Here is a 70,993-nt window from a genome sequence, read left to right on the forward strand (position 1 = left end):
AACTATATACATTAATTAATACTCCCTCCGTCCCGCAAGAAGGTTGTCATTTTGTTTTGGCGTCATTGTACTTAACATTAAAAATATTTTTATATTTGAATAATTTACTCGAAAAATATCATTGTATTTGTATTATAAGAGACTAATAAACGTATTTTTGTTTTTTTTTGCTGATTTCTACGGCGTATTGATATAATAATTATCATTCAAATATTAATATGCAAAAAGTTCATGACAACCTTCTTGTAGGGCGGAGGAAGTATATCAAAAATATGAAATATATGGTTTGATCACTACTCACCATACGTTTAGGAACAGAACACGACTCAATATTATTATCATTATTTTGTCGTTGTACTGGTCCTACTTTTGCAGGCTTGTTGTTGCCACCTGAAATATCAAAAGAAGTCACAACACGATTGTGCACTGCATATCATTCCACCCTCAAAACAAAGATATATATATCATGTTAACGTAGGTACGTACCTTTGCCTTTCCGGGGATTCGTCGTCGTCTTCATATTTGTTGTTTTTGTTTGCGTCTTTGTTCTTACATTCAGCCGGTCGATTAGCGACCGTCTAGGCGCCATTAATGAAGTGTCTGTCCAAAATTTACATTATCAAGCTAAACCAATCTCAATAATGAATACGACTTGTGGCATCACCGAAAGGATCAAAACCACATTCATAGACTCTAAGAGGGAAGGGATCCTCGGCATCGCCCCTCCCTGCAGGGTAGGGGAGGTTGGGGCCGAAGATCTCATCCCACTCTAAAGCATTGTATGATCATCGGAAACAACAATCTTCACCATCTACACAATGTGAATTAGCCAACATTGTATGGAAGGTATGCATGGTAATGCATCAGCTATCATACAACATGGAGAAAAGTAAAGAAGAAAGACAGATACTCACCGTCAAGAAAGAAACCAAGAAACTTAGAAGCTACACGATTACTCTCTCTCTCTCTCACTCTCTCTCGCACTCTCTCGGTGTGAAAATGTTATAATGACAAGGAAAACCGTTTTATTTATGAGATGCGGAGGTTGAAGGGGGAGAACCACTTAAATAATGATTAATTAATTAGTTAATTATTAAATAGTTAATCGTATTTTATTGTTAAAAGATATACTTAAATTAGATATAGATAATATCTTTAGCATATCGCAAACCAATTATAATAAATAATTAATTTAAATCTGATAAATTATTTGTTTAGATATAGCAACTAATTTTATAACGGTTTAAAAAAAAAAAAAAATTATTTTTGTTGCATACATCTCTATCTATTATACATAAATATTAAATCAATAAAAAGTTAGCCAATTCGTAGCTAAGCCAATCGACCCAACTGAAATCTGAATTTTCCTTTCGTATTTGCGTAGTTTCCAGGGATTTTTTCCTTGTGACAATTCTCCATGAGAGTTCTTCCTGAGTTTCCAGTGAGAGGTCTTCTTAATTTGGAATAATCCCTGGTAAGTTTTCGATAAATTTTTACCAAAAAAAAAAAAGAAACATACAACAAATTAATTTTATTATATAGAAATAAAATGACAAAAATACATTATATTATTATTATTGCTAAATTCTTAAATACCATGCAGTGTTTAGCTCGATAAATAGTGTTGGAGATCGGGTCGGGATCGTCGGTCTAAACATTGCCCAATCTATTCAGTTCACCCAAGGGAGAGACACCATATGTATTTTATATTTAATATATATATAATTACAATATTTTACATTATTTGCATTTTAATCCCCTTTCGCTTATTTACTTTCTCACCCTTCCTCTCTCATTCTTCCGTCCAAGTCAGACAATTCTTTCCGCGCTCTCTCTCTTCGAAATCATTCCCACCGGCCACCAGCCGTGCCGGCGCTGAAATCGGTCTTACCGGGGACGTCGAAATCATTCCGACCAGATTTGTTTCAATTCAATTTCAAGATGAAGTTTAGAACAAGCTGGTTTGCCGGATCCAAAACGACTAAAATGCAATTTTGATTTAAGTTAGAATTTAGGTGGTTTGAGTGCTGCAGTACGTAGAGCTTTTGTGGGCGACAATGAAGGAAAAGTGGAAGTGTCCAAGCAGCACCCTTCAGAGAAAGTACGGATTGAAGCAAAATCAAAATTGATGTTCATACAAGCCCACCGAGAAGCTGCCCGGACCAAGATAAATAATGTACTTATATAAACGCACATTTAATTAAAGGGTAAACTATCTTTTTTTTAGTCTCGTAACTAGACTTTTTTATTATTTTAGTCTCGTAAGTGGAGTTTGTCGCAAACTAGTCCCATAAGTGAAAACTTCTCGCTGTTTTAGTCCTCCGGCGCCGGAGACGCCCGCGTGGCTCGCCGGAGGTGACGTGTCCGCCAGGTCAGCGACACTTGGCGGACACGTGGATTTATTTTTTATTTTTTTCATTTTTTTATTTTTTTTAAATTGGGCCAAATAAAAAAAAATATAAATAAAATTAAAATAAATTAAAAATAAGTTTTAAAAAATTTAAAAAAATCCACGTGTCTGCTAAGTCAGCAACACCTGGTGGACACGTCACCTCCGACGCCGGAGGACTAAAACAACGAAAATTTTTCACTTATGGGACTAATTTGCGACAGACTCCACTTACGGGACTAAAATGATAAGGGAGTCCAGTTACGGGACTAAAAAAAACAGTTTACCCTTAATTAAATTTTTTATCTATGGAGAAATTCGATCGGACAAGACTGTTACGTCTTGTAAATAAGCATGTCAGATCATTAGCTGTAATATATGAAGATAAATTTTAAATGTAATTGGTTTGCAAGTTTTGTTAAACATTAGTTCTAATTTTAAAATGCTCTCTAATTTTCTTCAAATTTTAAAGTTCTCTTTAACATTTAACTTCGAGAATAAAACAATGAGAAAAGTTCACTTCACAAAAAATTTAGTTAACAATCGATTGTTGCAAAAAAAAAATTAAATTTCTATGTTAAAATGGATATGGATGCCAAAATAATCATACAACACTGCATGCTTCCATGAATGCTTTATAGTATTTATTTTAATACCAACATAAGCAAATACTTCCTCTTCCTCTTCCTCTCTCACACATAAACTGTTCATCTTTTATATTTTTGTCTGTTTTATATAATTTGTCTTTTTATTTTTTGAAAATAAAATTATTCACTTTAATCACAATTTATAATTTATAATTTTTTAAATCTTATTTTTCACAATTTATAATTTTTTAAATCTTATTTTTAATCTTAATATATATTTATTTTTATTATACATTTGGACGGAGGGCAAGGGGGCTGCCCCTACCCCACCCCTTTAATTTGTATTGTATTTTATTTTTATTTGAATACATATATATATATAATGTGAAATCCTTATTTCTCTACTTTTTTTTTTCTTTTTTGTTTTTTTAACATGTATATATATATAATATTTATATATGTAATATAAAAAAATTAATGAGGATAAACTAAAGATATATTAAAATTTAATATATGGTGGGGAATAAGGGTATAGTCTAAGTGGCAAAGCCCTCAACCTTCGGCTCTTTTTTTTTCGCTATTCGGCCAATAACCAAGGAATGGCAAGGACTGTCATGCACGTGCTACACAAAAGAAAGCAAGGGGAATTCTGAGATTTTTGGGTGAGAACCTTCTTTTATTATTACAACCTTCTTCTTTGATGTCCAAGACCAAGAGCTAGGTGCAAATTCTCATTGGATCTCGGTTGTTCTTTACAGATGGCTATTCATTTAAGGTTTTGGGTAGCACCACTAGATCTTCAACAAGGTGGAAATTCTCGTATTACGTATGTATATGTTCCTGCGGCTCGGATGAGTATTCTTGTTTATATGGCAACCGCTATAAACACTTTCTTCTTCCTATTAACAAAACATCCCATTTTTTTTCTTCGCTCTTCCGGAATCGGTACAGAAATGGGTGCTTTTTCTACGTTGTTTACCTTAGTTACTGGGGAGTTTCAAGGAAGACCTATGTGGATTTGGGTGTGGGATGCTCGTTTAACCTCTGTTTGTTCGGGACTTTCGTTTGCGGATATGTGATTAATGGCTGCGTTTCTCTAACAATTCGAGCTTTTAGGTGAGACGATCATTCAACATTCGACATGATATCAGAGTCTGCCTAGGTCTCGAGTTCGTTATTTATCTTTAATTATATTACTTAATATACTCTATCTAACCATAAATACATAAATATACTATATCTTCTTTTATTTAATTATTGAATATTAATTTTATATTTAATGTGTTGTTTAATCGTTCAAACAAATGCTATATAAAAGGTCTTTGTGTGCTTTTATGACATTATTTAATAATATTATTAAATAATTATAAAAATATAATAATTACTTCTTAGTGACACATAAAAAAAATATAGTGAAGCCAATAGACAATTTTTAGGGTTTTAAGTGTATATATTTATTTTATAATATATATTTTTAAATTATTTGTTGTGTTTTTTGTTTTACTGTATGTGATTTTTTAGTCATATGATGTTGTTTGTTTTGTATATATTAGTGTAATTGAAGTTTTAAATGATAATATATTTTTGTGCTTTTATTACTATCGATAACTTTTAGTGTTTTTAGAATTTATATTTTATTATATATATATTTCAAAAATATATTTATTGTGTTTTTTCGTTGTACAGTGTGTGATTTTCTAGCCATATAGTATTGTTGTTTTGTATATATTAGCGTAATTGAAGTTTTAAGTAATAGCATATTTGTACGCTTTTATTATGTTATATATACTATTTATTTATTTGTAATATGTGTTATTTATATATATTGTAAGATGTGCCCTCATGTCACTTATTAATTAATGGTTTAAATATAATAAAATTAATAATAGATTTAATAATAATAATAATAATAATAATAATAATAATAATAATAATAGAATTGGTCTAGTCAAATTAAAAGTGGTTTAAAACTATTTTATCATTATCCCATGTTGATAACACATGTGATAATAATTTTTAATGTAAAGGATTATGGTCCCTTTCTACCTATAAAATGTCAGAACAAATCTATTAAAATTAAATTTATGTGTTTTGGCATTGAGGGTAAGAGGGAGAAACGAGAGGATCCAACTCATCCTAATCAGAAGATCCAACTTATCGTTTTGTATGCATGAATGGTTTTCAACCAAGGTCAATACATATTTCATTGATTTTGTGAGAATCATAAAGTTCAAGGTCTCCGAGTTAATCGATTATATTTTATTTTAAACTTACATGTGGTATCAGAGTATGGTTTTGAACTTGTGAATTCTCCGATTAATTGTTAGAATTATGTAAAGTTTGATTTTTTCCGCTGTGACCTAAATGTTTAAATTATGATATGTATATATTTTTGAAAACTCCATGATTTTGAAAATTAATTTGAAATATGTGAATATTATTATTATTATTATTATTATTATTATGTAATGAGGATTAATTTGTGATTATAATGAGATTGAATTGTCACTTCAATATCTATGTTTATTTTATGCGATTGTGAATTCTGCGTATATGTATATGCTTTTAATTAAATCATTATCTTTAAAGATATTATTTAATAATAATATATCATGAAATTAGTTTATCGACAATTAGTTGAATAAACATCCCACGATTTATGAAATTCGTGATTTATTTGTGTAACCTTTGTTAAAATATTATCTCAACAACCATTATGCATTAAATAAAATAAAGATTAATAATATATCTATTAATAGAATTTTCATTAATCAATTAACGCGACTATTGGATCTACCCAGTAGGGTGATATAACTTTGTTTTGCTTTAATACATAATTATGGTTGTGGATTATTTTAATTATATATAAATATATTATTTAATTTGGTATTTAAATTATGAATAATACAATTACATTAATATAATTCTGTTTGTGAATTGTATTTAATAAATTTAGATATATTTGAATATATTATTTAATTTAATGTCTAAATTATGAAAAATCGGTTAATCACCAAAGTGATGAGATTAGAAAGATATTTATGTAGATATTAAATTAAATACAAAATTTAATTACTCGTTAGAATGTGACGCTTTTATGACATTATGTTTTAATAATGGGTAAATTAAAATTCATTAATTATAAAATATTTAAGGATCAACTCAAAAGTAGATCAATTATTTTATAATTAAGAACATGATTGAAAATTATTTAAGTACTTTTATTAAATGTGCAAGATTATCCAAAGATGACATGCATGTTCAATCAAAGTGCGATTTATTGTGCGAATTATGTTAGCATCAATTATGTTTAATTACTACGTTGTTGTTCACCCAAAGGAGAATTGCAACGTACATTTATTGTTTTTGCCTTGAATCTAATTTGAAATTTTCAATTATTTTAATTTGCAGTAATTGTGTCTGTTTCGCTTCATTCGCATGCATCATCTGTTCCTATGGTTAATGGGCTCAACTATCCTCAATGTTCTGAGCACATTCAATTTCAACTTAGGTGTTTTAGGTCTTGACCTACCACTCCATGTTGAAAAGCCTCCTTCTATTATTGATACTAGCAACGAATGTGAAAGGTCTTAGTCTCTCGCTGGGACACTAATGGCTACGCTAACCACCATAAAGTTTGATGGTTCGTAATCCATTCATGAACATGTCGTCGAAATGACGAACCTGGCAGCAAGATTGAAAGCCTTAGGGATGACTGTGGATGATAACTTTCTGGTGCAGTTTATCTTGAATTCACTGCCCCCTGAGTATAGTCCGTTCCAAATGAATTATAATACCATGAAAGATAAATGGAATGTGAATGAACTTCACGGTATGCTAGTTCAAGAGAAAACAGGGCTTAAAAATCACGGCTCTCATTCAATTCATCTTATTACCAACCAAGGAGCTGGTAGGAGAGTGGGGAATAAGAAAGTGAAGGGCAAGCGCGGACCATTGAAAGTGAATGTGTTGTCTGCCCAAGCCCCGAAGAAGGAACTCAATAATGTCAAGTGTCGCTTTTGTGGAAAATACGGACACTTTCGAAGAGATTGCCTTAAACGAAAGGCTTGGTTCCTCATAATACTTGGTGACTTGATTCCGGCTGTACCACTCATGTTTCGAAATCCTTGCAAGGATTTCTTACGATCCAAACCACAAAGCCAAATGAAAGATTTTGTTTATGGGAAATCGAGTCAAAACTCCCGTTGAAGTTGTAGGAACCTATCGTTAATTTTATATTCTAGACACCATTTAGATTTATTTGAGACTCTTTATGTACCTTCTGTTTCTCGCAATTTGGTTCTATTTCTAAACTCGATTTTGTTGAATATTCATTTAACTTTGGCAATGGTTGTTTCACTTTATTAAAAAATAATTATCCAATTGGTTCTGGTGTTCTTGAAAGTGGTCTTTACAAATTCAAACTTGATAACCTCTTTCCTGAAACCCTTTTAACCCTACATTAAAATGTTGGAACTAAACGTGGTTTAGTGAATGAAAACTCTGCTTACTTGTGGCATAAACGTTTGGGGCATGTTTCCAAAGAAATAATTATAAGATTAATGAAGAATGAAATCCTTCCGAATTTAGATTTCACTGATCTTGGTTTTGTGTGGATTGTATAAAAGGAAAATAAACAAAACACACAAAAAAAATGAGCTACAAGAAGCACACAGCATCTTGAAGTAATACATACTGATATTTGCGGACCATTTGATGTTTCCTCTTTTGGAAAAGAAAAATATTTCATCACCTTCATTGATGACTTTTCACGTTATGGTTATGTCTATCTATTACATGAAAAATCTCAATCAGTAGACGCTCTATAAGTGTTTATTAATGAGGTTGAAAGACAATTAAATAGAAAAGTGAAAATTATCAGATCTGATAGAGGTGGTGAATATTATGGAAAATATAATGAATCGGGTCAATGCCCGGGTCCGTTTGCCAAATTTCTTGAAAAGCGTGGCATATGTGCTCAATACACTATGTCAGGTACACCGCAACAAAATGGTGTAGCTTAAAGGCGTAATTTAACACTATTGGATATGGTTAGGAGTATACTCAGTAATTCTTCACTGTCCATATCGTTGTGGATGCATGCACTTAAAACTGTCATGTACTTATTGAATAGGATTCCTACTAAAGCAGTTCCTAAAACTCCATTTGAGTTATGGACTGGCAGGAAACCTAGTTTAAGGCACCTGCATATTTGGGGTTGCCCGGCAGAGATAAGAGCTTATAATCCACATGAAAGAAAGTTAAACTCAAGGACGATCAGTGGTTTCTTCATTGGTTATCCCAACAAGTCTAAAGGGTATAAGTTTTATTATCCTAATCATAGTACAAGAATTATTGAAGTTGGAAATGCAAGTTTATTGAGAATTGTGAAGTTAGTGGGAGTCAAGAATCTCGAAATGTTGACATTTAAGAAGTTAGGGTGCACATTACTGTACCACTGACTCCTAATAATGTTGTTGTTCTTCAATGTTGTTAAACCTCCTAACAATGGACAGGAACAATTGACCCACTTTTGGATATTTGTTCCTACTAGCCGGAGGAGCAATATTATGAAAAAGTGCGAAGCAGTCTGTCATAGTTGCGTCCACTATGGAAGTTGAATTTATGGCATGCTTTGAGGCCACAAATCAAGAAAATTAGCTGTAGAACTTTATTTCGGGGCTTGGAATAGTCGACAGTATTGCCAAGCCACTGAAAATTTATTGCGATAATTCCGCAGCAGTCTTTTTTTCAAAGAACGACAAGTACTCCAAAAGTGCAAAACATATGGATCTAAAGTATCTTGCCGTTAAAGAAGAGGTTCAGAAACAAAATATATCAATTGAGCATATTAGCACCAATCTTATGATTGCGGATCCGTTAACTAAAGGATTGCCTCCAAAGACATTTATTGCACATGTTGAAAGAATGGACATTATGAATGTAATTTGATGAACATTATGTTTATGTATTTGATATCTCGAGCTCCCTTATGTATTGTTTCTGAAATTGAATATTTTCTTGTTCATTTATTTGTGCACATGATTGTTTAAACAAGATGCAATCTATTTTAGACATTAAAGTGGACCATTATCGATATTTCCAATTATGAATGAATTAAAAGTAGAAAATTAGTATATGGTACATGAAATGAACTATATCAATTCAATGACGTAGAACTGTCATGACTCATATTAGTATATACTTAATGAATGGTGTTGGACTTGTATCAATAAAGTTTATTATTTTATTTAAACCATGAATACATATTTTGTCCCTCAGCCAAGTGGGAGAATGTAAAATATGACCTCATGTCACTTATTAATTAATGGTTTGAATATAATAATAATAATAATAATAATAATAATAATAATAATAATAATAGAATTGATCTAGTCAAATTAAAAGTAATTTAATACCACTTTATCATTATCTCACATGGATAGAACATGGTATAATGATTTTTAACGTAAAAGATTATGGTTCTCCCTCTGCCTATAAAATTTCAGAACAAATCTATTCTATCACACACAGAAAATTAAATTTACGTGTTCTGGCATTGAGGCTAACAGGGAGAAACCAGATGATCCAACTCATCTTCCCAACCAGACGATCCAATTCATCGTCCCAACCAGATGATCCAATTCATCGTCCCAACCAGAATATCCAACTTATCGTTCTGTACTAGAAAATGGTTTCCAACTAAAGTCAGTATATATTTCATTGATTTTGTGAGAATCATAAAGTTTAAGGTTTGCGAATTAATCGATTATATTTTATTTTAAACTTACATATATTTCTATGAAATATGGTATTATTATTTTAATAAAATAATTAAATAATTATAAAAATATAATGATTAGTTTTTACTAACCCGCACAAAAAATGTGGTACGGTCAATAGATAAATTTTAGTAGAATTTATATTTATTTTATTATATTGATATATTTTTAAATATATGTTTGTTATGTTTTTTTGTTGCAATGTATGTGATGTTCTACCTATATAAAGTTGATTTTTTAATATTTGTGTTTAGAAGTTTTAATTGAAAAATATGTGTGCTTTAATTACGTTATGTGTGTGATTTATTTATTTGTAAGGTATGTTATTTATATATTTATATAAAATATGATAATATTATTCAAATAAAATTATTAAATAATTATAAAAACATAACTATTACTTTTTACTTACCTATAAAAAAATATAGTGCTTTCCAATGGATAACGTTTAGTGTTTTTAGGATTTATATTTTATTACATATATATTCTTTAAATATAAGTGTTTTCATGTTTGATTGTACTTGTTTCTCTTTTTGTGATTGATTATTAATACTATATCCCATAACAAAGTATCAATTTTTCTATTTTAGTCCGTCTCATAACAAAGTATCAATTTTTTATTTTAGTCCGTCTCATAACAAAGTATCAATTTTTCCATTTTAGTCCGTCTCATAATAAAGTATCTATTTCTTTTTTTTAGTAACGGTGCTTTCTACCCTAACATTACAAATACTCTTATAACTTACAATATATTATACAAATGACATTACCTTTATATCACATATACTAATAAAGTTATTTTAGTCATTTATACTTTATTCCTACTATATCATAATATAATACTAATATTTCTAAAATTACGTGAAAAAACAAATAAATATTTACTTAGAGAGTATATTGTTTCTTCATAACGAAAAATAATTTGAAAAAAATAAAAGTTGAAATAATAGATAGAAAATCGTTGTCATGAGAAGAAAATGAGGGTGTTTTTGTTTGACGGATTTGCAAAAAGTTAATAATAGATTAAATTTAACAACGTAAGAAGGATGTGAAAGTATATTTGACACTAAAAATATAGAATATTTATATTAATCAACCAAAACCAAACAAACCCCATCCAAATCTTTTTACTATTTAAAAATGTAATTTTTTTTTTTCATAAGAATCTCATGTATATATAACAACTATTTAATCTAAAAAAAACATAAAATCATAATAATAAAAACAAACAAAATAGAGGTAAATATTACTGCTGACATTCTGACCAAATAATACAAGCTCAGCTTCCTTAGTATATCTATTTTTTTATTTAAAACATCATATTAAAAATTATTTATTTCTTCAAAAAAAAAATAAATAAATAAATACAAAACACTCAAGAACAATCTAAAATACTCCAAATCAATGACAAAAACATAAAATAACAGGTATTGTACATACATATATATATAGTCTCTTCTACATGGAAAATATTGCAAGTAGCACACCACCATGATCATGACTGCTGTTTCTTCTGCCCCAATTCCCATATCTTCACCGTGCCATCGTCGCTGGCCGAGGCGAGGCGCCGGTTATCCTGTCAGAAGACGAAACAAATGAAGCTGATGTTATCTCCTAAGATGTCGCAACAAGTATGCATGAAAACAATAATTCTATTGAGCTATTTGGAGTAGACTAGCTGGGCTTCCATTGAAATTTACCATGGAGTTCCACTGCACGGCATTTATGTCCCTGTCGTGAGCCTTTTCTTTCTTCAGAAGTAACTTGTAAGAAGGTGCATCCACCTGTTGTAGTAGTGTACAATAATTTGGTAAGTGAGTGAGAGATCATAGTAAATATATTGCGCCCGTGTGCTAAGAATAAACTTCTATTTATAACAGGTGTGTTCTCCCGACATAATTTTTGATAACCTCCTCAATTAATATTATCAAAACATACAATATACGCACACACAATATATAATATATACATATATATTCTATCCAATCTATCCAAAGGAATGTAAACAGTTGGAATTTGTTTGTTTATTTATCGACAATAACATAGTTTTCTTATAAAAAAATATCACATCATACACTTATTTTTTATTTAAAATATATCGTCTAGTATCCATTTACAATTTTAATTATTCTCAAAACATCAAAACATAACTATATGAATACTTCTTCCCCTCTTCGACACTCCTTTTCTAAAGTTGCATGGAAATTTCAAGCAGAGTTGTAAATGCAGAAGGGCAGTGATTAACTTTGTTCCAATTTGTACGAACTCTTTTGTGTTTCATAAATATTGACATGCATTTATCAGTCATAAAAGGGACTATTCACTCGGCATATAACTATCCAGTATTTATTCTACCGATCCTTTTATTGTAATAAAAACATACCGTGCTATCTTCATTCTCAACAAACAAGCATATTGTATCATCAGCTGCCCCACTGCAAATGATTCCCTCCCTGCAACATTCATCATTCAAAATAACAGGATGAAACGAACCAAATGGATAGTCAAGTGGAACCAAAATTAAATTTGCACACATATTTCAACACATTTGGCAATTGTTAAAGAAAATGTGAAGCTAAAGATATAAATACTTTAAATACCTCGACCAATGAACAGAGAAAATAGTCCGATCATGATAACCAGAGAGAGTACACAGGTGCGTCCTGATAAGAGCCAGAAAGACATCTATTATCCAATGTAGCTTATGAAGTGCGTTAAATGCACAATCAACGAAGGAGCTCAGTTCAACAATGTAAGTACGCTACCATGAACTAAAAAAGAGACAATGAATAAAATAACATGCAATGTATGTATTCACAGAGAACAAATGTATAAATGGCTATGATTAATTTGATTCGTCTATTCATTTATCCGCATAAGTCACCTTGCCAAAGAGAACAAATCGTAAAAGCCTTAACGGGGCCCGCTAAACAATATGATCGATAAAGTTTTTATGGTTGAAAAATCATTATTTCCCTACATTAGTCCGGGAATATAATAAAGTATTGGGGGTAAGAACACCAATTAACATAACATTCCAATTTCCAATACAAGTACATATATTTCATTCGTAACAGAATGAATACGTCAAAAAGTGGAAAAGAAACAAAATAAAAGAAATATCAAGCACAAATAATGGCATGTCTTACCAAGGTGCATATCCGTTTCCAGATTGCATGCTCATAATATCCGAACCCCATATTTTAATGGTAAGGTCATCACTGCGAAATCAAATTGAGGACCCATTATCATAATCTGACAATCAACCTTATTTGTTCTTATAGTGCAAAAAACACAAATTGGATCTCAGCTGTAATATAAAACTTTTATGATGCAAACATAGGTAATTAATAGTAAGTTTGCACATACCTACAAGAAACCATCTTATCTCCCTTGGCATTAAATGATAAAGCCCAGACCGTAGATGTATGCCTGCGTACAAACAACATAAATAATGATTGATATTTTATCTTACTTGAGAAATTCAACGGCTGAGCACACAATTCAATTCATATTAGAAAAGCACAACAAGGTGAAGCATTATAAATGAGAACAGTTAAACTTTGTGGTTAGTGCATACAATGGTTTCATCCTACAAGTTACTATTGCTTGAAATTAATTTCAAAGGTAAGAAGCCAATACTCTGGTGTCAAAATTTATGAAAAAATGGATTCTATGAAAGCTAACCAATTTATCAAATGATATTCCATGTTTCAAAAAGAATGTATCAAGATCTAAGTTAGCACACTGACAGATTTCTTTTACATGATGTTTGATGTAATTGTGCATCTAGCAGAGAAAATCGTATGGCATAGGCTGTCAGTGATAGAATATAAGTTCCAAGATGTATCTGCTAACGAGCAATTCAAAGCTGGAGTATAAACTACCTGTTGGCTGCATTTAATGTCTGAACACAGTGCCAATCATCGCCATCCCCATCCTCCGCCCACACCTACATCAGCCAGTTGAATAGTCCAAACCATAAGGCTCAATATATTAAGTAAATTCTCAAATATCTAAATGCCGTTAGTGCTACCATCCACGCTTATAAGTACCTTTATAGTATCATCATAACCACAGGAGAACAGAATATCAATTGACGGATGCCATCGAACCATTTTAACATCTTGTGTATGTCCTTGCAACACCGCAACACAATCGAATTCATTATGAGGTAACACTTCCCATATCCAAACTGATTTGTCTCGGCCACAAGTTGCAAGCAATGACCCCGACGCATTCCAAGAGATACTTTTGACTTCATTCTCATGACCCTTGACAGACAATTTATCAATAAACTCAGGCACTAATGAATCAATCTTACTAACAAACACACACAATAGTTCTGCCATTCTAGATTGATTAAACTAGATTAAAAATACCTCTAGAGTGGAAACACAAGCAAAATCACCCCCAATATCTTCCCAAATGGCAGTGGTGGCATCAAAACTTGCAGTTGCTAACAATTTTCCAGACGGCGACCAAGCGCAGGATCGTACGGTCCTAGTATGCGTCTCCTCTAATACTGCCTGCACCATATTTTTAGAAAAAAACCACCATCAATACCAATTTCTCGAAATCACACTGATTTGCATAGACATACACTTGGAGCACTTTCCAATGCCAAAATTGTAAAACGAAGACTGACAAATAATCAACCTTGCATTCGAAAGGGCCGGAAATGGAACTCTGCTGCCAGATGCGCACGGTTTTGTCTCCGCTGCAGGAAGCGAGTACCGCTGGGACTCCATCAGCTCCGGTGGCTGGTTTCCAGGCGAGGCTCCAAACCCTATCCTCGTGGCCTTCAAGTGTCTGGACTTCTCTCAGCTCAAAATTATCATCCGCGAAATTCATCGTCCTAGGCTGTTTTCCTTGGAGATTTCAGATCGGGTTTTCACTTTTCGCTTACTGTAGAGAAGAAATATTGAGCGGAGCGGGAACCAACCTCTACGGATCGAGTCAAGGCGTGTATCAGAGCAGCCTGGAAAAGAGCGTTGGCTCGTGTTGGCCAGATGAAGACGACGACGAGAAAGAGGGTGCAGACGGGTCAGAGAAGAAAGAAGAATACGATTGTAATACAAATAGGGCGGTGAGAGGTAGACGACGGACGGTGAAGGCGGAGACGGCGCAGAGCGAATTAGATTAGGGGTTTTCTTTTATTTTCTATTCCTAGAGTATGTTTGTTGTTGTATAAATTATTTAAAATTGAGTATTAAATTATATACTAATATTCAAAAGGTTGTCTATACTTGTAAAATTTTATCATAATTTTTACTATTTTAATTTTTTTTTCATAAATATTAAATAAAACATTCAATTTTTATTTATTTTATTAAATTAAAATTTAATTTTACATTTAAAATATCACTATCACTTTCAAAAAATTAACCACTGTTTCAATTCAAAATTTTATTATTAAAATCAAAACCGTACAAGTAAATACAATATTTGTTGGTGAATTTTAGTTTTTGAGTTTGAATTTTGAACAGTAAAAATTTAAATTTGAATAAATATTTGATATGATATAAATAGAGATTGATAAGATATTTTGAATATAAAATAAATTTATAATATAATATTAAATAATAATAATAATAATAATGATAATAATGGTTTAATATTATATTTTTACAAAACAAAATTTGAATAAATATACGGTAAAAGTCACAAAACAACACAATTATGATTTTTTTTTATGTTCTCAAATTTTGCATTAATTAAAATTTGCATAAAATATTTATTTTCGTTCAAAGTTGATGTATGAGTGTAACATGAGTTAAATTATATAAATTTTATATAAATAAAAGTAATAAATACACTAAATAATTTATCAATATGTTATTTTATAATTTTATGGAGTTAATATTATTTAATCTTTATAAAAATAAAAAATTGGTCAATTATTTATTTAATTATTTATTAAAAAAAGATTTTTTTTTTTATTTATACCCAAAAATCAAGTTTTGATTGCGAAATTTAATTTATCACAAAAGGTTCCACAATAAATAAAATATAAATTGTTTATGCAATTTTAGATAAACAATATTATACCTTAAATAATATTTTAATTTTATATTTTACAAAATAATAATAATAATACATATTTTTTCTTTGTTTTTTCTTTTAATTCATTTAAATATGTTTTTATTTTTAATAAATTTATCAATTATATATATAACAATTATAAATTAATTAAATCGAATTCACTTAACTATTCAAAACTTATTTTATTTATATTTAAAATTCTTTATTTTATTCATAAAATTATGTTATATTAATTATAAATAAATAAATACTATATTTTTTATTTATTTATGTTATATAAAATTTTATTCTCTACAAAATAATATTTATATTATATATTTGTTATTAAAATATAACGTTAAAAATATTTAAGAGTAAAAATCATTATTAGTCTCATTCAAATCCAATTTTTTTCATTCTTGGTCATATAAAAAAATAATTACCAAAACTAGTTCCACCCAAAAAATTACTTATCATTTCTAGTTCCACCGTCCAAATTTGACGGTTTCGGCTGACGTGGCTGTTACGGATGCTGACTTGGAATCTGACTCGGACACAACACGTCCGTGTTGCACAAAACACGCCCATGTTTATAATACACCTCAGCGGACCAATTTGAGACTTCAACACGGGCGTGTTATATGGAACACGGCCGTGTTTCTACATGATACACGGGTGTGTTCATTAAAACACAGCCGTGTTATACCATTCAAAGTATTGGCGACTAGAATTAGCCGTACACGACCGTGTTTGTAAGTAAGCACGGCCGTGTTCGATCTCGTTGTTGACAAAAATCCTAGCCCCACATGTTTCTCATTTCAAATCTACTTCACTCAAATTTTCTCTCATTTTTTCCTCATTCCAGCCTCACTTCTCCAATCTATTAACCTCACTTTCCATATATTATATTTTATCTCTTTGAAGTGAAGAATATTCTCGTGCATTCTATTGTGAGGTAATTTTTAATTTGTTTTTTTCGTATCTTTATTGTCTTTTATGGTATAAAAAATAATAATATGTATAAGTTGTATATTCTAGTGATTAATGGATTATAGTGTATGAAAAGTTGAATATTATATAAATAAGTTTTATATAATGTATTGTTTTATAATTTATGCATAATTTTTTGTATTTTATAATTAGTGTATTCAATATGTGTTATATCCTCACTTGTATTGTAGGAGAAAATTATTTATCATAAAAATGAATTATGATAAAGGAAAATGTGTCGAAGAAATATACGATGAAGATGTAAATTTGGATTGCAATGAAATTCGAGAAGAAGATGAGTGGAATGAAATGCTTAATAAATCGGATTTTGAGGATTTCGATTATATGATGGAAGAACAAGATTCAGATGATGATATGATTGATTGGTCATTGTTCGAGACTAATGTTGATATAAATGAGTTTAATGAAAATCAAAGTGTCGTGGTGCACCAAAATTCCGAAGATGACATGTCATTTGGTGATTCTCAAGAAAAAGATTTAACCATGTTTGTTGAATCCGATGTTGATGAAATGGAATCGTATGCCATTTATGATCCAGCGTCAAAGTATGATCCCACTTTTAGTCTTGGAATGATTTTTAGCTCTAAAAAAGAATTTAAGGAGGCGGTCCAGAATCATGCTACCAAGACAATGAGAAGTTTGAAATTTGTCAAGAATGATAAAAGAAAAGTTTATGTCTGATGTGCTGTTGAGAACTCCAATTGGAAAATGAATGTGTTAAAGGTGAATGATCAAGCATCTTTAAAACTAAAGATATATAATTGCAATCATGATTGTATGTGCGACTTGAATATGAAGAATGTGAAGTCGACATGGCTTGCAAGGAAGTATGAGTCGTTGTTTCGATCAGATCCTAAACGACGTATAAAAGGGTTTATGATAGACATCACAGAAGACATTAGATGCAATATATCCTAACAGCAAGCATACAAAGCACGAAAATAGGCACTTAAGGCAATTGAAGGTGATGCTAAAGAGTAATATGGAAAGTTGTGGGACTATGCTGAAGCTTTACGACAATCTAATCCTGGGTCAACTGTTTTGATGCAATTGGAAGGCGAATTTTTGAATGGACGACGCAGATTTAGCAAGTATTACATATGTTTGAAATTGTTTGTACGTGGGTTTCAGTCTGGATGTCGATCTATCATTGGGGTGGATGGTTGTCACCTAAAAATTCCTTGCCAAGGCATTCCTTTGACTGCTATTGGAATTGATCCCAACAATGAGTTGTTTCCTTTGGCATATGTTGTTGTCGGGAGTGAGACGCGCAAAGCGTGAGAATGGTTTTTCACTCTTCTAAGGGAGGATTTGAACATAGAGCACGAGGGTTATACATTTATATCTGACAAACAAAAAGGTCTTGTTCCGGCCATGGAAAAGATTTTCCCTCTATTACGTATGAAATTTATAATTAGGTTAAAAAGCCCAAGTTGGAAGAAGATGTGGGCTTGTAATCGGGTGTTTTAGACTCTTTAAGGGGGTATTTCAAGATAATCGGGTAAACTGAACGTTTTTTAGGAGAGTCCGCAGGTCGGGAAATCTGCAGGTCGGATGGTTCGCAGGTCGAAAAGTCCGCAGGTCGGGAAGTCCTCAAGTCGGAAGGTCCGTAGGTCGGAAAGTCCGCAGGTCGGAAAATCTGCAAGTCGGATGGTCCGCAGGTCGGAAAGTCCGCAGGTTGGGAAGTCCGCAGGTCGGAAGGTCCGTAGGTCGGAAAGTCCGCAGGTCGGGAAGTCCGCAGGTCGGAAAGTCCGTAGGTCGGACGGTCCGCAGGTCGGAAGGTCCACAGGTCGGATGGTCCGCAGGCCGGAAGGTCCACGAGTCGGACAGTCTACGAGTCGGATAGTCTACAAGTCGGACGGTCTGCAGGTTGGTTGGTCTGTAAGTCGGGAGGTTTGCGGCTGGACCAACAAGTCGGGAGGTTTGCGGTCGGACTAACAAGTCGGTTGGTTGGTCGTCAGATAGGCAAGTCGGTTGATCCACAGTTGGATGAGTGAATTGTGGGTTGTTGTGGAGGTCGGATGCTGCGGAGAGCAAGTGAGAATAATAGCTTGGTCGGCTGAAAACACGTGTCAGCAGAAGAGGAGGTAGCGAACGGTTGAGAGAATTGTTGTAACCGTTCGAGCGACGGTTCCAAGTGACGTTTCTGAAGAATATTTAAGGATTGGGATATGCAACTGACAGGGAATCTTCAATCATCTTCAAACGACAGCAAAGTCAATGATTCGGGGATCATCATTTAAATTTTCAGTCTTTTATTTTCCAATTTATTTTCTGTATCGTATAGTGTTTAGAGATTCCTAATTCAGGCACTAATTAATCAAGTTCAAAGATAATCTCCTATTTTCGGATTTTACTTTTTATCTGTTTAAAAAATACATCAACACCCTCAATGCGAAAAAAGATTTTGTGTTCGACATTTGTATGAAAATATGAAAACAGTTGGATTTAAGGGTCTTGCATATAAAAGATTGATTTGGATGGCCGCCGACGCAAGTACTGTCCCCGACTTTGAGGAGGTGATGAAGGAGATTCAAGAGTTGGATCCGAAATGCATTGATTGACTTGCCGACAAGCCACCGTGTCAGTGGTCAAGATCACATTTTGCTACATTTTCGAAATGTGATATGATCTTGAACAATTTATGTGAATCATTCAATAGTATAATATTATATGCAAGAGAAATGTCGATACTGCCGATGTTAGAGTGGATTAGAAGATATTTATTAACACGTCTTCAGAAACGAAGAGAGATGACGCATAGAAAATGGGGGGATATGCATTTTTGCCCTAAGATAGTAAAAATTATGGAAAAAAACATTCAATCGGCTTCTTCTTGTGCACCCGTTAAAGTCAATGATTGGTGTTACGAGATTTATTGTTCGGATGAGAATCGATTTGTTGTTTACATTTTTAAAAAATCCTGTAGTTGTAGAAAATGGGAGTTATGTGGTATCCCATGTCACCATGCGATGAGTGCTATATGTAGACAACAGTTAAATCCAGAGGATTTTGTTGATGAAATATATAGTGTTGAGACATTCAATAAAGTGTATTCGTATTCTATTGGCGCAATGGATGGTAAAAAAATGTGGCAAAAACCTGAATTGCCTCCACCACTTCCCCCAAATGTTAAACAAACTGCTGGAAGACCTAAAAAGGCAAGGAGACGTGACCCCAATGAAATAATGGAGAAAGGTCAATTACGGGGAAAAAAGGTTAGTGAGAGTATTTTACCAAGACAAAAAGTCAGAAGAACTTGCAAATTTTGTGGGCTTGTTGGACATACTTTGAAGGGTTGCCAAAAGATAAGAGCAAGTTTGATCGAATCAAATTCCACGGCGGACGGAATGCAACTTGCTGAGGAGTTGTCGCAGAGATGCGATATTCCGGCGCAAAGTGAAAGTATCTCAACTCCACAAATTCAACAAGCCGAGACTCCTACAATACAACCTTCAATTGCAAAGTTAACGGTACGCAACTTACGTGGTGTGTTGATATATTGATTTTTTTATTACAATAAACTCTTACCGTTTGTATGAAATATGTGAGAAAAAGAACTTTTGGAAATGGAGCAACAACTGAAGGCGGAACATCGAGTGGGACACATTGAGAGAAAATATAAATTTAGGGCATGTTTGTGGAGTTGATTTGTGTTATTCTCTGTGAATTTGGCTTATGTTACTGTATTTGGATTAGTCTTATGTTGTTTGTCATTTGTTATTGTGTATGAATATGACTTATGTTTGTTGTGGGTTTGACGTATGGATGAATTTGAGTTATTTAGCTGGTATTTTTTTTGTGTGTAGGTGTTGTGTTTGGATGCGTTAATTTTAACAATGGTTTTAGACAAAATTTAGGGTTAACCACGGGCATGTAATACAGAACACGGCCGTGTACGCATGCATTCCGATTCCAAAAATCGCAAACACGGTCGTGTCTTACAAATACACGGGCGTGTTGAATCATAGAGCTTGACTCAGTGTACATAGAACACGGCCGTGTTCCGAAAAAAGAGTAGAACAGAGGGCTCAGACACGGCCATGTCTGTGGTTGTTTACTTCAACACGGCCGTGTCGATTTACACACGGCCGTGTTCCAAAAACAGAATAAAACCCATGGGTTAGACACGGCCATGTCAGTGGTTGTGTAGTTGAACACGGCTGTGTAGCATAAAACACGGCCATGTTCTAAAAATATAATAGACCTCAGGGGTCAAACACGGCCATGTCAGTGGCCGTGTAGTCGAACACGGCCGTGTTCAAAAAAACAACCCAGGGGTTGACACGCCCATGTATTTGAACATGCAACTCAACATGGCCGTGTTTGATAAATACACGCCCGTGTTAGCCCTGCTTTACACATTTACCTCGTGTACAAGAAACACGCCCGTGTACATACGCACACGGGCGTGTTGTGGAAACAGAATAGTCCAGGGGGATGTACACGGCCATGTTCCTGGCCGTGTTTGGTTACACGGCCGTGTGCGTCTGATACACGGCCGTGTTGAATTCGTATAAGAGAATTCATTGTAAATCACACACGGGCGTGTGATATTGGAATACGGCCGTGTTCGAGTCGGGTCAGGTTTTTTAAAAACCTGGATCGGTCAAACACGGGAGACAATATATACAAATCTCCCGTGTTCGACCTAGGCATCCTCCTGGACGATAGCGACTGCAGCGGCGAAAGACGGCGAGGGCGGCGGCGACGGCGACGGACGACGATGGCAACGGCGGCGACAGACGACGAGTTCGGGGGCGGCTGATTTGGGTTGTTTCCTTGCTTTGATTTTAAAGATTCGGGAAAAAAGATTTTTTCTTTAATTTTTTTAAATAGTTTATTGTTGATACAATGTTTTTACTTGTTATATCTCTCACATTGTGGTATACATTTGGATTTGAAAATTATATGAATTTTTTTCAATTTTGCACTACTTATTGTTGGATTTTTTTTAACAATATAGTATAATGGTTTTTTCTTGGTATGGTTTGTTGGATTTTTCGAACAATGTCATATAATGTTTTATTTTTGGTGTTGTGTTTATTGAGATTTTGTTGGATTTTTCGAACAATGTTATGTTATAATGCTTTGTGCTTGTTAACTTTAAGAAATGACACCTAAACGAGGAAAACAACGGAGCGGAAAGGGAGTATCGACCGATGTTGGTTCATCGAGGGAGAATATTGATTTAAGTGGTCGGTTTTTGAATTTTCAAGAACAAGAGCGATATGAGCGATATGAGCGGTTGAAAGCTAAAGTTTTTTTGACGAGTAAACATATTGACAGCAAAGTATTGAAGACATTGGGCATAGAAGGGGAAGTAGAGGAGCTTGTTTCGGTTGGGGCATAGCGTAATTTCTTCCAAATTATTGAGCCAACATATAAGAGTTTGACATTGGATTTTATGACGACGTTGACACACAACTCTATTAACTACCATTACGAAAAACCGAAGAGTTTGACTTTTCGACTAAGAGGCAAGATGTTTTCGGTTTCCCTATCTGATTTAGGCGTAATTATGGGTTTGTATGATAGGGCGTTCGTGGATACCCTGGAGTTTAAGAACTTGCCCATTTCGATTCCGGAAAATGCTCATAACTTTTGGGCGCGTATTAGCACGGAAAAATTTCACAATCTTACACGGTCGAAGGCATCGACCCTCCGGTATGCATATCTGCGATATATTCATTATATTTTAGCCCATACGTTATCTAGTCGTAGAGAGAGTACGGGGGTTGTATCGTCGCACCATTTATGTTATCTTTGGAGTACGCATGCACGTTTACCAGTAAATATAGGATTTATGCTTGCATGGTTTCTCATTCATCAAGTTGAGGATAAACGTCTTGGAGGCATTGCTATTGGGCCTTATGTGACTCGATTGGCGAAAGGTCTTCAAGTATTTAATAAAGGGATGGAGGAGCCTTGTTGTCTTATGATGCCGTGTGGTTTCTGTACCCTACAGTCTATGGGTATGATTACAAAAATTAGGACACAGAGTGGGCGAGAGCGGTTTGTGTTGGTTGATAGTGTTGGTCAGGAGATGGATCGGGATGATGATTTGATGGATGAGGAACACTCGGATTGAATATATATTATGTAGTTTCCGATTTTGTTCTTAGGTTTGTATTATGTAAATAGACTTTTTAACTAAATATAATATATTATTAGTTTATTATTTCTGTTTAATATATTGTGGTAATTAAAAATATATATTGATAAAGATAATAAATATGTCACTGAAAACATAACAATACGATCAATAAAACCGAAATACGGTCAATATACATAAACACGGCCACCGCCACTGTCTGTAGCTACAAACACGGGCGTGTGTTATTTCAACACGCCCGTGTTTTGTACACTGTCTGAACCACTGCAACTTTAAACACGACCGTGTATCATGTAGAAACACGCCCGTGTTCCATATAACACACCCGTGTTGGAGTCTCAAATTGGTCCGCTGAGGTGTATTATAAACACGGGCGTGTTTTGTGCAACACGGGCGTGTTGTGTCCGAGTCAGATTTCAAGTCAGCATCCGTAACAGCCACGTCAGTCGAAACCGTCAAAATTTGAACGGTGGGACTAGAAATGATAAGTAATTTTTTGGGTGTGACTAGTTTTGATAATTGTTTTTGTATGAGACCAAAAATTAAAAAAAAAATGAATTTGAATGAGACTAATAATGATTTTTACTCAATATTTAAATACATATTATAATTTTTTTTAATATATATTAATTCATATTTTAAAAATACTAATAATATTATTTATATAAAAAATATTATCATAACTTATTAGTAATTTATTAATCTCCGGACAAAAAGAGTATATTTTTATTAATAATTGTGTTAACTGAATAGTAATATTTAAAATTACACTAGGGACGTGAATAGGGTGTCTGTCAGAGGCCTATAAATAAGGCCTAATCTGTCTGATCTATTTATTAAGTCTAGGTCAAAAAAAAAAAAAAAATTAAAATCTTTTTATTTAAATAGAATAGACACTTAAAAATAAGTCATTTTAATTAACATGGCCACCTATTTATTATTATTATTATAAAAATATTTTTTCATTATTATATATTAAGAATAATTTTCTATCTGATAATAAATTTATTAAATAATTTTAATTATAAATTTATTATAAAAAATAGAATTTTTAACTTTTTTACAATAATTGTATTCTTTTTTTGTTTCTAATACTAAATTTACAAATAAATTAATAAATAAATAAAAATATTATATAATCTTTTAAACAGGTTCGTAAACTAGACTAAATTTTAAAAAAGATCAGGCTAAAACTTTTAGAAAACAAAAAAAGTTCAGACTTATAGGCCAAACTTATTTAGCCAAACATTGCTTTTCCACCTCTAATTACACCCGAACAAGATGAGATTATAGACCCGTAACGCTTCATCCTCTCCGAGCCCCTCTAATTGACTGTACATATATATATATTGTGTGTATATATATGATATATAAATACATATAATAATATATATCACTATGTGAACAAAGCATAGAAAGACATGAAACGTTAGGAGTCCGATGATCTTATCCACACCCAAATATATACTATTCATACCATACTATTATTTCTATTATTATATATTAAAATTTAAAGGAAAAATTATTTTTCGTCTTATATAAAATATTTATTTTTTTTATTTCAGTGCATTTCATATAATTTATTTTTTTCAAAAATATATTTATATATTTTAATTATATTTTAAATTTTATAATTTATAATTTTATAATTTTTAATTAAATTATTTAGTTATTTTAATTTTAATTTATATTTTTTTATTATACAATAATTATTTTTAATTATATTTTAATCTAAATTCTAGTATTTACAAGGACAATTTATCTAGAACGGAGAAAATATATCATATTTATATACTTGCTTTTATATTTATGTAAATATTTTTTTTTTCATTCATAATTAATCTATTTAATTTTTATTTTGATTTATTCGAATTAATTTATTTTCTATTTACTCTTTTAATAATTAAATTTTGCATAATTTTAAAAAAAAATTAAATTCTATATACTATTATAATAATATTAAATATTATTAAAATTGTAAAGATATAATTTTTCTTTCACTCATATATGTATAAGTGTGTTTGTCTGCGAGATTGGATTTTAAATACACTATCCATCCCATTTTTTTCTCCCAAAAATATCAAATCAAAAACCTATTTTTTATTTTTTATATTATATTAAAATTTAATTTTACATTCAAAACATTACATCAACACTTATTTATATCAAATCATACAACTATTCAAATTCAAAATTTTTATTCATCAAATCCCAACTCAAAATCCAAACTCCCAAACAAACACACCGTTAGAGTATAGACAGGTTTTATTTACTTTTAATTTTTCAAACTAATCAAAACAATATGAATGCAACATCCTAGTTTCAGAACTAAAAATTTGCATTGAGTAATATATGATCGGGTGTGTTTGTTTGAGGGATTGGATTTTTTTTTTCTACTATTCATCCAATTTTTTTTCCCCAAAAATATCAAATCAAACACCTATTGTATTATACTAAAAATCAATTTTAGATTCAAAACATCACATCAACACCTATTTATATCACATCATATAACTTTTCAAATTCAAAATTTTTACTATTCAAATTCCAACTCAAAATCCAAAACTCCAAACAAACACACACTATATCTCATGTAGCTATGGCACATATAATGCTTCTCTTTAAAAAATCAACTCATTACTATTAAAATATGTGCTTCTCTTTAAACGATCAACTCATTACTATTAAAATCATTGTGTATTTATGGAGTTTATTTGTTTTGTTTAGTATTTTGATGCGAAGAATTTTAACTAAAAAAAAATATATATATTTATAACGGAATTATATTCATAAAGTTCACGTAGCTGACATAATTTTATCCTTAATTTCGTCAATAATATCATTAGTAACGAAAAAAAATAAATTTAGAGACGAAAATATTTCATTACAAAAATGCTTGGGTTGGTAATATAAAAAATAATACTCCCTCCGTCCCACAAGTAAGTATCCATTTGTTTTTTGTACGTAATTTTAGAAATATTAGTATTATATTGAGATATAGTAGGAATAAAATAAAAATGACTAAAATAACTTTATTAGTATGCGTGATATAAAGGTAATGACATTTGTGTAATATATTGTAAGTTGTAAGAGTATTTGTAATGTTAATAGATAGTACGGTTACTTAAAAAAAAAAAATTGATACTTTGTTACGAGACAGATTAAAATGAAAAAATAGGAGTATTTTATATTGAACATTGAGTTTTGTAAGAACATAAATATAATTGAACAAACAATCTAATTGTTTTTAAGATATCTAATAAGAGACTTTATCTGACACTACGCCAATAGTTATTTATTTATATTTTTTAAGAAAATAATTATATATATATATGCATTTATAAAATATTAATATTTTAAAATTTACTTGAAAAAATAATTAGATAAACCAACAAAATGACTATTAAATCGGAATGGATCAGGTGATGAAAATCAACATCATACTAAATTTAAATGAACTATTGGATTTTAATTTTGAAGATAATAACAGTTGGCAGTGGCAGTGGTGATGCTAGGTCTAGTGATAGCGTTATCGGACGAAGAGTGTCAGGTCTGCCGTCTGTTAGCGGTGGTGGCAGTAATCAGTGGAGGCACTTTGGCGGCGGCGACCGCGGCAGCGAAGACATTTTAGTGGTGATGGTAGTGTGTCACAGTGGTGAAGATGACAGAAAAAAGTGGCAGTGGTGGCAGCAGCAGCCATGGCAAATGCTTGAAATGTAGTGAAGATCATGGTTCGCCTGGATCAGCCTAGTCGGACCGGACTCGGCCTATCCGGAACCGGAAAACAAAATATCCAATATTTTCAAAGATTTTTATGAAATTTTATTTTTATCATTCTGGAAGTGTAATTGTTGTTATTTCTCCTTCAATTCCTTTAATTTCATATCTAGAATTTGGGAAATGGAAAGTACCTGTTTGTTTGCGTGTGTCTTCTGTGGTTGATGAGGTTTTGAAAGAGGAAGAAGGTTGGGGAAGAAGATGGGAGGAAGAAAGCGTGTGTCTGGGGAAGAAATTTAGTTATTTTAATTAATTTGTTTATTTAATTGATAGATTTAACTATTTTATTTTGAATTGTATTTAATTTGTAAAAATTAATTTTTATTAGAATTAATATTTTAGAATAATTTATAATTAATTATAAATATATTATTTAAAATTATTTTTTAGACAAGATTTTAATTTTAATTTACTATAATTATAATATATTAGTTAATATTATAATACTTTAAAATTAATTATATGATTTGATATATTTTAATGACTTATCATAATTTTTTAACATAAAAATAAATATAAAAAAAATTATATCGATCGATATTTGACCGATACGCCGCGATCATACACCGCGACGTATCTGAAACGGTAAAGGCCGATCCACGATGGCGAACCATAATGAAGATGGTGAAATAAAAGATGACGATGGCAGTGGCGGTGATACCAATGGATTGAAGCATGAACACGGTGCTGGATCCATTCTAATATTAAATATCACATTAACCCAAATAAAAATTGTGCATCCTGTAACAAATGATTGTTCTGAATCGGCTATTGCGGATTTCATCAAACCAAAATTGAAGTTATTTTTTCGGCCGGGGTTTGTCCAATGCGCATTTTCGGATAGCAGCTGCGGATCCCACGTCATTAAAACAAAAATTGAAATTATTTTTTCGAATGTAAAATATATATATATATATATATATATACAAAAGAGACATACACACAATCCTATCTTTCATTAAAAATTATCATAAGTTACATTTAATATTATATAAAAAGTTAATATTTTGTTCATTCAATTCAATCAATCTGCACATTAAATTAATTCATATTTCTTTTTCGCTACTTTTTAGTTTGATGTTTTCCAATCATTAAATTAAAAATTTTAGTTGTAATTTAATATTTTTTTGAAATGAAATGTTGATTTGAACTTTTGTTTAAATAATATCTTGATATGATATTTTGTGAGAAAAAAAAAGTATATTAAGTGGAGAAGTTAAGAAATTTATTATCTCATTCCAACATTATAATGTTCCTATTCCTAACTCAAGGGGGGGGAGGGAATCAAGAAGTTTAGTAACTTGAAAAGCTAGTTCAAGTCAATCGCTCTGCTGAATAGGGATTATGTTAATTATTAGTATTAGTGATTATCAACGTAATTATCCTTTTGATTGAAGTTTGGATTATTGAGGCTGCAGTATTATATTAAGATATACCGGGAGCTTGAGATTTTGGGGGGATAAATTTGTACATAATCTGGTAATTTTTCTACTTATTAATGTATATAATTTTTGTGTGCACATGGAAGTGCTCGGCAATGCAATGTAAGTGCCCACAACCAATCTTTACGAATTTCACCGTATAACTTAATATTTAGTTAAAAGTAATATTAATTGTATTTTTCAAACTTTAGCGGTGCCAAAAAGCTGTCAATTCCCTATGAGTTTCATGCGAAAGACTGGTGTATTCGTGGGGCATCTTGTAGGTCCCTTCGTTACGATAAAAAGCAGGGTACTCTAAAAGAGATTTACTATTAATTTTCTAATTGAAGTATTTAATGTAATCAAACTTTATGTATTATATGTAAACCTTATTCAATTCTCACCGGAAGACCATAATTTTTTTTTTTTTTTGTGGCAACTTCTTCAAGTGACTCTTCAACCACAATAAAGTTGTGGTAAATTTAGTTCAGGTATGTTTCTTATTTCTTTGCAAATATTACTTGAATTGAAAATTTTGGCACAAAGGGAATGCTTAGCAAAGAGAGATGTAATGTTTAATAATTGCAGGAGTGTTGATGTTTTGAATTATGATCAAGCATAAAAATTGGATCATATTTTTGCAAAATTATTGATGTATCATCTTCACTGCAAAGGATTTTGAAGCTTTTGGGTTCTTATGATTATGAGTCATCAGTGTGATTCATCTCATCTCATTATATTATCTTATATATATTATTGAAGGATAATAGATCCAAAAACTTTTCTGAGCAGGGTTTATCAATTATGAGTGACTCACAAATTAAGGTTAGTGTTGTTCGCGATGAGGAGAGTTTAGTTTTGTTCCTCTTGTGATTATTATGAAAGATAATGCATTGATTTTATATTTGATCTGCTTGGACGGATTGGATCTGGAAAGAGAGCACAGAAAGACTTTAAGGCAGCACTTATTGTGCATGTGAAAGAACTGTTGGAACCTGCTTGGTCTAAAGGCCTTTTGAGAAAGGATGACTTCAAACTAATTGTGCAGAAGTCAATTGAAAAAGTTCTCACATCGTTCCAACCTTATAATATTCCTATTCCTATCTCATGTGAGGAAATTAAGAAGTTTTCTTGCTCATTTGGTGAAACTTGAAAAGCTAATTCAGGTCAGTTGCTTTGTTTAATGAGGGCTAACTATTAATTATTATTGATTACCAATGTAATTATCCTTTTTATTAAAGTTTTGGTTATTAATGTTGTAGGCTTATATTAAAATATACTGAAATAATTGACTTGTTGGCAACAAGCTTGTACAATAACTGGCCGCATCCCAAAGTAATCTCTAACTCTTCTTTATGAGCATTGATTTATGTTTTTGGGATTAGAATAGGATAGCTTATTATAATTGTATTTTCATGTTCAACAACTCATACATTTTGGCTCAAATTTCGATTTAAAGATGACTAAGAAAATATGGGTTTATGGTACTTGTTCAGTGAATTAATGAGCAAACTTTATGTTGCAATATGATTGCTAGTTGTGTTTATGTAATCAAGTGAATCAATTTTTCATATAGAAAGTTTTTGTTAAATATTCTTGGAAATTGTCTGTTGATGAATACTTCTTTGCATCTCATGTATGCGATAAATTTATTTCTCTTCTTTTACAATTTTACATCATATGTATTTCCAGAGAATTTCTTTTGTCTTCTCTAGAGTTGAAATGATAGGATTTTGTATGCAGTTTTACTCATATTTGTATTTTGTTCTCAAGATAAGAAGTATAAAATATTATTATACTTTAGAGGATAGGGGAAGGTTATATAATAATTATATTTTAATTAATGCACTAGTATTTTATAATCTCATCCTATCAAGCATAGTAAACACCCCTAAATAAACATCAACTGAACATGATGAACAACTATATTTACAAAATTGGATAGCTCATTTAAAATGCTTTATGATACTTTCAAAAGATTTCGAACTACCTGTGGGTGCTTAGTTGCGTGCAAGATACTCATGTATGTGCTAGGTTAGAGATGGTAATAGTCATAAATCGCTTAATGAGATACTTAATATCATATATAAACTTAAATTGGGAACTTACAAACTTAACTAATGAAGAGAACAAATGATTTCGAAGGATTTTTGGTTCTTATTATTATGAGCGATCAACCTCATTCATCTCATCCCATGATACTACCCAAAATATATTGTTGAAGGAAAATAGGTTGAAAAGCTTTACTAAACAGAGTTTATCCAGTAGGAGTGACTCACAAATTAAGGTTAGTATTATTTGCTAGGAAGAGAATTTATGTTTTGTACAAATGATTCTTATAAAAGATAATGTGTTCAACTATAGATTTTATATTTGATTTGCTTGGACAGATATTTGATCCGAAGGTTGATGGAAAAATAACACGGAAACACTTCGGGGCTGCACTTATTGTGCATGTGATAGAACTGCAGGAACCACCTTTGTCTAAAGGACATTTGCGAAAGGATGACTTCAAACTAATTGTGCAGAAGTCCCTTGAAAATGTTCTCACCTCTTTCTAACGTTATAATGTTCCTATTCCTAGCTCAAGTGAGGAAATTAAGAAGTTTATTTGCTCTTATTGGGTGAAACTTGAAAAGCTAGTTCAGGTGAGTCGCTTTGCTGAATGGAGGTTATGTTAGCTATTAGTTATTAGTGATTGGAATTGGAATTATCCTTTTGATTGAAGTTTGGGTTATTGATGTCGCAGGACTATATTAAGATATATTGTGTGCCTTGAGATTTCGAGGGGACAGGTTTGTGCATAATATGTACCTGACCCAAAGTGAATTTCCAACCCTTCTTTACGGGAATTACTTAATTATTTAGGGGATTAAACCTAGGGACGCTTGTTAAAATAGGATTGCAGTGTTATAAAATGTTTATGTTTTGGAGGAAATTTGGATTTCAACATGCCGGAGCATAATAACTTTTATGGTATTTTTTTCTTTTTATTAATGCCTATACTTATCGTGCGCACATGGAAGTGCTTGTAGTACGACGTAAATGCCAAAAATGTCCAATCACTGCTAATTTCATCATATAGCTTAAGATTTAGTTGAATGTGATATTAATTGCACTTGTCCGACTTTAGCAGTGTAAAAAAGCTATTAATTCCCTACTAGTTTCATACGAAAGGCTGACGTAACCGCGGGGAATCCTATAGGTTCCTTCATTCGGAGAAACGGCATGGTACAATAAACGCAATAGGTAAATATTAATTTTATATTGAATCATTGAACCTAATCAAATTTTATGCAATATATGTAAGCCATATTCAATTCTCAACGGAAGATCATAATATGTTGTTTTTCTGTGGCAGCTTCTTCAAGTGACTCTGTTCAACCACAACAAAGTTATGGTACATTTAGTTTAGGTATGTTTCTTCTTCCTTTGCAAATGTTTTTTTAAATGAGAAATGTGGCACAAAGGGAATGCTTACAATGATGAGACGTAATTTTTAATAATTGTAGGATTGTTGATGTTTTGAATTCTGATCAAGCATAATAGATGGTTCATGTTTTTGCAGAATTACTGATGTATCAGCTTCCCCTCAAGGGATTTTTAAGCTTTTGGCTTCTTAAGATTTTGAGCCATCAGCCCAATTCATCATATCCCATGATATTATCCGGAATATGTTGTTGAAGCATAATAGGTCCAAAAGCTTTCCTGAACAGGGTTAATCTATTAGTAGTGGCTACAAATTAAGATTAGTGTTGTTCGCGATGAGGATAAATTAGTTATGTTCTTCCTATGAATTTTATGAAAGATAACACATTGATTTTATATTTGGTCTGCTTGGACCGAGGTTGGATTCGAAGGTTGATGGAATGAGAGCACAGAAAGACTGGAAGGCTGCACTTATTGTGCATGTGAAAGAACTATTTGAACCTGCTTGGTCTAAAGGCAATTTGAGAAAGGATGAATCAAATCTAATTGTGCAGAAGTCCCTTGAAAAGATTCTCGCCTCATTCCAACCTCATAATGTTCATATTCCTAGCTAAAGTGAGGAAATTAAGAAGTTTATTTGCTCATTTCGAGTGAACCTTGACAAGCTAGTTCAGGTCAGTTGCTTTGGTGAATATAGGTTATGTTATCTATTAGTTATTAGTGATTATCAATATAATTATCCCTTTAATTTAAATTTTGGTTATTAATGTTGAAGGCTTATATTAAAATATACCGGAAGACTTGAGTTGTTGGCAACAAGCTTGTACAATACTTGACCGCATCCCAAAGTAAATCTCTAACTCTTCTTTATGAGCATTGATTTATGTTTTTGCGATCAGAATGGGATAGCTTGTTATAATCGGATTTCCCTTTTCAACAACTCCTCTATTTTGGGACAAATTTCGATTTAAAGATGACTAAGAAAATGTGGGTTTATGGTACTTGTTCAATGAATTAATGTGCAAACTTTTTGTTGCAATATGATTTGCTAGTTGTGTTTATGTAATCAAGTGAATCAATTTTTCATATAGAAAGTTTTTGTTAAATATTTTTGGAAATTGTCTATTGATGAATACTTCTTTGCATCTCATGTATGCGATAAATTTATTTATCTTCTTTTACAATTTTACATCATATGTATTTCCAGAGAATTTCTTTTGTCTTCTCTAGAGTTGAAATGATAGGATTTTGTATGCAGTTTTACTCATATTTGTATTTTGTTCTCAAGATAAGAAGTATAAAATATTATTATACTACAGAGGATAGGGGAAGGTTATATAATAATTATGTTTTAATTAATGCACTAGTATTTTATAATCTCATCCTATCAAGCATAGTAAACACCCCTAAATAAACATCAACTGAACATGATGAACAACTATATTTACAAAATTGGATAGCTCATTAAAAATGCTTTATGACACTTTCAAAAGATTCCGAACTACCTATGGGTGCTTAGTTGCGTGCACGATACTGATGTATGTGCTAGGTTAGAGATGGTAATAGTCATAAATCGCTTAATGTGATACTTATTATCATATATCAACTAAAATTAGGAACTTACAAACTCAACTAATGGAGAGAACTAGGGATTTCAAAGGCTTTTTGGTTATTATTATTATGAACCATCAACCTCATTCATCCCATCCCATGATACTACCCAAAATATGTTGTTGAAGGAAAATAGTTTGAAAAGCTTTACTGAACAGGGTTTATCTAGTAGGAGTGGCTCACAAATTAAGGTTAGTATTATTTGCTACGAAGAGAATTAATGTCTTGTAAATGCGATTCTTATGAAAGATAATACGTTGAACTGTAGATTTTATATTTGGTTTGCTTGGATAGAGATTTGATTCGATGGTTGGTGGAAGAATAACACGGAAACACTTCGGGGCTACACTTATTGTGCATGTGAAAGAACTGCAGAAACCACCTTGGTCTAAAGGACATTTGAGAAATGATGACTTCAAAATAATTGCGTAGAAGTCCTTTGAAAATGTTCTCGCTTCATTCCAACCTTATAATGTTCCTATTCCTAGCTCACGTGAGGAAATTAAGAAGTTTATTTGCTTTATTTTGGGTGAAACTTGAAAAACTAATTCAGGTGAGTCGCTTTGCTGAATGAGGGTTGTTAGCTATTAGTTATTAGTGATTGGAAGTGTAATTATCCTTTTGATTGAAGTTTGGTTTATTGACGTTGTAGGACTATATTAAGGTATATTGGGTGCCTTGAGATTTCTAGGGGACAAGTTTGTACATAATATAACCTGATCCAAAGAGAATTTCTAACCTTTTTTTTCTGTTTATTAATGCATATACTTATCATGCGCACATGGAAGTGCTTGATAGTGCGAAGTAAGTGCCAAAAATGTCCAATCACTGTTAATTTCACCATATAGCTTAAGATTTAGTTGAAAGTTATATAAATCACACTTGTTCGACTTTAGCAGTGCTAAAAAGCTGCCAATTCCTTGGAGTTTCATGAGTAAGGCTGATGTATCCGTGGGGAATCTTGTAGGTTCCTTCATTCGGATAAATGAAAGGGTACAATCAATGTGATAGGTCAATATTAATTTTCTATTGAAGCATTCAACCTAATCATATATTACATAATATATGTAAGCCTTATTCAATTCTCAATGGATGACCATAATATGTTGTTTTTCTATTGTAGCTTCTTAACGACAAGAAAGTTGTGGTACATTTAGTTCAGGTATGTTTTATCTTTATTTGAGAATGATTCTTTAATTGGGAAACATGGCACAAAAGGAATGCTTACCAAGATGAGACGTAAGTTTTAATAATTGTAGGACTGTTAATGTTTTGAATTCCTATCAAGCATAATAATTGGTTCATATTTTTGCAGAATTACTGATGTATCATTTTCTTCGTAATGGCTTTTGAAGCTTTTGGCTTTTTATGATTATGAGCCACCCGCCCAATTCATCCCATCCCATTATATTATCCAGAATATGTTGTTGAAGCATAATAGGTCCAAAAGCTTTCCTGAACAGGGTTAATCTATTAGGAGTGGCTTACAAATTAACGTTAGTGTTGTTCGCGATGATGAGAGATTAGTTCTGTTCTTCTTTTAAATATTATGAAAGATAACGCATTGATTTTATATTTGGTCTGCTTGGACCGAGATTGGATTAGAAGGTTGATTGAATAAGAGCACAGAAAGACTGTGAGACTGCACTTAATGTGCATTTGAAATAACTACAGGAACTTGCTTGATCTAAAGGCCTTTTGAGAAATGACGACTTCAAACTAATTGTGCAGAAGTTAGTTGAAAGGGTAATTGCCTCGTTCCAACCTTATAATGTTCCTATTCCTAGCTCATGTGAGGAAATTAAGAAGTTTTTTTGCTCATTTCGGGCGAAACTTGAGAAGCTAATTTAGATCAGTTGCTTTGCTGAATGGGGGTTATGTTAACTATTAGTTATTTAGTGATTATGAATGTAATTATCCTTTTGATTGAAGTTTTGGTTTTAAAGTTGTACGTTATATTAAAATATACCAGAAGTTTTGAGTTACTGGCAGCAAGCTTGTACAATAACTTACTGCATCCCAAAGTAAATCTCTAACTCTTCTTTATGTGCATTGATTTATATTTTTCGGATCAGAATATGATAGTTTGTTATAATTGGATTTCCCTGTTCAACAACTCCTACATTTTGGGTTAAATTTCGATTTAATGATGACTAAGAAAATATGGGTTTTGGGTACTTGTTCAGTGAATTAATGTGCATACTTTATGTTGCAATATGTTTTGCTAGTTGTGTTTATGCAATCAAGTGAACCAATTTTTCATATAGAAAGTTTTTGTTAAATTTTTTTGGAAATTGTCTAATGATGAATACTTTTTTGCATTTCATATATTCTATGAATTTATTTCTCTTCTTTTACAATTTGACATGATATGTATTTCAAAAGAATTTTTTTGTTTCGTTTTTGTTTTCTCTAGAGTTGAAATGATAGAATTATATATGCAGTTTTACTCATGTCTTGTATTTTATTCTCAAGATAAGGAGTCTAAATTATTATTATACTATGGAGGATAGGGGAGGGTTATATAATATTGGTGTTTTAATTAAGGCAAAATTATTTTATAACCCTATCCTATCAAGCATAGTAAACACCTCCTAAATAAACATAAACCGAACATGATGGACAACTATATTTGGAGAACTCGATAGCTCATTAAAAATGCTTTCTAAATGTTTCGGAAGATTTTGACCTACCTGTATGTGCTTAGTTGCATGCAAGATACTCATGTATACACTAGGTTAGAGGTGGTAATAGTCATAAATCGCTTAATGTGATACTCAGTATCAGATATACATTTAAATTAAGAACTTACAAACACAACTAATGGAGAAAACAAGGGATTTTGAAGGCTTTTTTGTTCTTATTATTATGAGCCATCAACCTCATTCATCCCATCCCATGATACTACCCAAAATATGTTATCGAAGGAAAATATGTTGAAAGCTTTACTGAATAGGTTTTATCTAATATGAGTGGCTCACAAATTAAAGTTAGTATTATTTGCTAGTAGAAGAATTTATGTTATGTTCACGTTATTCTTATGAAAGATATTGCGTTGAACTATAGATTTTATATTTGATTTACTTGAATAGAGATTTGATCCGAAGGTTTGTGGAAGAATAACACGGAAACACTTCGGGGCTGCACTTATTGTGCATGTGAAAGAACTGCAGGAACCACCTTGATTTAAAGGCCATTCGAGAAAGGATGACTTCAAATTAATTGTGCAGAAGTCCCTTGAAAATGTTCTCGCCAAATTCCAACCTTATAATGTTCCTATTATTAGCTCAAATGGGGAAACTAAGAAGTTTATTATCTCATTTCTAGTGTAACCTGAAAAGCTAGTTCAGGTCAATCGCTCTGCTAAATGGGGGTTATATTAACTATTAGTTATTAGTGATTATCAATATAATTATCGTTTTTTATTAGTGATTTATAGGAGAAACGTTTGTGCATAATCTAGTAATTTTTCTATTTATTAATGTATATAATTATCGTGCGCACATAGAAGTGCTTGGCAGTGCAATGTAAGTGTTAACGACAAATTTTTAGGAATTTGCCGTATAACTTAATATTTAGTTAAAGTAATATTAATCTCACTTGTCAAACTTTGGTGTTGCCAAAAAACTGCCAGTTCCCTGTAAGTTTCATGCAAAAGGCTGGTGTATCCGTGGGGCATCTTATAGGTCCCTTCATTCTAATAAAAAGCTGGGTACTTTCAAAGAGATATATTAATATTACTTTTCTAATTGAAACATTTAATGCAATAAAAATTTATGTAATATATATAAACTTTATTTAATTATCACCGGAAGACCATAATATCTTATGTTTCTGTGGTAGCTTCTTCAAGTGACTATATTCAACAACAACAAAGTTGTGTTAAATTTAGGTCAGGTATATTTCTTCTTCCTTTGCAAAAGTTTCTTTAATTGGAAAATGTGGCACAAAAGGATCTGGGGGATGTAATATTTAATAATTGTAGGATTGTTGATGTTTTGAATTTTGATGTATCATCTCACCACAAGGGATTTTGAAGCTTTTTGGTTTATATGATTATGAGCCATCAACCCGATTCATTCAATCTCATGATACTATCTTATATATATATATATATTGTTGAATGGTAATAGATTCAAAAACTTTCCTGAACGGGGTTTATCTATTATGAGTGGCTCATAAATTAAGGTTAGTGTTGGTCGCGATAAGAAGAGTTTAGTATGTTCTTCTTGAGAGTATTGTGAAAGATAATGCATTGATTTTATATTTGACCTGCTTGGACAGAGAGTGGATCCTAACGTTGATGTAAATAAAGCACAAAAAGACATCGAGGCTGCACTTATTGTGCATGTGAAAGAACTGCTTGAACTTGCTTGGTCTAAAGGCCTTTTGGGAGAGATCGACTTCCAACTAATAGTGCAGAAGTCATTTGAAAAGGTTCTCGCCTCGTTCCAACCTTATAATGTTCTTGTTCCTAGCTTATGTGAGGAAATTAAGAAGTTTTTTTTTCTCATTTCGGGCGAAACTTGAAAAGTGTCATTCAAGAAAGTTTCTTTGGTGACTGAGGGTTATATTAACTATTAGTTATTAATGATTATCAACGTAATCATCATTTTGATTGAAGTTTTGGTTATTAACATTGTAGGCTTACATTAAAATACACTAAACTTCTTGAGTTACTGGCAACAAGCTTGTACAGTAAGTAACTGACCGCATCCCAAAGTAAATCTCTAACTCTTCTTTATAAGCATTGATTTATGTTTTTGGGATCAGAATACGATAGCTTGTTATAATTGGATTTCCACGTTCAACAACTCCCTACATCTATGTTTTTGGGATCAGAATACGATAGCTTATTTTAATTGGATTTCCACGTTCAACAACTCCTTACATTTTGGGTCTAATTTCGATTTAAAGATGACTAAGAAAATGTGGGTTAATGGTACTTGTTCACTGAATTAATGTGCATACATTATGCTGCAATATGTTTTGCTAGTTGTGTTTATGCAATTAAGTGAACAAATTTTATATATATAAAGTTTTTGTTAATTTTTCTTGGAAATTGTCTGTCGATGAATACTTCTTTGCATTTCATGTGTTCATATGAATTTATTTATCTTCTTTTACAACTTTACATGATATGTATTTGCAGAGAATTTTTTTTATTTCCTTTTTTTCTCTAGAGTTGAAATGGTAGGATTCTGTGCAGTTTTACTCATGTCTTGTATTTTGTTCTAAAGATAAGAAGTATAAAGTATTACTATCCTATGGAGGATAAGGGAGTGTTATATAATGTGTTTTTATTTATGCACAAGTATTTTATAATCTCATCCTGTCAAGTATAGTAAACACCCCCTAAATAAACAACAACTGAATATGCTGAACAACTATATTTACAAAACTGGATAGCTCATTAAAAATGCTTTCTGAACATTTTAAAAGATTTCAAACTCTACTTGTAGGTGCTTATTTATGTGCAAGATGCTGATGTATACGCTAGGTTAGAGGTGGTAATAGTCATAAATTGCTTAATGTGATACTCAGTATAAGATATCAACTTAAATTAAGAACTTACAAACTCAACTAATAGAGAGAACATGGGATTTCGAAGGCTTTTTGGTTCTTATTGTTATGAGCCATCAACCTCATTTATCCCATCCCGTGATACTACCCAAAATATGTTGTTGAAGGAAAATATGGTGAAAAGCGTTACTGAATAGGGTTTATCTAATATGAGTTGCTCACAAATTAAGGTAAGTATTATTTGCTATGAGGAGAATTTATGTTATGTTCCTATGATTCTTATGAAAGATAATGCATTGAACTGTAGATTTCATATTTGATTTAATTGGATTGAGATTTGATCCGATGGTTTGTGGAATAATAACACGGATATACTTTGGTGTTGCACTTATTGTGCATGTGAAAGAACTACAGGAACCACCTTGGTCTAAAGGCCTTTTGAAAAAGGATGACTTCAAATTAATTGTGCAGAAGTCCCTTGAAAATGTTCTCGCCGCATTCCGACCTTATAATGTTCATATTCCTTGCTCAAGTGGAGAAATTAAAAAGTTTATTATCTCATTTTCGGTGTAACTTGAAAAGCTAGTTCAGGTCAATCGCTAAGTTGAGTGGGGGTTATATTAACTATTAGTTATTAGTGATTATCAATATAATTATCTTTTTTTTATAGAAGTTTGAATTATTGACGCTGCAGTATTATATTAAGCTATACCGGGAGCCTCAGATTTATAGGGGACAAGTTTGTACATAATCTGGTAATTTTTTTGCTTATTAACGTATATAATTATCGTGCGCACAAGGAAGTGCAACCGACCCATCTTTACAAATTTCACCGTTTAGATTAATATAAATTTAAAGTAATATTAATCGGATTTTTTGAAATTTGGCGGTGCCAAAATGCTGCCAGTTCCCTGCGAGTTTCATGCAAAAGGCTGGTGTATCCGTGGGGCATCTTGTAGGTCCCTTCATTCTTATAAAAAGCGGGGTACTTTCAAAGAGATAAATTAATATTACTTTTCTAATTGAAACATTTATTGTAATAAAAATTTATTTAATATATGTAAACTTTATTTAATTCTCACCGGAAGACCATAATATCTTATTTTTCTATGATAGCTTCTTCAAGTGACTCTATTCAACCACGAAAAAGTTGTGTTAAATTTAGGTCAGGTATATTTCTTCTTCCTTTGCAAATGTTTCTTTAATTGGGAAAAGTGCACAAAAGGAATGCTTAGCAAGGGGAGATGTAATGTTTAATAATTGTAGGATTTTTGATATTTTGAATTTTGATCAAACATAAAAATTGGCTTATATTTTTTCAGAATTACTAATGTATCATTTTCACCACAAGGAATTTTGAAGCTTTTGGGTTAATATGATTATGAGCCATCAACCCGATTCATTCCATCTCATGATATTATCTTATATATGTTGTTGAAAGGTAATAGATCCAAAAACTTTCTTGAACAGGATTAATCTATTAGGAGTGGCTCACAAATTAAGGTTAGTTTTGTTCGCGATAATGAGAGTTTAGTTAGGTTCTTCTTGTGAGTATTATGAAAGATAATGCATTGATTTTATATTTTATCTGCTTGGACAGAGATTGGATCCTAAGGTTGATTGAAATAGAGCACAAAAAGACATCGAGGCTGCACTTATTGTGCATGTGAAATAACTGGTTGAACCTGCTTGGTCTAAAGGCCTTTTGAGAAAGGACGACTTCAAACTAATTATGCAGAAGTCAGTTGAAAAGGTTCTCGCCTCGTTCCAACCTTATAATTTTCCTGTTTCTAGCTTATGTCAGGAAATTAAAAAGTTCTTTTTCTAATTTCGGGCGAAACTTGAAAAGCTAATTCACGTCAGTTGCTTTGCTGAACGAGGGTTATGTTAACTATTAGTTATTAATGATTATCAATGTAATTATCCTTTTGATTGAAGGTTTGGTTATAAACGTTGTAAGCTTATATTAAAATACACCAGAATTCTTGAGTTACTGACAACAAGCTTGTACAATAACTGACCGCATCCCAAAGTAAATCTTTAACTCTTTTTTATAAGCATTGATTTATGTTTTTGGGATAAGAATATGATAGCTTGTTATAATTGAATTTCCCCGTTCAAAAACTCATACATTTTGGGTTAAATTTTGATTTAAAAATGACTAAGAAAATGTGGGTTTATGTTACTTGTTCACTGAATTAATGTGCATACTTCATGCTACAATATGTTTTGCTAGTTGTATTTATCCAATCAAGTGAACCAATTTTTCATATATAAAGTTTTTGTTAAATTTTTTTGGAAATTGTCTGTTGATGAATCTTCTTTGCATTTCATGTGTTCATATGAATTTATTTCTCTTCTTTTATAATTTTAGATGATATGTATTTCTAGATAAGTTTTTTTTATTTCCTTTTTTTTTCTATAGAGTTGAAATAATAGGATTTTTGTATGCAGTTTTACTAATGTCTTATATTTTATTCTTAAGATAAAAAGTATAAAATATTATTATAATATGGAGGACATGAGAGGGTTATAAAATATTTATATTTTAATTAATGCACAAATATTTTATAATCTCATCCTGTCAAGCATAGTAAACACTCCCTAAATAAACAACAATTGAACATGCTGAACAACTATATTTACAAAACTGGATAGCTCATTAAAAATGCTTACTGAACATTTCAAAAGATTCTGAACTCTACTTGTAGATGCTTAGTTACGTGCACGATGCTGATGTATACACTAGGTTGGAGGTGGTAATAGTCATAAATTTCTTAATGTGATACTCAGTATCAAATATCAACTTAAATTAAGAACTTACAAACACAACTAATGGAGAGAACAAGGGATTATTCCAAAGGCTTTTTGGTTCTTATTATTATGAGCCATCAACCTCATTCATCCCATCCCGTGATACTTCCAAAAATATGTTGTTGAAGGAAAATATGTTGAAAAGGTTTACTGAATAGGGTTTTATCTAATATGAGTGGCTCACAAATTAAGGTTAGTATTATTTGCTATGAAGAGAATTTATGTTATGTTCCTGTGATTCTTATGAAAGATAATGCGTTAAACTGTAGATTTTATATTTGATTTACTTGGATTGAGATTTGATCCGAAGGTTTGTGGAAAAATAACACGGAAACACTTTGGAGCTGCGCTTATTGTGCATGTGAAAGAACTGCAAGAACCACCTTGGTCTAAAGGTCATTTGAGAAATGATGACTTTAAATTAATTGTGCAAAAGTTCCTTGAAAATGTTCTCGCCGCATTCCAACCTTATAATGTTCCTATTCCTAGCTCAAGTGGGTAAATTAAGAAGTTTATTATCTCATTCCGGTGTTACCTGAAAAGCTAGTTCAGGTCAATCTCTCTGCTGAATGTGGGTTATAGTAACTATTAGTTATTAGTGATTATCAATATAATTATCTTTGTTATTGAAGTTTGGATTATTGACGTTGTAGTATTATATTAAGATATACCGGGAGCCTCAGATTTATAGAGGACAAGTTTGTACATAATCTGGTAACTTTTTTGTTTATTAATGTATATAATTGTCATTTGCACATGGAAGTGCAATGTAAGTGCCAACGTCCAATCTTTACGAATTTCACCGTATAACTTAATATTTAGTTAATTTAATATTAATCGCACTTGTCGAACTTTGGTGTTGGCAAAAGGCTACTAGTTCCCTGCGAGTTTCATGCAAATGACTGGTGTATCCGTGGGGCATCTTGTAGGTACTTTCATTCTAATAAAAAGCGAGGTACTTTTAAAGAGATAGATTAATCTTACTTTTCTAATTGAAGTATTTAATGTAATCAAACTTTATGTATTATATGTAAACCTTATTCAATTCTCACCGGAAGACCATAAATCTTGTTTTTCTGTGGCAACTTCTTCAAGTGACTCTCTTCAACCACAACAAAGTTGTGGTAAATTTAGTTCAGGTATGTTTCTTCTTCCTTTGCAAATATTACTTTAATTGGAAAATGTGGCACAAAGGGAATGCTTAGCAAGGGGAGATGAAATGTTTAATAATTGTAGGATTGTTGATGTTTTGAATTCTTATCAAGCATAAAAATTGGATCAATTTTTTGCAAAATTACTGATGTATCATCCTCAGCGTAAGGGATTTTGAAGATTTTGGGTTCATATGATTATGAGCCGTCAACCCGATTCATTCCATCTCATGATATTAGCTTATATATGTTGTTGAAGGGTAATAGATCCAAAAACTTTCCTCAACAGGGTTTATCTAATATGAGTGGCACAGAAATTCAGGTTAGTGTTGTTCGCGATAAGGAGAGTTTAGTTATGTTCTTCTTGTGAGTATTATGAAAGATAATGCATTGATTTATATTTGGTCTGCTTGGACTGAGATGGGATCCTAATGTTGATGGAAATAGAGCACAAAAAGACATCGAGGTTGCAGTTATTGTGCATGTGAAAGAACAGCTTAAACCTCCTTGGTCTAAAGGCTTTTGAGAAAGGACGACTTCCAATTAATTGTGCAGAAGTCGGTTGAAAAGATTCTAACCTCGTTCCAACCTTATAAAGTTCTTATTCCTAGTTTATGTGAGGAAATTAAGAAGTTTTTTTTCTCATTTCGAGCGAAACTTGAAAAGCTAATTCAGGTCAGTTGCTTTGCTGAATGAGAGTTATGTTAAATATTAGTTAAATATCAATGTAATTATCCTTTTCATTGAAGTTTTGGTTATTAACGTTGTAGGCTTATATTAAAATACACTGGAATTCTTGTGTTACTGGCAACAAGCTTGTACAATAACTGACCGCATCCCAAAGTAAATCTTTAACTCTTCTTTATGAGCATTGATTTATGTTTTTGGGATCAGAATACGATAGCTTGTTATAATTGGATTTCCCCGTTCAAAAACTCCTACATTTTGGGTCAAATTTTGATTTAAAGTGACTAAGAAAATGTGGGTTTATGGTTCTTGTTCACTGAATTAATGTGCATACTTTATGTTGTAATTTGTTTTGCTAATTGTTTTTATGCAATCAAGTGAACCAACTTTTCATATATAATGTTTTTGTTAAATTTTCTTGGAAATTGTTTGTTGATGAATACTTCTTTGCATTTCATGTGTTCATATAAATTTATTTCTCTTCTTTTACAATTCTACATGATATGTATTTCCAAAGAATTTTTTTATTTCCTTTTTTTTCTCTAGAGTTGAAATGATAGGATTTTATATGCAGTTTTACTCATATCTTGTATATTGTTCTCAAGATAAGGAGTATAATTTATTATTATACTATGGGGGATAGAAGAGGGTTATATAATATTTGTGTTTTAATTAATGCGCAAGTATTTTTTAATCCCATCTTGTCAAGCATAGTAAACACCTTCTAACTAAACAACAATTGAACATGCTGAACAACTATATTTACAAAACTGGATAGCTCATTAAAAATGTTTACTGAACATTTCAAAAGATTCTGAACTCTACCTGTAGATGCTTAGTTATGTGCCCGATGCTGATGTATACACTAGGTTGGAGGTGGTAATAGTCATAAATTGCTTAATGTGATACTCAGTATCAAATATCAACTTAAATTAAGGACTTACAAACTCAACCAATTGAGAGAACAAGGGATTTCGAAGGCTTTTTTGTTCTTATTATTATGAGCCATCAGCCTCATTCATCCCATCCATGATACTACCCAAAATATGTTATTGAAGGAAAATATGTTGAAAAGATTTACTGAATAGGGTTTATCTAATATGAGTGGCTCACAAATTAAGGTTAGTATTATTTGCTATGAAGAGAATTTATGTTATGTTCTTGTGATTCCTATGAAAGATAATGCGTTGAACTGTAGATTTTATATTTGATTTACTTGGATAGATATTTGATCCGAAGGTTTGTGGAAGATTACACGAAAACACTTTGGTGTTGCACTTATTGTGCTTGTGAAAGAAATGCAGGAACCACCTTGGTCTAAAGGCCATTTGAGAAATGATGACTTCAAATTAATTTCGCATAAGTCCCTTGAAAATGTTCTCGCCGCATTCCAGCCTTATAATGTTCCTATTCCTGGCTCAAGTGGGGAAATTAAGAAGTTTATTATCTCATTTCCGGTGTAACTTGAAAAGCTAGTTCAGGTCAATCGCTCTGCTGAATAGGGGTTATATTAACTATTAGTTATTAGTGATTATCAATATAATTATCTTTTTTTATTGATGTTTGGATTATTGACGTTGTAGTATTATATTAAGATATACCGGGAGCCTCAGATTTTTGGAGGATAAGTTTGTACATAATTTGGTAATTTTTTTGTTTATTCATGTATATAATTATCGTGCGCACATGGAAGTACTTGGCAGTGCAATGGAAGTGCCAACGACCAAGCTTTACAAATATCACCGTTTAGCTTAATATAAATTTAAAGTAATATTAATTGCACTTTTCAAAATTTGGCGGTGCCAAAATGCTGCCAGTTCCCTGCGAGTTTCATGCAAAAGGCTGGTGTATCCGTGGGGAATCTTGTAAGTCTCTTCATTCTGATAAAAAGCGGAATACTCTTAAAGAGATAAATTAATATTACTTTTCTAATTAAAACATTTACGGTAATTAAACTTTATGCAATATATGTAAACTTTATTTAATTCTCGCCGAAAGACCATAATATCTTATTTTTTTGTGGTAGCTTTTTCAAGTGACTCTATTCAAATGTTTCTTAGTTCAAGTATGTTTCTTCTTCCTTTGCAAATGTTTCTTTAATTGGAAAATGTGGCACAAAAGGAATGCTTAGCAAGGGGAGATATTATATTTAACAATTGTAGGATTGTTGATGTTTTTAATTTTGATCAAGCATAAAAATTGGTTCATATGTTTGCATAATTACTAATGTATCATCTTCACCGCAAGAGATTTTGAAGCTTTTGAGTTCATATGATTATGAGCCATCAACCCGATTCATTCCTTCTCATGATTTTTGCTGATATATGTTGTTGAAGGGTAATAGATCCAAAAACTTTCCTGAACAAGGTTTATCTAATAGGAGTGGCTCACAAATTAAGGTTACTATTATTTTCTATGAGAAGAATTTATGTTATGTTCATGTGATTCTTATAAAAGATAAGGCCTTGAACTATAGATTTTATATTTGATTTGCTTGGATAGAGATTTGATCCGAAGGTTTGTGGAAGAATAATACGGAAACACTTTGAGGTTGCATTTATTGTGCATGTGAAATAACCACATGAACCACCTTGGTCTAAAGGCCATTTGAGAAAGGATGACTTCAAATTAATTTTGCAGAAGTCCCTTGAAAATGTTCTCACCTCATTCCAACCTTATAATGTTTCTATTCCTAGCTCAAGTGAGGAAATTAAAAAGTTTATTTGCTCATTTTGGATGAAATTTGAAAAGCTAGTTTAGGTCAGTTGTATTGCGGAATGGGGGTTATGTTAAAAATTAGTAATTAGTGATTGTAAGTGTAATTATCCTTTTGATTGAATTTTTGGTTATTGACGTTGCAAGACTATATTAAGATATACTGGGAACCTTTAGATTTCAGGGGACAGGTTTGTACATAATATGTACCTGACCCAAAGTGAATTTCTAACCCTTCTCACAAGCATTACTTAATTATTTAGGGGATCAAACCTAGGGACGCTTGTTAAAATAGAATTGTCGTGTTATACAATGCTTATGTTTTGAAGGAAATTTGGATTTCAACATGCCGGAATATAATAACTTTTATGGTATTTTTTCTGTTTATTAATGTCTATACTTATCGTGCGCAAATGGAAGTGCTTGATAGTGCGACGTAAGTGCAAAAAAAGTTCAATCGCTGCTAATTTCACCATATAGCTTAATATTTAGTTGAAAGTTATATGAATCGCAATTGTTCAACTGTACAAGTGCCAAAAAGCTGCCACTTCACTATGAGTTTCATGCGAAAGGCTGATGTGTTTGTGGGAAATCCTGTAGGTTCCTTCATTCGGATAAGTGGAATGGTACAATCAAATGGAATATATAAGCCTTATTCAATTCAACCTAATCAAATGGCATGTAATATATAAGCCTTATTCAATTCTCAACGGAATATCATAATATGTTGTTTTTCTGTGGCAGCTTCTTCAAGTGACTTTGTTTAACCATAACAAAATTATGGTACATTTAGTTCAGGTATATTTCTTCTTCCTTTGCAAATGTTTCTTTAATTGGGAAACGTGGCACAAAGGGAATGCTTAGCAAAATAAGACGTAATGTTTTATAATTGTAGGATTGTTAATGTTTTTGAAGAATTATTGATGTATCATATTCTTCGCAAGGAATTTTGAAGCTTTTGGCTTCTTATGATTATGAGCCATCAGCCCAATTCATCTCATCCCATGATATTATCCAAAATATGTTGCTGAAGCATAATAGGTCCAAAAGCTTTCTTGAATAGGGTTTATCTGTTAGAAGTGGCTTACAAATTAAGGTTAGTTTTGTTCGCGATTAGGGGAGTTTAGTTATGTTCTTCTTGTGAATATTATGAAAGATAACACATTGATTTTATATTTGGTATGTTTGACAAAGATTGGATCCGAAGGTTGATGGAAGGAAAGCATAGAAAGACTGTGAGGCTGCACTTATTATGCATGTGAAAGAACTGATGAAACTTGCTTGGTCTAAAGGCCATTTAAAAAATGATTAATTCAATCTAATTGTGCAGAAGTCCCTTGAATAGATTCCCGCTTCATTCCAACCTTATAATGTTTCTAAACTAGCTAAAATGAGGAAATTATGAAGTTTATTTCCTCATTTCGGGTAAAACTTGAAAAACTAGTTCAGGTAAGTCGTTTATTTATCTATTAGTTATTAGTGATTATCAATGTAATTATCCTTTTGATTGAAGTTTGGGTTATTGACGTTGCAGGATTATATTAAGATATACCGGGAGCCTGAGATTTCTAAGGACAAGTTTGTACGTAATATGTACCTGACCCAAAGTAAATTTATAACCCTTCTTTACGCGCATTACTTAATTTTTGAGGGATCAAACCTTGGGCAGCTTTTTAAAATGGTACTTCTCTCTTCAACAATGCTTATATTTTGGAGAAATTTGAATTTCAATATGCCGGAAGATAATAATTTTTATGATTTTTGTTCTATTTATGAATGTCTATACTTATGGTGCGAACATGGAAGTGCTTGACAGTGCAAAGTAAGTGCTACGTATGTCCAATCATTGTTAATTTCACCATATAGCTTAAGATTTTGTTGAAAGTGATATTAATTGCACTTGTCCAGCTAACTTGTCCAACTTTAGCGATGCCAAAAAGCTGCCAATTCCCTACGAGCTTCATGCGAAAAGCTTGTGCATCCGTGGGGAATCTTGGAGGTTCCTTCATTCGAATAATAGGCAGGGTACAATCAACGAGATAGGCACATATTAATTTTCAATTGAAGCATTCAACATAATTGAACGTTACGTAATATATGTAAGTCTTATACAATTCTCAACGGAAGATCATAATACGATGTTTTTATGTGGTAGGTATTTTGTTTCTATTAATTTTTATTATGTATTAGTATAATATTAATATTTAAAATTTTACATGCGAAAACAAAATAAATACCTACTTAAGGAACGAAAATAGTAATATGTTATATACTATACAAATACACCAAAATAATCATAACCTCTCGAATCCTCTCTTTTCTATTTCTTTTTCTTTCATTTTTCTGTTTCTAATGTCTTTTTTCTTTTCTTTATTATTGAATTGATAGGAATTCTCTTGTTAAGACCCGGTGGATTGATTAAAACCTCATATTCATACTAGAACCACGATGATTCAATCCAACCAATCAACACATTAAATCAATTAATATTTCTTTTTTCCTAACTTTTTTTTTTTTTTTAAGTTTGATGTTTTTCAATCATTCAAGTGATACAAATTTTAGTTGTAAGTATAAAATTAATTTGAAATGGACTATTGATTTAAATTTTTATTTAAATAGTATTTTTATATAATATTTTGTAAGAGAAAATAGTAGTATATTTTTATTAGAAACTATATCAAGTAAATAATATTTATTTTGGTTTAAAATGATAAAAAGTAAAACCTTAGTTAATGATTAAAAAAAAATATATGATACTCCTTTCACCTATATTTCAACACAATAACTACAGCCAACAATAATAATAACAATTATGTATGTAAGGAATAAAAGAATAGGGTGATGAAGTAACCTTTTCATCTAAGATTTATCCTAAAACTTGGTGCCAAAGTGTATCTGCATAATCCTTTTCTTCTTCCCTTTCCTCCACCCCTACGACCTGCAGGTATCCTCCCTCATTTTCCATTCCTTCATCTTCCTCCATTGCATCATCATCATCATCATCCCCTTCCTCCTCGATTGTGTCGGCTATCTGCCTTTCTTGCTCTGACAGTTGTGCCACAGCTTCTCTCATCGCCTGTGCCGTAGCCGGCTTGTCTCCCTGTTTGTATTTCGGTGGAGGGACAACAAATGGCAGAACAATATCATCCAGGCTGCGGCTGCTGTGCTGGTTTGTGTCTGGAGGCGGAACCACGAAAATAATGCCAAGTTCGTAGTTGGAAATGTGGAGTCTCGAGCCTGTTGCTTTTGAGTTGTGTCTCGTGCTCCTGTTTGGTTGTGGGTTGGACAGCGGACGGCCCCATGCAGCTGCGCTGAAATTGTGTGATCCGCAGTACACCCATCCAAATGATGACCCGTCCGGGCAGAGGAACCTTCTCCGTCCCACCTGTTTATGTTAAAACATGAGATCTGATCAAGATAACTTTTGATAGATTCCCTAGTCATCCTAAGGATCATCAGTTTAATCCCACATGATATGTTTTTTAGCATTTCTTTCACAGTAATAAAATTTTCACATTGCTTTTCATGAGATTCATATTGCAGCTCGAAAAACATGTGGGTGTGTTGTATTTTCATCAATATTGTTGTACTATGTAAATTATTGAAAAATATTTTCCTCGTCCTAAACAATCGCATATTTTTCATTCAAAACATACGCCTAATTTTTATTAAAAAAAAAATTATACTCAAGTAAATACACCCATGCTACTGTATGATTAGGTAACAGCCAATCCCAAAATGCACATATATGTAGAGATTTATTTGCTTTGCAATAATGTAAAGCACATTTTGTAGATCACATTACAATGCATCAACGATCGATACCTTGGTGTGCATAGGAAAACCAGTTCTATCATCGGGATAAGGAACAGCATCATGGAGAATGCCAAGTTTTTCCATCCTCTGCCATGTTTTCTGTGAGAATACACATAACAATATTGCCTCACATTACAAAATTGACGCATTGTTTCTACAAATTAATCACACGCGTTTACATGGAATAAAGTGATCAAAATCAGAGCCCACAGCATATGTAAATCCTTAACGAAAAAGAGCTTGACACTGTCTAGAGAAGGATGCAGGTTTAAAACCAATATCATAACATATAAAACACACCTCTCACCAATAGAAAGAGATGAAAATATATTTTTTATTATACATCTTCATTTTTCTCTGCACACCTGAGGTCTCATTCATCTATTGATGCAAAGTATTTATAAATACTCCCACAGAAAACCCCGAGTGGAATGATAGTCTAAATGATTGTGCGCCTTTGATTTTTTGTACACATAAAAAGGATTCAGGTGAAGTTCTATATATATAGCTATTCCATTTTAGAGGATTCAAGTTTGTCCAAAAATACCTGTGAGAAGCACAAGATGCGCCTAGAAGCCATAATCCCATTTCTATTCCTCTTCACTCTCTCGATGCTGGGAAATACAACTTTCATTGAAGGATTTTTCATCTCTTGACTGGCAGTCCAAGAACCCCACTGGTAAAAGCATGCAAATACCATTCAAACACAGTGACAGTTTGTCAAAAAGGCTATCAATTATATTATAAGAGATTCCAAATAAAAACAATTTCTCTTACATCAGGATCTGATTCCTGAGAATCGGAAAATGGAGCAGATCTTTTTCCTGCCGCAGCTGAAAATGCAGCTAAAAATTGTGCATTCAGACATCCAACTGAGGATGAACCTTCATACAGAAGGGAAAACAAAAAGAAACCAGAGTCAATATAGAAATGACATATCATAAGAAGGACAAAGTTACTCAAGTCTGTATGCTCACCAAACATAAAGTCTGATTTCATATGTTCTGGCCACTTGTACTGGCCCAAGACCTAGTAAATAAACAGTCGTTTATCAATATGCTATAAAACAATTTTCAGTAACTTTCAATTAAACCTCCAATATTAATGTGTGATACTTTCATGTTACACATTATATATACAAAATAATAATACTATCTATTAAACCATTCAACCATCAGCAATGCTTTATCTGTTCACCACTTGGGCCTAGCCACCAAGACTTTGTCATAGTCAGAAAATTTTGTGTGCAACTTACTGTACTGTAGTATTTTAAATCAAAATCAATACTATACAAATTTTATACATTTAACTAGAAAGAGGTCTAGAGGCAAGAAACCAAGTGGCACAAATCTCCAATTTGATTTATCCAAGTAACATAGATATAGAAACCAGACTGGACAGCATGAAAGGGTTTATGAAATTCTAACACATTGTCTCAATTTTTAGCAGGTTTACCTCCTCAAGGCGCCAAAGTCCCAAATGCCTCTGACTTGATGAAATAAGTGTGCATATTGCATAAAGATGATCAAGTTGTGTAACATCTGAAATATTAGAAAAAGAAGGACCCTAGAAGAAATACCACAGCATATGGATACACAGCTCATCAGAAAGCTTCATAAAGTGAAAAAAAAAAAAAAAAAATGTAAATATTACTATCCTACAAGTTCAGAATCTTAGTCATACCACATGTGCATAAAGAATTAGTTTCACATTATTGCTGCTTCCTTCTAAGGCTACTGCAAGAACTTCCTTAGGATTAATATATCCGGAAAATGCAAAAAGGCCAATATCAACAAGTGGAGCCACCCATTTTGCTACATTCCTCGGTAGAAACCCAAGCTGAACTGAATCTAGACAAGATGAAAGCAGAAAATTACTGACATAATTCTTACCAGACCCAGCTGTAACTGCCAGGCCAGGGACATTTCAGTAAACCCAAAAACTTCTCCAATATAAATAAGCAAGATAACTCAGTGAAATCCTTGACTAAGATCACTATGGAGATTAGATAATGAGCTTGCAACAAAACCAACAGTGTTTTTATCCATGAAATGTTTTGCATGGCCTCAGACATGAAGAGAACAAGGCAACTCGCAACCAACAGGACCTCCATGATCTGATACAATACCACCTCATCTAAAAATTTTAAGTAGATGGTACATCATTTTTAATTTAGTTAATTATTCCAATAGACTGACCTCCAATATTAAAGCATATGTAATGCTGTTTTTCATGCATAATTGCATATGGTTTGACATTTCATCTTCACTACACCAGAATAATCAGAAGGATCAAATATCATGGGTCCTATTAAAACCATATGTAGACTGCCAGATAAGCAAACCTGGACAGGCCATATAAATAACTTACAGAAACATTTCAATATTATAGCACCTCAAAAGATATCTATACACATGTATGTAAAATATATATATGTACATATGTATGTGTATATATATTATATAATGCTATATCTGCAATGTTAGTAAGCTTAACAGAAGAATTTCACCTTAAGAATGCCGAAAATCATTATTTAAACAGGGAGAAATTGCAATTTGAAATTAGCAACATTATGATCAAGAAGTTATCACCTCCCATAGAAACATCTGGGTTAGGAAGATGCACACTGACAGCATTTCTATCTGCTAGTATATATGTATCTCTTCTCAAAACAATCTCCGACATTCCATCAATGTTCTCTTCACATTTTCCAAGAAATAGAGCCAATTTCTTTAATTGTTGACCATTAGAATCCACCGATGTTCGATAGATATGGCTCAGACCAACAACAGAAGCTTCTACAGAAGAAAGAAACCTAGCACCAGATGACTGTAGCTTGTGTCCATGACCCTGATGTAAGAAAGGAATCAAATGTTTGGCCTACAAATGCTCAGCTATTATATTCTAACATCTAAATTCAGAAAGAAAAGCAAATAATACACCAAGAGATAATGATGTTTCTCCTACAATAAGAATGCAAGATCTTCCAACCGAAGAGCTTGTCCAAACTCTTAAGGATTATATGATATCATAAGAGATGCCTTTAAACAAAAAAACCAGGTCACAAAAATAAATAAATAAAAATGAATAAATATTAATCACTGCAAATACCCACAAGGAATTCAGGTTTAAAAATCAAGTTACTTTAGAAACCTCTGCTAGAGAAAGTTGAAGAAACTAAAGCAATTAATATCATGAAATTTGACAGAACAGATATTGAAAACACCAGCTGCAGAATCAACCCCCCAGCACATCAACTAGACACACATCAATTGAGGGGCAATAACAGTTACTCACCACCAAGCAATTTTTCGACTCATATACAACAGAACTTCTACGTGAATAAACTCCTGGTACCGAAGCAATCAAGTAGCCAGCAGCTCCTTTGAAATCATATTTCATCAACTCTAAAACCAAATGTGCCTGGCTAGGCATATCAACTAGTAAACATGCCATAAATCCAGCCAAGTGAGCAGCAAAATCACAGCTCGAATCTATATTGGTTTCCCCAGTAGATAATTGAGTGAAAAGGGAAAGGCAGTTGGGAATGGTCAATCGTGGGAAGTCCTGCCACCAGACTGAATTGGTCACATTATGCCACTGCAGAAAACCAAACGTAGAAAGGAATAAACTTCATTGAACTATGACCCTTGGGGTAAAAAACAAAAACAAAAGAAAAAAAAAGAATGGAAATACTTATGAGGCTTCCACACGGCCATGATGAGCAAATATGAGATATTTCAGGGTTATTCATGTGTTCAGTCACACTAATGCATCCTTATACAGTCATATTTTCCTTAGTTGTTTGCTTGAAAAAGCCTTATTATCACTGTATGTGAACTCATAATGTGACTAACACTGTTAAATGCAAAGAATTAATGCTGAATTAGATTCTTGAATGCTTCTGTAGGTATCAAATGGAACTCAAAATGAATAAAAATCTCCCTGGTAATCTTTTAACAATTAAATGCATCATAACTGAATATAAACCTGATTTTGCACCAAATTTGCAGATGTAACTACAACACGCAACCTATCTTCTCTTTGCAATACAATTAATTTTGGATGATGGCAAGCAATGCCCGTGTTCCTTCGATCTTTGTTAAAAGCTATAACTTCAGGAAATGGAGGGTACCTATTGTCAGGAGTAGATTAAAGAAATGTTAACCCCATAAAGGAACAAATACATATCTGACACATGAGAAAGCCTAACTGTAACTTACACAACAGTTAAATTCGGAAAATTTGAGTATGGGACAGAGGTTCTTTTATCAGGTTCTGACTTCCAACACCTCTCAGAACTATGACAAGCAATTGTCACTGGTAACTGAGGAGGAATCTTGCAGTAAGTTAGGAACCTACACATAACATTCTGAAAAATCATGCATATAACATGTACCAAATACAATCGTATGCAGCGATTACTATGGATAACCAAACACTGCCAAGAAAAATGAACACATACTTTCTCCAATAAAAATGGACTCGATTAATAATACTGCAAAATCAGACAAAAGTGCAACTCAAAATAAGTGAGCATTTATGAGTCATACACTCTTGCTTACCACAATATATCACAGGTAAATGTAGCAATAAATATCCAATTGATACTTTCAATCGGATGTAAGAGCTCTGGCAATGAAACAACATTAGCAGCCTGCTCTGTGTCTTGCCCGCCGTACAGCAAACGATTCAAATAAAACTTCTTCCCTGGTGGCATAACACAAGTATCAAAGCTCTCATCCAAAAGTTTTTTGCCATGAGAGCAATCCAGATTGTCCAAAGGCAAACCAGAGGAATTATCACCACCAAAATCAACAATACAACTCCTTGTTTGGTTTAAAGTGTCAAAACCATCAGCAAGGGCAGCATTAGACCCCTTGAACTTCTTTTCCTCTAAAACAACTTCAACTTTTTCCTTGGAATTACTCTCACAATTATTAACATCTTCAACCTCACCAGGATACACCCTTTTCTGGTTTTGGCTTCCAATCTGTGGCCCCCGACTAGAACAAGACCTTAAAATATTATCACATGAAACTTCATTGTACCTTTTGAGGTCATTTCTACAAGAACTATCAATCCTACTCTCCGGTTCAAGAACAATTTGCTTATGAATATATGATACAGGGTCGTCGTTAACTAATATATCTTTACACTTACTCAAAAGCACTCTAGTGTTATCGGCTGCTTTACAGCAGTCCAATCTGAAGACATTATGTTTAGACTCTGCAAATTGACTCAAACTTCCATTAATAACCTCCTCTCGAAAAACAGCTTTTTGCAAAGAAAATCCAATTTTGGAATCCAACTTACAGGCACCTCCCTTACCACAAACAAGTTGAACATGATCACCAACGCGCAACTCAACAACTCCTCTAATTCTATCCCCATTAACAAAAGTACCATTATTTGAAAACCTGGAAAAGGAATCACTGCAACCAAGTAACAACCCATCCGACAAATATATCTTCTTCTCCCAAGAATTAAAAAGAAGTTGGCAATGAACTTTGCTCACACGGCGATCGGCGAATACAAAATCGCACAAGTTGACTTTCCGGCCAATGGTGTAGGGTTTATAGGGCTCAAGGCAAAGGGACACACAAAATTGACCGCTGGATGGTGAAATCAAAGGCAGGCCGAGACACTTGACGTGCAGAACTGCTTCTTCAACCGTGTTCTTCCTGCGCTTCCTGCGGGGCGCCAACGGAAATTTGAATTGCTGCTGCCTTTTGGTCTGGAAAGAAAATGAAGAATCTGAAGAATCGTTCATATCAAACACGAATTCCTACAGGTGTATGACGGAAGCCAATGAAATGTTAAGCCAAATTAGTGTTCGAAAACAAAAATTCCCCCAAAACTGGAAGATTTTTCCTCAAAACTGAAAACCCAATCGAATCAAAGAATGAGAGAACCAATTCCGTTTTGATTCAAGAATTTGGCTGGCCAAAATTTCCCTCCAATTTGGTATATACATTGTAATTTCTGGGCTTTAATAGGACCTGCCTAATGTTGAAAATGTATGTGCGTGTTTGGTTTGTTTGTTTGTTTTTGGATTTTTTTTTTTGAACAGTAAAATATTAAATTTAAATAATTATTTAAAATAATATAAATAGAGATGGATATGATATTTTAAACATAAAATAAATTTTAGTATAATATAAAAAATAAAAAGTTATTATTTGATATAAAATTTTTTTTTAAAAAACGTAAAATAAAATTACAAAAGAAAGCAATGATTATATGGCTATGCAGCAAGCAAGCTTGGACGCAAGGTGAGGCAAATTTGGTATAATTTGTTTTATTTTATTTTTTCTTGTAAAAGAAAAAGGTCACTAATAATTTGTGAAAGCTCGGAAAAGTCACTCAAATATGTACCACAAGAGCTTTTTATTTATTTATTTATTTTATGACATTAAAATCCGCAGCCGCTATCCGAAAGTGCGCATTGGGTAAACTTTCGGCCGAACTTTATATCCTACGAACCATTTTTAGTCCCAAGGCCTTAAGAGTTCATTGTGGAATATTTAAACGGAGATCTTAGTTCTTATTTGTTAAAAAATGAATCACGTTGATGTATATTTGTACTTTGATGCAGAACCTAATTGAGCGCATTGATTTGTTTGGAAAATTGAAAGGTCATCAAGGATGTGTAAATAACATTGAATCAACCAGAGACATTATTGTCTCGGCATCTAATGACCTAGACATAAAGTTGTGAGACTGGGCAGCCAAGAAAGTGAAATTTTCATATATGTTGGGCCACAAGGACAATGTATCCCATTCAAAATCATGTCATACACAGATGATTTCACTATAGTGACGATATTTTTTTATTTAGAGGTATTTATTTAATAGATATGACTGTCGAATGTTGTTTCTATATTACTAGATGAGTTAGTATACAGTAATGTTTAGTAAACCTGATGAAAGAAGATTGAAGAACTTGCAATGTTACTAACACAATTTGGTTTTATAGATTTACATTCACATTTAATGTCTCGCATGTCCTGCTACTTAGTTTATTTTCATGTCGTCTTTTGGTGATGTTCTATACAAAGATGGCGACTTCCGTTAAAATATATAAATCCATCATGATGTAATAAAACATTTGGAACAAAAGTAGCAATGAATGTAGAACCAATAAAGTTTCCGGGTCATATCCTTCATATCTATACATAATTAATACGAGACAAGTTGGGAAGAAATTGATATAAATAAAGTCGATCCAATATAGGTGGATAAATGAGAATAGTTTATCGAAAGGAAAATTGAAATAAAAATCTTTCGCTTATACCCAATTATCACATTTGTGTTTTAGTTATCTCGGTGGTAAAATATATCCTACACGTTTTGAAAGACATTATTTCTGTCCTCCAGCCGGGTGTGAGTGCGCATAAAACCATCATCATATGAACATGACATACGGTCGGAAGATATAAATGATAAATTTTGCAAATATGTAGGATATATTTTGCTGGTTAGACAAATAAAATGCAAAAGTAATAACTGAGTAAATGTGAATGATATATTTTGTAATTTTCTCGTTGATCAAATTCTTGGTAAGATTTTTAACTGAAAACAATGTTGTGTTGTAATTAACTATGGCTTGCATCAATCCACTGGTTCTGTGTTGAGGATATTTCATTTCACATCACATTGATTTGTGGTTCGATGGAAACAATGAATATATATTTTATAGATGTGAAGAGGATGGATTAGTCCAATATGTAAGCTTTCAGAGTTCTAATGTTCAACAAATTTTGGCAAAGTAGATTAATCCATATGAAGGTTTTATAACTTTCATAGTCACATGATATATGATATAGTGAAATCTAATTTTATTTCTGTAAGTGAATCGTAGTACTACATTTTCTAATCATTTAATCTTGCAGGTTTTAAGTATTTTGATCGCAAAATTTGTGTGATTGACATAATATATTGTAGATACACATACATTGAACTAAAATATAAATGAATGATCATTGGAATAGAATGTTCTTGATGCGCATTTATTTATTTATTTTTCATTGAAGTATAATCTATGAAGTTGTTCTACTGTTCATCTTTCATACGTAAGACCAACTCTTCTTGTATTGTTGAGATGAACAACATAGACATCGATCAAAGAAATTCCACCTAATTTACCTTGGGAAGTGGTGATGTGTATGCACATCTTTTATTAAAAATGCTAGTTGAATGGCTCAGCTAAAAAGGAAAGCCCCGTCGACACCTTCTACCTTCATCACCTCATCCAAAAAACCGGTTTCATCACAACAATATGCTTTTCTAACTCAAGTGAGCTACTCATATTATATTGTGGCGAGCTAATCTACTTGTATCTAAAGAACATGAGATTTGGCATGCATATTTAAGTTAACATTTTGATATGTTTGTATGTATATTTAAGTTGCAATATCACACATATACATCACCATGTAAATATGAGTTTTGTTGGTATATCATATATAAAAAATAAAATATGAGGTCAACTTTCACTCATATTCAAGAGACTTTTGCATGTCCCTACTACAAAGCATTGTATTAAATAATAATGTTCAACAAAAATACAATTTAGAAATTATTTACACATTGTGTTTCTTTCTTCCGTGATGACAAAACAAAAAATAAGCCAATATCTGCCCCAAGAATATCACACAACCTATTTAAAAGACATGGTACAAATGTCCCGAATATGGCTGATTAATTATACAAGAAAGACCAAACTGGTTGCTGCCGTTGCAATTAAAAGCTAATATTCTCAATGCTTTCATTTTGACTATATTTTTTACCTTCATTTGGAGAAGCACTTGAATTATCGACACCCACAGGTAAGGAATTGTATTTTGATACTCGCAATCGTTGCCTTGATTTCTAGACATGATTAATATTTTATATCACAACATATCTGTAATTACTTTGATAACAATATAAAACCATAAAAAGAAAGCAAAAGTACCATTGTGAGCGTCAGTGTAGTATTCCAACTGTTTTTTTTTTTTTTTTTTGGTATCACATACTATTTTCTACAAACTTCAAATAAAAGAACTTTTGGGTCCAATTCATCAAGCTTGCGTAATGCACGTATAATCTCCTCAGCAATGTTCGTCATCTCCTTAGATAGTAGACTTATGTCCTTTGCCATTCAATGGTATGCTACGATATACATTTAAAAATGTCAAGTATATAATGTAAATAGTTGCTAAAACAGTGAGTGTCATGTCAAGCCAGTTATAATTACTTTCTTATTTTCTCTTTTGGACATGCCTTAGTGCTCGTCCATTTTTCTCTCTTTTCTTAATTCATCCTCCTCTATTCTAGACTTGTTGTACGACAAATCAAGTCGAGTGAATGAGGCTTGAAACTCTTCGTACTGTCTGATTCTACATTTTCGTTAGTTAGTTACTTTGGTACTGGCTTTTGCTTTCTTAACACCTATTGGACGCTCGAGATCTATTGCAGCAGGCCCACTTAATGCATTGTAGTCATCTTGTCCACCCAAGGAATCTACATCTACATGTGCAGCCCCAATGGAGGTGTTGATTGGGGTCACTGATGTCTGAACATCAAAAGATCTTTGCACCAAGTCCAGTGACTGAGGCTTGAAGCTCTTCATACTGTCTGATTCTACGTTGCCGTTAGTTAGTTACTTTGGTACTGGCCTTTGCTTTCTTAACACCCATTGGACGCTCGAGATCTATTGCAGCAGCCCCACTTATTGCATTGTAACCAGCTTGTCCACCCAAGGAATCTATATCTACATATGCAGCCCCAATGGAGGTGTTGATTGGGGTCACTGATGTCTACACATCAAAAGATCTTTGCACCAAACGTGGCTCCCCATTGACAGCAATTTTGCAATTACTTGACCTCTCGCTTGGCCAGCTCTTCTTTCCATTTAGAAATTCCAACCACTTTGGTTGATCTTTTAGGATATTCCAGCATGCCTTGTGTTTGAACATTGCATTGTGTTTTTCCTTAAAAAATGGCATGATAGAAGTGTTTCTGGCCATTAAAGAGTGTTCCTGTTAGAAAAAAAAATATGTATTTTCGAAATACCACAACTCGAAGAAGAATAAAATGAACTTACAAAATCAATTGTACTCCAACCGCTTTGATAATATAGCTCGGCTTGTACTCTTATTGTGGTCCACTTAGTGCATTGTGATCGGAGTTCCGTCCACCGATTCTCACACGCACCCGCAGTTATTTTATTTTAAACTATTATGACCTCATGATTATCTTCCATAAGCATAGCAAAGTTCTCGCATACATGTTCCCACATCGTTAATTTTGTCTAATTTACTCCTACCCGTGCATCCGTTGTCACATTACACCATAATGTAGTTAGCTCTATATCTTCATCAGTATTCAAGTCCTTATTTGGACGTTAGTTACTTTCAGTCAGCTTTACTGTAGGATTTCTTTGGGAATGAGTTCCACTTTGAAATAATCAACAATATGGATTGAAGGGTGGTGTATTGGCCTGAGGGATTAAGTATCGTGGTAAGGAACTTGAGGTGGTGCTCAGAAGGTACAAAATTCTACATATTTGGGAAAAACGTTGGATCATTGTGTTGGGGATAGTACTGCATTGACGGAAAAGGTCGATTGAAACCCATGTTATAGTGGCTCAGGAAAGCATATTGTTGTGTAGCCAAATATGGCCTACTTTTAATGCAGAGAGTTGAGTTTTGAGGAACTGTTTGGAGCGTAATATTTTTTCAGACAACACAAGTTGTTCATGCACTTCATCCACATTATTTTTTTCTGCTCGATCTGTCACTATTGGATAATCTGAAAATTGGGGTGACTACTTGATTACAAAAAATGTTATAGTGATTAACAATATTAAAAAATAACAGCACCCAGACAAGTGTAGACATCAGAAGAGATGGTCATCCCAGGCAAGATTCCAGCGTACATATAACATAAACATTAGACATAGTCATCCTAACCAATAACCTCTGACATTAGGCAAGATTCCAATACCAGAGTGAACATATAGAGGCCTAAATCAAATCCTTTGATATATTGCAAGATTCCAAAATCATCATGAACATGTGAAGGCATACATCGAAAGAAATCAATGCGCAACTACTAAGGAATAATAGTTTTATGTAGAAACCAATAACCTCTTGTATATGGAAACATTACATAAACAATATTAATATATTATGTTAAGGCCTATACTGAAAGAAACCAATGCACACACACTAATGAATAACGAATACCAGGTAGTAACGAATAACCTCTGTTGTTATATATGTCAAGATTCCAAAATCGGTATAAACATATAATGGCCTAAATTCATAATGAGGACCATAAACTCTTCAATAAAGTCATAAACATTCCAGAGATCACTTTTCAAATGATGGAAGTTCTGCAACAAATAATCATCTTCTGACACAGGAAAAGTCACTTGAAGAATATGCACATCATAATAGTCAAGAAACAAGGATATAAATTATATTTAATGTTGGTAATTCACATAAGAAGTTGTTGCTTCCCCAAGTTATTTCTCTATGCAGACACCATTAAGATAAAAGGACACTATTTTTGTGTAAAAACATAACCTTTGACTATGTGAAGGCATACTTTAAAATAAATTAATGTGTAGTTATTGTTGCATAAACTAAAAAATTCATTTGCTAGCTACCTCAGAGATACATTTTTCACTTGTATATTCATTTCTTAATTTCACCATCTACTTTAATAATTGCCTCGTGCTTTTGCCATTGCTATATAATTTTTTAAAAGGACATTTGTTGTTGTATTGTTTACATCTTTTGAACACCTAGCCAAAAAAAAGTCAAATAAATATTAACTATACAAATCCATGAATAGGGGATCCAAATGCAAATGACTAAGTTTCCATAAATCCATGATTGGTGATGCACATACATGAATCCAAGATTTTCTACGCTACTTCAACTTCCCAACGGAGGGGTTTTAACTTTTGCACATAATTTCCATTTTAATGAGTTCTCTTTAAACATAGCTAAATCATGCTTTTCATAACTATTTCAATAATACATTTAGAATTTCAATAGTTACATATATTCCATAAAAAAACCCTAAGAAAAAAACAATTACACCAACAAAAATTCACAACAATCCATCACCAAATCCCTAAATAAAGGCAAGTTTAGTGAGAAAGAGAAGCCCCAGGCTTGCACAGTGAAGCCATTACTCAAAGAACAAAAATCACGAACATTTGCGACAAAAGTTAACTCGATGCAAAGAGAAAAAAAACAAATTACATGTGGAATAAGATATCCCGAAGCTCATTGTAGCTTACCGACAACTCGAAAGGATCATTCAGTCCCTATCTCCCGCCGCACCGGTATGAAACAAAAAGTATTTTGAGGCTGAATTAAAAATAGTTTCAAAATGGTGCATAAAAAGGGGATTTTTTGGATTGACTAAATTCTATGTTACTTTTGAAGATGTCGCAGTGAAATGACAAGGATAAGGAGAAAAGTGGTCGTTGGAAACGGGAATAGCATTAGGTTCAGGGAAGAAAAGAATACCAGAGCCAGCAAAAATAGAGAGAAATGGAAAATGAGAGAGAAAAGATGTTTTCGATGGTGGCCTCGCCTGCACGAGGACTATCTCGATTTCTAATTGAAATTTAACGATTGAAAATTAGATCAGTGAGGATGACATACGAAGAAATTAGTATGCATCCACGAAAAAAATTTAAACATATATATGTGTTTGTGTCTGTGTGCATGCGTGTGTGCACAAATGATGTACTATTAAGGGAATAAATGGATCTCACTCTCAAGAAAATTGTATTGATTTTATGAGTAATATAAAAATATAATAATTAAACGATATACCGAGGGCGATCATTGCCTCGGACAGATTGTCAGAGAGAGAACGGACGAACAATGAAAATGTAGGCCAAAGCTTTATGTTCTTGCTTGTTCCACATATAGCAATAACTGGAATAAAAAGATAGGACTCAAGTTGATTCACATTGTATCGTTCACCGCACATTAACCAGGTGAGTTTCCCGCCTTTCTTCTTCCAGATAAAAATACGACCACAATCGGAGCCACTTACAATATATTCACTATTCAGGCCTAAAAAACTTATCCTCTCGAAGGCAGTCAAGTTCACGTGCCCTGAATAGACTTGTGGTTCGTCTTACATTTGTGCGAACTTGAGATTCAAGAACCATGTCCAACCCCATGTTCTTTTGAAATAAGTGGATAGCTCGTGACCATATGAGACAAGTAGCTCGCTCAAGCTAGAGAAGCATACTGCTGAGATGCGACCAATTTTTTTAAATAAGGCGAGGAAGGCTAAAGGTGTCGACGGTGATTCCTTGTTTAGAAAAGCCATCCAATTGGTATTTTCTAATATCATAAACACAAGCATACACATCACCACTTCCCAAAGTGAGATACGTGGAATTTCTTTTATTGATGTCTTTGCAATTCACTGAAATAATGTTCGAAGATTTGGTATTAATATGAGTGACGAGCGATAATAAACTTGGTAGCAGAATAGCTTCGTAGATCATACTAAAACAAATAAATAAATGCATAATGTAATAGACGATCAAAAGAAACATTACACATAAATAGCACTTTTAGTACAATAAGCATTCATTTCTATTCTAGTTCGGTGCACATGTATCTACCGTAAATTATATGAATTACACACAAAAGATGCCATAAAATAGAAACTGAACTATTACGGAGATCAATTTTCACTTATGCAAATAAAATCAAAGTTTACTATATCATGCGGATATTATAGATATAAAAGCTTCTCATGAACTGAAAATTACTTGCTAAATTTTTTTTATTAGAGGTCAGAAAAGCTTACATGTTGGACTAATCCATCCTCTCCATAGCTACAAAATATGTAAGGACTACCTTGTTCCACAGCAAGGAAATGAACGTGACCTAGGTGCTCCAATAATTCTTTTATCCACTGAACCATTTTTCAACAACTATCTAAATCGAACCTACATAGAAAATCAAGCCCTGATAATTCATATATTGGAGGGTTTGTGTTTTTTGTTTTTTTTCTTTTTACATTATATCAAAATGTTTTGAAAAGAATATCCTCGTAGATGCTCCACTATGCTCAAAACTATGTATTTCTTCAATAAAAACAAAACTCAATCGAACAATTCTAAGCTAGTGAAATGGCGCCAGCAATAATTAATCACAACACAATATTGTTTCCGATGAAAAAATTTGCCAACAATTTGATCAACTACTCTCATTTGTCCACATATGTAATTAATCAAATTTACTTTAATCTAATTTTTTTTCCAACCTATATTGTATTCTTCATGCATAAACATGAAGGATATGACACTACATCTTTAGTTTTCCTACACCAATTGCTGCTTTTGTTCTAAAATGAGTTGTCACAAGTTATTTTTATACATTAATGAAAGTCAAAATCTTTGTACAAAACATTATCAAAAAAATGACGTAAAAATGAACTGAGCAGCTAAAGATGGAGACGGAGAACATTAAAATGTGACTTGTAAATTTAGAAATTCAAGTCGTGGTAAGTATACATTTCCAAACCAACATTCAAATTCTTTAACGATCTTTCATCCGGATTACCAATAATTATTGCATACCAATTTCATAGAGGAAATAGGAAAACAACTTTCAACATTCAACATCCATATCTATTAAATAAAATACTTGTGAATTAGTAGATGCCCCATTATACTACAATCATCTGTGTATGACATGATTTTGGCATGGTATACATTTTCGTCGTACCCCTACACGTATGACAATTTCATTTTTTGGGTTTCCCAGTTCCACATCTTTATGTTCATGTCATCAGAGCCCAAGACAATAGTGTCTGCGATCAAGTCGAATTCGATGGTATTTACACCTCATTGATAGCCTTTTAGTTTTCTGAACAAATCAATACGTTCAATTAGGTTTTGTAGTAAAGTTAAAGACACATTAATGTGATTCATTTTTTTAACAACCAGTAACTGAGATGTTAATTTGTATATTCCACGACATCATGAGAATTTTGATGTCCTAATTTGCCAAATATCTCATGGCAACAAATTCAAGAAAATGTTAGCAGTATAAGCTGCCGAAATAGATTACATGGTATGTGTTGGTGTCATAAACTGTCGAAATAGATCAAACGCTATGTATATCTTCGAACACATACACAAAATCTCAACGTTCCAATTCGTCAAATATCGTAAATGAACTTTACATCAACCAAAAATCTTCTTAAATACTACTATCAGCAAGAACTCCTATTCAATACATCCAAACACGTTCATTAAATAGAGCACGAATTCAATATCCAAATCATCATTTAATATTACAATCAACACTATACTAGGAGAAGGCAAAAAAACATCATTAAATGAATCAAACATCAGCCACCAATCCCATTCAATCCTGTTAACACCAAGCACTTCCATCATTTCATATATCCAAACACATCATTAAACAATACAATAATTCAGCATCCAAAGCATCATTTAACACTACAATTAACATGTATATAACAAAAATGTAAATATATTATTAAATAAATCAAATATCATTCACCAATTTTATCCAATCATACTATAAAAAAAAAAAAAAAAAAAAAAAACTCTCACGATTCCTTATATCTAAACACATTTTTAAAACAACACAAAAATTCAGCATCCAAACCATCACTTGACACTACAAACAATCAATCTATGAACACAATAATCACAAAATACACCACATATTAATAACTTTAATTTAACATTATATTTGAGTTTTACTTATTGGACTTAAAATACATTATAATTATGAATGCTGAGATTTCCTAAAATAAAATAATTATACTATAATCTAAATATATTTATTTATATAATTTTAAATTTTTGAATTGTCGATCTTACAACATATGATTATTATTGTAGGTATTAAAAACTAAATTAAAAATCATATATATTGGAAGAAAATAAAATTCTGATATAATAAATATATGATATTTAATTATGCACATATGTTAATTTTTGTACAATAAATATCAACCATTAATGGAAAAATTTGTTTAAAATGGAAAATATCGTACAAATATTACGTGCATAAATAGAGCCAAAATAAATTTGGCAACAAAAAAAATTAATCTTGTCAATAAAGGAAGTATATAAATTAATATCTTTCGAGAAAAACAATGATATAAAAATCTTGGCGAGAAAAGAAGGTGCACAATAAAATTCGTCAAAAATGGAAAACAACATCTGATGGAAAATGAAAGATTATAAAATCTTCCTATTGGTCAATCAGGACGCGCCACGTGGCACCATTCAAAAAGGAAGCCGAGGCCACCCCTCTCCTATAAATAGGAGTCATGGACAATTCATTTGACACACCAAAATTACATCGAGAATTCAAGCAAATGGGTAAGTCTCTAGACTCTCTTTGTATTGCTCTTCATGTTCTTTGAAACGTTCTTCGTCGAAAAATCGCCGATTTGGACAAATAATCCAATATTGGTTGATGAATCAATGAATTTAGCGTTATTCGTCATATGCCCAAGCCGGAGGAAGGATCAAAGCTCTCAAAGTCGTTGAGGAATTTGTCAAAGCCAAGGGAAAGTCTCCAAAATTCCTCCCAAAGCTTCAAGATATTCATCGCGTTTTTTATCAAAGTATCAACCAGGCCCACTTCGATCCAAAAGTCAAAGGGACACGCCACCAAAAGTATTATGGAGTACCAAATCCACCTCCTCAAAGATCAAAGCCTCGGATTGTCCAAAAATGACATCAAATCCAAAGCCGACGATCAAATCGCCCACAGGAAGACCGAAGCTCTCCAAAAGGCAGCAAAGCAAAACTAAAGATCAAAGTCACGGATCGTCCAAAGAAGACATCAAATCCAAACCCGACGATCAAATCGCCCACACAGAGACCGAAGCTCTCCAAAAGACAGCAAAGCGAAACTAAAGATCAAAGCCACGGATCGTCCAAAGAAGACATCAAATCCAAACCCGACGATCAAATCGCCCACACAGAGACCAAAGCTCTCTAAAAGGCGGCAAAGCCAAACCAAAGATCAAAGTCACGGATCGTCCAAAGAAAACATCAAATCCAAAGTCAACGATCAAATCACTCACAGGGAGACCAAAGCTCTCCAAAATACGGCAAAAAGCCAAATCAAAGATCAAAGCCTCGGATTGTCCAAAGAAGACATCAAATCCAAATCCGATGATCAAATCACCTACACGGAGACCGAAGCTCTCTAAAAGGCGGCAAAGTCAAATCAAAGATCAAAGCCTCAGATCGTCCAAATAAGACATCAGATCCAAAGCCGACAATCAAATTGCTTGCACAGAGACCAAAGCTCTCCAAAGCAGCAAAGCCAGAGAAAAGATCAAACCCACGGATCGTCTAAAAAAAGACATCAAATCCAAAGACGACGATCAAATCGTCTACAAGGAGACCAAAGCTATTCAAAAGGTGGAAAAGTCAAACCAAATATCAAAGCCTCGGATTGTCCAAAGAGGATAGCAAATCCAAAACTGGCTATCAAATTGTCAATACGGAGACCAAAGTCCTCCAAAAGCGGCAAAGCCAAAACAAAGATCAAAGATGCAGATCGTCCAAAGAAAACATCAAATCCAAAGCCGATGATCAAATCGCCCATACGGAGACCAAAGTCCTCCAAAAGCGGAAAAAACAAAGCAAAGATCAAAGCCTGAGATCGTCTAAATAAGTCATCAAATCTAAAGCCGATGATCAAATCGTTCATACGGAGACCAAAGCTCTTCAAAAAGCGGGAAAGCCAATCCAAATATCAAAGCCTCAAATCGTCCAAAGAGGACATCAAATATAAAGCCAACGATCAAATTGTCTGCACAGAGACCAAAGCCCTTCGAAGTCTGGCAAAGTCAAACCGAAGACCAAATCTCTTCGAATCAAAAAAGTCATCGAAAATCAAGTTGAAAAACAAATCGACAGTATCAAATGCTCCATTTAGATAATAGGACCCTTTAAATTCAAATTAAATATAATTTGTATAAATTTTATATTTATTAAATATAACACAATTTTTTATTCACAATTATATTCATAAAAAATAAAACCATAAATTAATCTCAATTTAATTGATTTATAGTTTAAAATAATTGTTTTTAATTTTTAAGTTTAAAATATGTGATGGTTAACATTACAAGAAATTATCAATTTTGTAACGAAGTTTTTTCGTTACTAATTTCATTTTTTTTTGTTACTAATGATATTAGAGACGGAATTAGAGATAGAATTACGTTAGCTACGTGAACTTTAATAACGGAATTCCATTACAAATATACTATTTTATTGTAGTTAACAATAAATATAAGCAATTTTAAATACGAAACCTACAATCTCATTATAAGAATATAGTTTTTAACGTTACCTCGATATATTAATTATACGAGCTCAAAATAAAACTTGAAATATAGGTTTATTTCCATTACTAACAAGAAATGTGTTAGTGTTGTCATATTTGTTGAACCATATCTCCGAAATAGGGATGGCATACCGTACCGTACCGAAAATACCAGTCGATACCGATATCGTATTGAATTTTTCAGTATGACAAAAATATATACCAGTACCGTATTGAAAGTTTTAATATATCGAATTTTAGTATATCAAAATTTTCGGTACGATACCGGTATATACTGTTTATACCGAAAATTCAATTTCGGTACGATACAGGTATATATCGCTTATACTGAAAATTTTGATTTCGGTAGATGCCAGTATATACCGATTATACCGAAAATATAATTTTAAATTTCAAAATAATTAAAAAATTAATAAATATCACCATTCTCCACCAAAAAAATATTATGAAAAAATCAATAAATTTTCAATAGTTTACATATTTTTTTGTTATGATTTAAAAAAAAAAATTATTATTATTATGTATATTAATAATTAAATTATTTAATAAAAATATTACCGGTACGGTATCATACTGAAATGCCGAACTTTCCGAAAATTCATACCGATATCGTACTGAAAACTTTAGTACGATATCCATACTGTACCGAAATTTTCGGTATTTTCAACACGATCCGGTACGATAAGTCGGTATTGCGGTATGTTCAATAAATTTCTTCATCCCTACTCCGAAACTCCAATCTAATTAGGCTCGTTTAGATTGATTTAAAAAATAAATACAAGCTAAAAGTAGAAGAAAAAACAGTTTAATTTTGTGTTTGGATAATGCTTTTAAGTTAAAATTACTTAAAATGATATATTTGTATTTTTATAAAAATTTTATAATTTATTTTTAAATTTTATTAATTATATTAAAATATTTTAAATTGAAGTATAAAAAATATATTTTTATTATTTAGTTATTTATATTATAAAATTTTATTTAAAGAAAATATATAAATTAAAAATAAAATTTCAATCTAATATTAAATTATTATTTTAAAATTTTATAATTTATATTTAATAATTTTAGTATAATTAAAAAATTTATATACTTTTATTTAAATTTAGTATCTCAATTATAACTTTAAATTTAAATTCAAGTATAACATATAAATTAAAAATAATAATATAATTATATTTTTTTAAAATATAATATATATTAATTATTTTTTTATTATATTATAGTGTTTTATTTATTATTATTATTATTATTATTATTATTGAGGATAAAATATGAATTTCAGTTGAAAAATATTTTTAAATTTATTTCATAAGTTATCCTTAATGTGCTTATGAAAAAAAAAAATTTAAATCTATAAAATTATTTTCTCTTTTAGATAAAGGTCAATGGAAATAGGCACAAAATATATATATATTTTTTTTTAAATAGAAACAAAATACTGTTGCTAAAAATCAATCCAAAAAAGGCCTTAGTTATATAGATTCAAGTTTTAATTTTGTACAAATATAACTATTATGAAAAATAAAAACATATGGCTACGATGCGATCTTTTAAAATAAGATATTGCAACTTAGATCTAATTAATTATATTCTTCTAAAAAATAAATTATATTATGATTAGGCTTCGAGGGTGTTTGACAAATAGTTTTTTGAAAAAATTTTAGTTGTTTAACTGGTCAAATAACTAATTTAGGTATTTGGTAAATTACTTTTTTGAAATAGTTTTTTTTACAAAAAAAAACTAATTTCTGAAAAGTTAATTTACCCAACGTTTTAAATAGCTTTTTCAGTTTTAAATTTTTTTATTCTTTATTTGCCCTTGAAAACTTATTATGCATTTTACACAAATAAATATATTTTGATTATTTATTAATTATATTAGAATATTTTATTATATTATAGTTTTACTTTTATAAACTTAAAATAATTAATTTTTATATATAAATTATTTTTTAATTGTAAAATATATAAATTTATTAAAATCAACATAATATAGAAAATATAAATATTAAATAATTTATTTTTATATTAAAATTATATTATATAAATTCTATACTAAAAATAAATTAAATTTATTGAAAATTAAAAATATAATGAGTTGATTCATGATTAACATAATAAATATATACAAAACAAATTTATTATTTTATATTTTACATCATTTACAATAGAAAAAATTATTTATATTTTTCAATAAAAATATATTATTTTTTAAATTTAACTATAATAAAAAAAAATACTATTTTATAACACTTTTACAATTTTCAATATTAATAACAAAAAATTTCAAATATCCTAAACTCAAAAGAACACAATTGAATATATTAAAAAAAAAAAAACAAATGTCTTCAATTATCATTTTACGTGTAAATAGCTCGTATCAAACAGTTATTTTACCAAACATTTTAATACAAACAGCTAATCGAACCAGCTAGTCAAGCCGGCTAATTGAATCAGCTAACAATTATCAGCTAATTGAATCACCTAACAGCTAACCTATCAGCTAATTGCCAAACACGCCCTTCGCATAAGAGAAACTTGAACTAAGAGTGTGTTTGACAATTAGCAGATAACGGTTAGCTATTAGCTGATTCGATTAGCTAGTTTGACTAGCTTGTTTAATTAGTTGTTTGTATTAAAGTATTTGGTAAAATAGTTGTTTGATATTAACTATTTATACATAAAAAGACAATTAAGGATATTTTATATTTTATTTTTAAAATATTTATTAATTGAGTTTTTTCAG

At 32.0% G+C, this 70,993-nt stretch overlaps 2 protein-coding genes across 5 annotated transcripts; both read right to left on the bottom strand.

Moving 5' to 3' along the window:
* Nucleotides 1-11,115: 11,115 nt before the first annotated feature.
* Nucleotides 11,116-14,932, bottom strand: LOC127250531 (protein CIA1). 3 transcript variants are annotated; one of them, XM_051273870.1, is made up of 11 exons: nt 14,704-14,932; nt 14,418-14,621; nt 14,141-14,287; nt 13,814-14,032; nt 13,646-13,710; nt 13,128-13,190; nt 12,908-12,979; nt 12,359-12,421; nt 12,142-12,211; nt 11,459-11,542; nt 11,116-11,334 (listed from the first exon to the last, which is right to left on the bottom strand). In XM_051273870.1, the coding sequence occupies exons 2-11, from the start codon at nt 14,610-14,612 to the stop codon at nt 11,254-11,256; spliced, it is 1,059 nt and encodes a 352-aa protein (XP_051129827.1). In that variant the 5' UTR covers nt 14,613-14,621; nt 14,704-14,932; the 3' UTR covers nt 11,116-11,253. The 3 variants fall into 3 exon arrangements, with proteins under 3 accessions (XP_051129827.1, XP_051129835.1, XP_051129820.1); XM_051273878.1 differs by having other exon boundaries at nt 14,418-14,629; XM_051273863.1 differs by having other exon boundaries at nt 14,418-14,931.
* A 33,800-nt stretch (nt 14,933-48,732) lies between these two features.
* LOC127251226 (uncharacterized) lies at nt 48,733-55,802 on the bottom strand. Of its 2 annotated transcripts, none has more exons than XM_051274845.1 (12): nt 54,418-55,802; nt 54,076-54,210; nt 53,843-53,987; nt 53,150-53,419; nt 52,444-52,702; nt 51,536-51,702; nt 51,308-51,418; nt 50,830-50,881; nt 50,630-50,736; nt 50,400-50,528; nt 49,862-49,951; nt 48,733-49,421 (listed from the first exon to the last, which is right to left on the bottom strand). In XM_051274845.1, exons 1-12 carry the CDS (start codon nt 55,623-55,625, stop codon nt 48,903-48,905), a joined length of 3,192 nt encoding a protein of 1,063 aa, XP_051130802.1. In that variant the 5' UTR covers nt 55,626-55,802; the 3' UTR covers nt 48,733-48,902. The 2 variants fall into 2 exon arrangements, with proteins under 2 accessions (XP_051130802.1, XP_051130796.1); XM_051274839.1 differs by having other exon boundaries at nt 48,734-49,421; nt 53,150-53,452.
* Nucleotides 55,803-70,993: the final 15,191 nt, after the last annotated feature.

The sequence above is a fragment of the Andrographis paniculata genome, unplaced genomic scaffold, assembly GCF_009805555.1.
Source record: "Andrographis paniculata isolate CXL003 unplaced genomic scaffold, ASM980555v1 Contig11END, whole genome shotgun sequence".
Taxonomy (NCBI): domain Eukaryota; kingdom Viridiplantae; phylum Streptophyta; class Magnoliopsida; order Lamiales; family Acanthaceae; genus Andrographis; species Andrographis paniculata.

Coding starts and splice junctions, on each gene's coding strand:
- LOC127250531 (XM_051273870.1), bottom strand. CDS start 14,612: ATGAATTTCGCGGATGATAATTTTGAGCTGAGAGAAGTCCAGACACTT. Junction 14,033..14,140: donor CTTGTGTTTCCACTCTAGAG/GTATTTTTAATC, acceptor TTGTCTGTCAAG/GGTCATGAGAATGAAGTCAA. Junction 12,422..12,907: donor GGAAACGGATATGCACCTTG/GTAAGACATGCC, acceptor GGCTCTTATCAG/GACGCACCTGTGTACTCTCT.
- LOC127251226 (XM_051274839.1), bottom strand. CDS start 55,625: ATGAACGATTCTTCAGATTCTTCATTTTCTTTCCAGACCAAAAGGCAG. Junction 51,703..52,443: donor CCCAGATGTTTCTATGGGAG/GTGATAACTTCT, acceptor CATCTTGTCTAG/ATTCAGTTCAGCTTGGGTTT. Junction 50,882..51,307: donor GACTTTGGCGCCTTGAGGAG/GTAAACCTGCTA, acceptor TTTATTTACTAG/GTCTTGGGCCAGTACAAGTG.